This window comes from Pseudophryne corroboree, chromosome 10, assembly GCF_028390025.1.
Source record: "Pseudophryne corroboree isolate aPseCor3 chromosome 10, aPseCor3.hap2, whole genome shotgun sequence".
Taxonomy (NCBI): domain Eukaryota; kingdom Metazoa; phylum Chordata; class Amphibia; order Anura; family Myobatrachidae; genus Pseudophryne; species Pseudophryne corroboree.
Genome location: NC_086453.1, coordinates 45,962,754 through 46,034,842, shown reverse-complemented (window position 1 = coordinate 46,034,842; position 72,089 = coordinate 45,962,754). Strand labels below are relative to the sequence as shown.

Sequence of the window (72,089 nt, the reverse complement as noted above, 5' to 3'; positions counted from 1 at the left end):
GATATGATGGCAGATTAATAAACCATATGACCCAATAGAATGTTTTCATTAGTCAAGAACTGGATCAAAAGCATGAGGACAGTGCAAGGAAATGGAGATGCAGTATTTCTGTAGAGGAAGCCAATAAAAGCATTGATTGATTGATTGATTGATTGATTGATTGATTGATAATCTAAGAAAATAAAAAAAGACAATTGGAAAAAAAATAAAAAACCAAGAACCCAAATGTGAGTATTCTAATGCAATTGCAATCTGATCCATATAGAAAATCATAGGCCTCAGGAGTCAAGACTATGCAAGAGATTCAAATTGCCTTGTGTCAAAAGACAATCAAAATGCCCCAAAATACATTATTATATATATTTATTATGCTCTGCCAGTCAAACACACACAAGAAAGAATGAGACAATTGATGAGCTGGGAAAGATGGTTTTGTAAGAGACAGAATGCCATCAACAGTGAAGTACAGCCAACAATGAAAAGAAAAGTGTTGTACAATGGAATTCTGATTTGGCCCTCCTACACAGCAATATGGTGTATCATTAAAAAGACATGAGCAGTTCAACAAGCCAGTTCAGCTTCAGTGACAGTAACTGTCAGTGTTTGGTTTATTTTAGTGATGAGCGAGGTTCGGTTTTACTCGGTTTTACTCGGTTTTACTTGGTTCTCAAAACGGCATCTTATTGGCTATCCAAAACACGTGACATCCGTGAGCCAATAAGATGCAGTTTTGAGAACCGAGTAAAACCGAGTAAAACCGAATCCGCTCATCACTAGTTTATTTGTGCCCACACATACCAAGTTATCAATGAACTTAAGGTGGCTAACAGTGTTGTTAATCAATCACAGAAGATGTCGTTATCATACGCAACATCACCTTAGTCAGTGCTAATATCATCACACACTTTTAGCTCATCCCCACTGGGATAAGCCATTACAGAAGTCTCTGTACTTTGTTATAATTGACGGCAAAGGGATTCCTTGAATTTGTAGTTCATTTTTATGCACAGTAATGCAGTTTTTCCAATTTTTTGGGAAGTAGCCTCCTATGCCGATAACTTTGTCTGTGCTAAAGACTCTTCCCCAGTACACACTGTAGGATGGGCAGTAAAAGAACACCAAAGCGAGTTTGTACAAGAGCTCCAAAATACCTTTTGTTTTTTCCCAGTATTCAACAGACCTGTGTAAGATGCTCATTTGTACATTGTCATTAATGTAATCTTCCACCAATCTAATGATGGTTACTGTATCAGATTGAGTCAGTATATACGCACAATTCTTTCAAGCTTCACCAGATGTCACAATCTTGTTGCTTCTCTTTGGTGCACTGAGTTGACTGATCATCACTAGTGAGTCTCTTGGACAAGGTCAGTTTTTTCTGACTTCAAGATTTGCAGGAGAAGCTGAAGCAGGAGACATTGTCATGTAATGTGCCACCTGAGCTGGGAATCTTGGATAGGCAAGGAGTTAGCCTTTGTGAACTAGATACAGGAGGCCAACCTCCAATCATTAATGAGGAGGTTGTTAATGAAGGTGTTGGCACAGAAAAATACTTGTGCTGGGATGTATCCATGCTGCTGGTAGCTGCTGTTGGACAGCTTGATATTGTTTGACAGGATTTTTCAGATTTTGATAAATAATTAGCATGAATTCATTTTTATGAATGTCTGCAAGATGTACTTGGAAGTAGAGATGTGCACTGACCCTTGTGTTTTGGTTTTGGATCGAGATTCATCTATGTTTTTGTAAAATCACCTTCACAAGTTTTGGTTTTGGATCTGTATTTCTACTTTTTTTTTAATGACCAGAACAGCTAAAATCATGTAATTTGGGCCTGTTTTTGTTCCTTCAGTTTATAACCTCAATAATATTGAGTTCCAGTCATTCCAGACAATTTGGAACACCTCACAGCTCACAATATTGTTCACCAATATAGGCCTAAGGCTGGCTGGCTAAAAGAAGCAACATAGCAGTAGCACAAACACAGTGCAGTTTAAAGACTATTGCACATGTATGCAAACTTACCACACAGCAGTGGCAGACAGGGTGGCAGTTTAATGAACTATACGACCCCATAGAGACTAAGAATGCATTCATTAGCCAAGAACAAGATCAGAGGCTTAAAGGGGGGTACTCACCAAGCGATATTCTAAGCAATCTGACTAGATTGCTTAGAATTTCAGCATTTTCGCTCCGTGTGTAGCCCCCTCAGCGATAGCGATGCGCAGCTCCGCGCATCGCTATCACTGCTAGATTGGCCTGCATGCAGGCCAATCTAGCGGGTCGCTCACTTCACCCGCTGGGTGAAGTGAGCGACCCCCCCGTCTCCCCCTGCAAGCTCAGCACAGATCGCGCTGTGCTGAGCGGCGGGAGAGATGTGTGCTGAGCGGTTCGCTCAGCACACATCTCTCCTGCATCGGCCCGTCTATATGGGCCTTAAGGGAAATGGAGGTGGAAGGCATGTTTTTTGATTGATCGATTGATTGTTGATTGATTGAATGAATGAATGAATGATTAGTTAATTTCAATATTTTTTTATTTTGAAAATGTAAGATAGGGATTTGCTGACTTGGAGTTTGCAACTCTGTTGCAACTATTCATTTTTATGGCTTCTCTTCATCCCTTGTCAGGAGTCTTTGGCTATTAACATTCCTCTTCAACTCTTGTCAGGAATCCTTGGCTATTAGCATTGCTCTTCAACCATTGTCAGAAATCCTTGGCTATTATGATTGATCTTCAACCCTTGTCAGGAATCCTTTGCTCTTGCATTGACATTCTATTATTTTCTGGTTAAAATGTGTTGTAATTAGTACTCTAGTAGAGCAATAACCAATAAAAATGTTTTTCTATGCCCCCCCAAAATACAACCCATTATAAAAAGAAAAGTGTTGCAAGATGGAATTGTCCTTGGGCCTTCCCACCCACACCCTATCTTGGACAAACTTACTCTCCTCAGGAATGCAAACACACAGTTTGTTCTTCAGCCTTAGTGTTTTTCTCTTTTTCCAGCACTGATACGTCTGTTTTAAAGGTGACACCGCAACCTCTTTTCTTTAACATTGCATAATATTTACTGATGTGTCAAAGTTCATCCTATATTCTATTCAAAGGAAAAACATCTTGTTTGCCGCAAATATTGTGCCTTTGGCTGTGTGCAGGCACATTCATATGCAACCACTTCCATAGTAATGCATGGTGGATACGCACACTGCGACTAGTCACGGCAAGGTGTGGCAAGATGAATCTGCACACATGTGTAGATTTCAGGTACCTTTCTTAAACTTTGTGTCGCCTGGACCACCTTAATTAGATACTGATGTATTATCACAATGACTGGCTGCAGCCACAGCACTAGTACTGGGTTGCTGCTCCTGCTCTTCTATTGACTAATACGTTTTTACTCACAGCACTATTAGTAACAGTGGCACCAGCTGAATGTTATTTACAGTATAGCACCTGAACAACAATACATTTTTTTACACTGTAAGTAATAATGGCCCCTACTGAACATTATTTTTATTTTCTTAAGAATAGTGTCTGAACTACATCAAAATATGTTTCATTTATTATTTTTAAATTATTAATTAAAAATGATTTTCCTAATATTGACAGTCACACGACTTCAGCCCACAGCTCTACATTGATGACACTGAGTCTGAGGGTGACTATATCACACTGCCCTTAATCACAGTCACAGTAGCTCTTAATTATTTATTGACACTCACAGTTGCCCTTATTCATGTAGAGCAGGCTTTTTCAACCACTAGTGTGCCGCGACCAGTTGCAAGGTGTACCGTGGAGCCAGAACAGCTCCGGCTGTTACCTATGCCTTGAAGAGACGCCGATGTGATATCATAGGTCACAGCCGCCGCGTCTCACCACCCAGCCAGCCCACCCGCCTGCATACGCATCTTCCAGTTCCTGCCTGCATACACAGCTTTCCTTGCCCACCCACATCCACACCTGCCCGACTGCCCGCTGCTCAGTATTTGCAGCACTCCACTATAAACAGCCCCCGCCAGTGAGGGACAGGGAGGAGGACAGCTGACCGGTAGGGGCTAATATTTGTTATTTTATTTCTCCTGTGGGGAACAATAGGATTTCAATAGGATTTATGTGGAGAGAATAAGAATTTATATGGATTTATGGTGGGAACAATGTGAATAAATAATGTGGGGAGCAATAGGATTTATGTGGTGAGCAATGTGATTGTTTTTTCTGTGTAGGCCAATGTATGTGTGGATTTTTATTTTACTGTGAGGGCCAATGTGTGCTTTTTGTTTTTTTTCTGTGGGGAACTGATGGTGTGCCTTGGGAATGTTAAAATATTGTTTGGTGTGTGGCGAGTAAAAAAAGGTTGAAAATCACTGATGTAGAGTGTTGGGGAAAATAGTATGCAGGATGTAAGTAATGGAAAGTAAGCAATTCTAAGTTACATTTCCAGCATGGTACTTGTGTGCTTTACGTTAAACTCAGAATGCACAGAGAAAATAATTATATCACCCTTTGTGCCCCAATCTGCTTTCAGGACAACATCCACCATGGGCAGTGATTGGCCTCCTGATGCACATCTCTCTGAAGAAAATGAATTGTTAAAACTCAATCAAATACTGTCAATCATTTTCTATAGTCTCACTTTTATTTTGGGAATTCCAGGAAATGGCTTAGTGATCTGGATTTCCGGTTTTAAGATGAAGAATGTCAGCGCTGTGTGGTTTCTCAATCTGGCAATAGCTGATTTCATATGCTGTATAATTCTGCCTTTGAAAATTGCAGACTGGGCTTTGTATGCCAAAGGAGATGTTGCCTATACATTATGTCAAGTCAGTACCGATATACTGTTTATAACCATGTGTGCTAGTGTAAATTTTCTAGTCGCCATGAGTATTGATCGCTGTGTATCGATAATGAGGCCAATTTGGTCTAAGATTCACAGAACACCAAAATGTGTTCGCAACACTTCAGTAACAATTTGGTGTTTGAGTTTGATCTTGAGTCTTCCTCATGTGATCTTTAACAAACTATATTTTGATATTTCAGAGTGTTCGGGTAAACATGTGTTTGCTTTATCTTCCTCTTATATTACCAATATGAAAATCATCAGATTGGTTACCATGTTTGTGATCCCTTTCACTATCATTATAGTGTGTTATTTGCTAATATTTTTCAAGCTTATAAAAGTTAAAAGACCAAATAAGTCTCAGCGTCCATACAGGATTATCACAGCAGTTGTGATGTGTTTCTTTATCTGTTGGTTTCCATATTACACTTTGCCATTAATACCAATACATACCACATTTTTGAAGAGAGTTAATACAGTGTATGTAATTTGTGCATGTATGGCTTACTTCAACAGTTGCATTAATCCCATCCTCTATGTCTTCATTGGCCAAGACTTTAAAAAGAGTTTAATGCATTCAATACCATCCAGGCTGGAAAGCGCTCTCACTGAGACCTCTCAGCTGTCTCAGAAAAGAAAGTTCTAGTAGAGTTGTATCCAATAGGAAAGATTAAAATACACCCAACTCACTGTTATGTTCAACATTCACCATTTCAAATGAAAGGGAAAATAAATCCCCAAGTAGATCTTCTTGTATTGTACAGAAGGATGAACAAAAGGAAAATGTGAAAATAAAGCAAAGTATTTATGGTATAATTCAGGATGATACAGTATGAACAAGACAGTAAACTAAACTTACAGATATCAGAAGGTGGAAACTCCTTGAAACTATATAGAAAGCATGCACATGAGATGCCTTCTACCATGGGTATCTGAATCATATTATTGATAGGTATCTCTAGTTTACAAGATTTAATGTCAACTACAGAATATATTATGTAACCTTATAATTGTTTCACTTCACTTGTTAGCATGCTTATAATTATCATATTTCACTAATTAATATGATGCAATGTATACTTTACATAATTCTTTATTTGTCAGACTTTTCTAGTTAGCATAATTATTATTTTCAGGATTTACCAGTTAAAGTGAAGTAAAGTACAGCTTATACAGGCTTATAATTGTCACGTTTCACTGATTAACATTCTGTACTTGAACATGACGTAGACAAGTTTTGCAGCTCATATTAGAGCCGTAACCACACATTTTATCACCGTGGGCAAGAGAGAACACTAGCAAATCCTCAGCTCCCCTTTGCTATATTGTAGTCTCTCCTGGTGGTGAGACATGTATGGCACACCTTTGCTATGACCCTGTTAGTAATTTGGGCAATCTATCTGTTATTTTCTGGGGTGTATGATACAGCTGCTTCCTGTAGTTCTGTAATGTCATTAATAAGTTCCTTGTTATAAGGAGCAAGTATGGAGGAGCGAACAGCAGAGACACAGACACTGTCAGTGCAAGCTCAGGTATGAGTATTGTTCCCTGTACTACAGATGGGTCCTCCATTTTCTTGACTGTTTATGCACCTAGATGGAGGTTTAGTCATGCCTAGGTAATAGCTTAGGTTGCTGAGTTTAATCACGGACAGGTGTGTTGAGGCATGACTAGATACTCAGCATGCAATACACATCTCCACTACTGGGTGGATAATGCTTCACTAATCCAGTACTTTAGTTTGAATAGTTGCTGATTGATCTACAGTACAAGCTCTGGCAAATGGTCAGTGATGACTGTAATGTTAATATACAGTCCTGTACTGCATAGTGTACACACAGATGGTGACCAATGGTCAGAGGGACAGAGTAAAAAAGAAAAAATAGTTTATTCAGATGCAAACAAACGTGTTAAAACACTTTTATATGCAGACGCAACTAATGTGTGAACACTTGTGTATGCAGACACAACTAATCTGTGAAAGGAATAATGTAGCTTATTGACTTTACAGTATGTACAGTGCACGAAATGAGCGTCCGAGTCCCCTAACGGCATAAACAAACACCAATGAGAAGGAACTGCTCTGTGCACTACTTTTATACATGAACTTGAGAATCTTCCGTGCAGTGCTGTGGGCTAGCGATGAAGGCTCCCATCTGCCATTAGTACTCTAATAGAAAAAACTGTACAGAGATACTAAGGACAGTGATTTGGCATCCAGGAACTTAGGGAGGAGCTTTTATCTCTCTTCATTATACATAGAAAGATTAAACTTGCCACTCTATGTTACAAGCTGTTCATACTAATTAGTACACTACTAGTGTACTAATTAGCACGAACAGCTTTTAACGTGGAGTGGCAAGTTTAATCTTTCTATGTATAATGGAGAGAGATAAAAGCTCCTCCCTAAGATCCTGGATGCCAAATCACTGTCCTTAGCATCTCTGTACAGTATTTTCTATTAGAGTACTAATTAGCATGAACAACTAATTAGTGTACAACACAGATTCTCACAAAACAGATTCTCTAACGCCGACGATCTACAGTACTGTGTTGCTCAAACATTTAGTTGTATCAGAATACACTAATTTGTATTTACTGGTATGTCTATAGGTGCTTATTACCTATGTGTATTTTAGATAGCGAATGAGTCACTCCTGCAGATTTACCCCGATTTGTGTGAAACCTGTGTGCACCCTTCCTTTGAATGTTTTACAATGGATTACACAGAAAAAATAATAATGAAGTGAATGTCATGGGAATACAAAAAAAGATTGGCACTTTGGGAATCGAACCCAGGACTCTCAGCGTGGCAGGCGGGAGCCTTCATCGCTTGCCCACAACACTGCATGGAAGAGTCTCAAGTTCATGTGTAAAAGTACTGCAAAGAGCAATTCCTTTCCATTGGTGTTCGTTTATGCCGTTAGGGGATTTGGACGCTCATTTCGTGCACTGTAAATACTGTAAAGTCAATGAGCTACATTATTCCTTTCACACATTAGTTGCATCTGCATACACAAGATGCTCACATATCCCTAACATCAATAGACCATACTGTATCTGTAACTTGTTCATTTGCATCTGTATATGCTGTACTATTTGCACCTGTACTGTATATACTGTTATAGACTGTATGACATACTATAGTATAATGTAGCGTAATGAGATGCACCAGTAAAGTAGTTATAACGCTGTAGTTCAGTATTGTATTTTAATGGAGACCACACGCTTGCGCATTTGTGATTTTAAAAAGCGACATCTGGTGGATGATCTTAGGTATTACACTCAAAGGTAACGCCAAATGCTCTGTGCGCCTCCCTTCGACTAGGCGCACCTCCTTGCGCTCAGGTATGCTGTGTATGCTTGATCGTGACTAACGCCTCAGTCAGCCAAGATAACGGAGGACACATCTGTATTCTCCCCACCCACAACACTTACCCCTCTCCAAATACTCAACCCATACACTGATATGCCTCTTGCCCATTTTTACAGCTGTATATATAGTACATCTCACCCACTACTGCAGTACTCACAGATACCATCCATGAGATGTATCAGTGACGTGCGGTGAGGTGAATGGTTTGGGAGCACACATGAAGATGGGTCTGAATGCTGGGACCATGTCTCACACCCTACTTACTGTAATTCTCCCCTCACTACACTAAGCTTTAGTGTCCTTTGAGTCTTCTAGCTGCACCCCTGTGTCTTCTCTTGCTGCTGCTGACTGAACTCTGATTACGGTGCACTTCCTGGTCACATGACACATCCAAGTGTCCATCAGTGCACAAGGCCTGCCCTCATACTCAAACCCCTGGTGTGGCAAAGAAGTATCTGAATGTAGAATCGAGGCAGAGCTGTTGCTGCCTCATCTCTCATCTCCTTGTAGCTCCAGGGATCTCCACAAAGCTGCTGGGTGTTAGCTATAAAAAGGATTACAATAAACAAAGTGGATGGTTTCTTTGTATTATTCTAATCATGTTTTATATAAAATTTCAGTAGTTTGACAGAGAACATGCCTTCTCTGAATGCACGTCACTGTGCCGCCTGCTGCATTACCATATTAAAGTTATTGCTTCTGTAACTATTCAAGCAGCAGAGATAGCAGCTCAAACCACATCTGAATGAGGGCCATTGTGCTCAATCTGTGATTTTATACATCTTCCTTTGAAATGTAATATGCAGGGAAGGTGTGAATCAAGAAAAATGTACAGAAGTAAAAAAAAAAAGTTCATGTAACACACTATCTGACTGTTTTATACACATCAATATTATTTATTTTAAAGTATCAATATATATTAAAAAGGTTATTACATCATAATCTCTGCATAGTTTAAAATAGGTCCTTGGTAGGAGTCTATTTGTTCAGGCTATTCTCCAAAACCACTGGACGGATTTTCACAATTCTGTAGAGCATTTGTTGAGCAAGGGTTAGGTGTATGAAACCTTCATCTATGACAAAAGGGAGCCGAGCAGTGATGATTTTAGTGAAACAAGTCAGCTCCTGTACAAAGCCAGGGCAGGTCGCTAGTATAAGACATAAATATGTTAGAAAACATGAGGTACCTCATGAAGAATTTAGATCTAATACTGTATAAGAACTAATGATTAGTCCAATATTTTCTAAGTGGTATTACTAAATGGTTAGTATAGCCAAGCTTGCTCCAGTTAGAATTAAAATATATATGGTATCAGTAAATATTCTTTAAATATACAGCAGCATTTTAGAAAGGACAATGAGTCCTGTGCAGTGTTACCAGAGGCTCTGGTTATTATTGTGTCCAGTGCTACTCACTTTGCCATAAATATGTCAGTACAGCTGAAGAAGGTAAATCCTCTCTTATGTTTCAATACGGGTGCTCTCACAAATGTTCCTGTAACAACGGATTGCTTTAGCTGCGATGCACCTGTTCATATGTTCCAGTGGAAACAATTCCCCCTTGTGTTCTGGTTAGCAGGCAATGTTTTTTTTTTTCCACCCAGATCAATTCAACATCTGTGGTAGTCTTATTTATCCAATGGATTAATAGGAGCATCTATTTCTCTCGCTGGAACACATAATTTCTTTCCGGTCTTAGTCAATGTATAGATTACACAACTTTTTAGACTTTAATGAGTTACATTATGCAGCAAGTTACTATAGTTTCGAGAGTACAATATAGATAATTTAATCAGAAAATGTTTTTGTGATTAAGTGAAAATGGCTTTCCTTGCTTTGGATGGACATATGGAATATTTACAGTCATTATGCAATATGATTTGGTGAATGATCAAGCAACTTTTCAGCTCTTTCTGAATTATGCTTTTAGTGAATAGCTAGAGCAGTTTGTTATCATATACTTCTGGAACATCACAGATGTGTATTGGAATGTTTAAGAGTTTATGCAATGTACAGTATATAAAATAGAGTTAAAAATCACAGAGTTTCTTGTCCTAATTACCTTTTACGTAGATATCTGTGAGACACCTATGTTTTGGTTCAAAATAATTTTCATGCTTTACTTTGGTTTTGGCAAAACCACCATCAAATGTTTTGATATTGGATCTGGATTTATTTACAAAATGATAAAAATAGCTAAAATCATTTTACTTGGACACTAGTATATAGTGCTAGCAGGATTACTATGACGATAACACCACATTAGTAGGGTTAACGAATCTGTCTCGTAACGGTCTAATCCCAGCTTGTGTCCCCTATTAGTGGGCGAACAATCTAACACATGGTGAATTCTCTTTCAAAATTATAAGAAGAACTGACATTGAAGGATCAAGAAATGATGTCTCTTTGTATGCTTGACCACTACAAGTCAGTTATCATTGTGGTAACTTTTCTGACATCTCAGCCAACACCCTCTCCATCAGGGGTGGATTGGCCATAGGGCTCACCAGGAAAATTCCTGGTAGGCCGATGTGTCTCCCGTTACCAAGAGATATATAAGCTAGAGCTGGCAGAGTCAGTGGGTGTGTTACCTATACAGATGTGTGCACTACCCTGTGCCTCACTGCATACCACCATTATAAGCTGCTAAAAGTATAAAAAATGGAAAAGGACACTTCTGTATATCATAAAATGACCTGCAGGATAAAGACAAGAAGGAATTATTAGTGTTAGAGTCAGGCATCAAAGTGGGCTGTGCATGCAGGGCCGTTTCTAGACAATTTGGCTGCCAGTGCAAACCGTTAAAAAAATTTCCCCCCCATAGCCATTTGAAAATGTTAATATTAGCAAAAAGGGTGTGTGACCTCATTAGTATCTTCGAAAAGGGAAAACGGGGGAAGGGGGGGTGTCTTCTGCACCAGAAAAACTTTGTATTAATTGTATGTAAAAAATTCCCCAAATTTAGTTATAATATAGAAATTCTACATATGTTTATATGGGGGTGCCGCCATAGACAATAAAAATGAAGAACAAGATTGGACAGAAATGGATTGTCTCTTTGTTGGCGCACTGAAAAGAAATAGAATGTACCTGATTTGTTGTGAATTTTTTTAAATATAACTTATATTTATCTAATCAATAAAAAGAATGCCTAGCAAATGAGAAACATATATGTGAATTTTTTTTAAATAAATTGTGTACTATAAGTGAATAAATTGTGTACTTAGTGTTCATTAAAAACTGACCAACTGTGCTAATTGTCTAATTTCGCTCTTAATTAATTAATGTTTATTTATCATGATTATGCAAATTGATGTTAACTGCTATATAGCGAGTGAAAATAAACAGCAGTGAGTATAACACTGATGTTAGGGATAGGGTATCAGATATATGTGCCAGGTGGTGAGCAATAGGTCCTGGTATTAATAGCACATAAATTAATCGTCTGATGTATACCTGATATCATGAATAGAGGTTCATTATTAAAGAAACAGAAAATTATTTAGGCAACTTAAACATAGGAGGACAAGTGTCTTCCTCTCAGACTGATCAACCGAAGTACCTATATATTGGTGGTTACTATCTTGGACTTCTGTTAATAGAGGACCATTATATAAGTGCTTTTAATTATTCTATAAGCAGCAAGGTCAAAATCAATTTCACGGGTCTAGGCAGAGCATGCAACAGGACTCCGTTAATAGTGGCCTCTGAATAATCCACTATTACAGCACAAAATGAAAAATTAGGTCCAATCTATTAGTACAAATAAATAAATCCTTAATAATTGAATTCAATAGTGAGAATATTCTTCAATAGTTGGGCTTAATTATTCTTTAAGCAGAAAGTTCAAAACATTTTTACGGATCTAGACCCAGCATGTATAGTGGCTCCGTTAGTAATGAACTTTGAATAATCAGTTATCACAGCCTCTATTTATTCGGGTCCCATTTATTTGTACAGATTAATCCTCCCCAATAAGTTCAATATTATTGAAGTCCAGGGATTGTAATTAGTACCATCCGCAAACTGTTTGCTATACTTAAATCCCCTCAGTCAGAGATCAAATTATTGTACCTAGTTTACAAATAATTTTCCCTAGCTAGTTCAGTGATTTATCTACTAGGGTTATTTAAATGTGGGCATTCAGGAGGTATATTAACCCCTCGTCACCATTACATGAAATGAATGAATAGCTTTTATTATTGTATCCCTATTGCTTGAAGAGCACTGCTGCATATGTATGAGCTAACAGTAAGAAGAGCTTTTCATATCATAAAACATCCCAAATTTCAGTCTCTTAAGAATAGTGGTGTAGTTTTTATTAATACTCCTGGTGAGTATTACCATACATCCATCCCTGCTGTTACACTAGCACCTATAGAATCAAATGTGTTCGTCTCGTAATGTGTTTGCTACCTTTTACAGTGAATTACCGCTTATTGGTCCACCGGGATTACCAGTGCGTCCCACGGTTCTGATATTGTTTCTGGCAATCTGTAATACTTGCCAGTATTTAAGTTAATGCAGCACAAACATCAGTAATTAATCCGTAGCATTCACTTGCGTGTTAGCAACCTTTAACAATGATTGTATCTTTTATTATAACCTATTGTGGGACTATATGTGCAACATTGAAAATCACAACCATTATTATTATTTTCTATTCATATTCATAAGAATGCCTGCAGGTAGCTACTCGATGCTGTTTGTTCTACTTCCATATCACTCAGGGCTCTATGTCTCCCATACTACACTGAGCTCACAGCCTGTATTTTTGTATCCCCTTATATTAGGTCTAATCAGCGGCTGATCGGATAGAAAATATTGCTCAAGCAGTTAGGTTGGCCCTACAGAGCATACATACATCGTATTTTATACATTTATCTGGTATTAGAGCATTTTTTAAAACATTTTTAAGCACAGTGGTCAGTGTGAGCGGGCTTAAGAGCACCGCTCAGAAACGCCGACGTGCACGTTTCGCATAAGCTTTAACGAGGCAAACCCGATTGCCCAGTTGAGAGAGCTTATAACAGGACATCCAACCTATCACATTCTGGCTGTCACACCTGTGTGGGATTGCTTGAACCGCACACCACGCCTGATTTCATCCCCGTGGAACTCAAGACTCTTTGCTATAGTCACATGATATCTCAATCATTCCTAATTGACATCCGAACAGAATTTTTATTAATATGCATGTACATAATCATTTTGCTCTGTTAAATGGCTCTTTGTAGATACAGTAAATTACATTGTCACAATTATAAATATCAGGAAAAGGTGTATCATCTATTTATTACTCGTAGTGCACACAATAGTAATGTCTATATACCGTTATAGAGGATTGCCAAACATAAGATTGATTGCATGAATTATATTGATGTGATGAAATTGGAAAAGAGAAGAAGAGAAAAACGTGACTAGGTGGAAATAATAAGTGCTAACGAAAAGGTCCGATATGCCGTGATCAATAATAAAATTATAAAAGAGAATCTATTATCCCGAATAGGGTTACCCCCATAAATAGGGATAAGGTGAAGTGGTCACACCGTGCTATTATCCAAGATGTTGGGTACCCTTAAATGGGCTCATTTGTGTTAAATATGATTGATGGGTAATATGGTGAATTAATATAATGAACAATGCAAAAAGGTGAAAATGTGACAAAAGTGAAAATTCCAAAAAATGAGTGTAATAAAATGAATGGTGAAAAAGGAAAAAGGGTTCAATTGACGTCCATTACTGATAATTGTCTGTGATTGAATGTATTGTTTATTATTTTAATTTTTTTATTTTTTATTTTTTGTTTGTTGTTTTTTATTTTTACTATTAGTTGCTTGATCCTAGTATTTCAACATTATCCATGTGTGCTAGTGTGTTATAATAAAATATTTTTTCTGATCCCTAGATCTTATAATGATAATTTAATGATAATTTTGCATTGGAAGTTGCCCTAAGGCTTCTAATATCTAGAGCAATATGATAGGTATTACATTTATAACCAAATAAAACATACTACATTCATCCGGATTCAATTAATAAAGGAGAAAAATGTTTTAATTCATCATATATATTTAAGGGTTCATGCAGGAGAGAGAGCTTTAGGCTAAACTGATTTTTACATGATTCCTCTTCAATATGACCTAGCCATATGGACGCATGGAAGATTGAGTTCCTGGATATTTATTAATGGACATCTACTTTTCCAATGCCCTTAATACAATTAAGATCTTGTTGTTCACAATACCCTAATGCATACCTCACTTAATGTAAGGCTACATCCTGATGAATCCATTGTTATAATAGGAATAGGCTAGTTTTAAACCATTAATCTGGAGGGCACAAGATAATGGACCGTTACTTTACTGGCATAGAGTTATAACCTAATCCTTTCATCATTATAACTTTAGATGTTTGATCAATATGCCACCCAGTTTGTTACCATCCCATTAGCTCCCCTGGACTTGTTAAAAAAAAGAGGGAAAGGAGAGGGTTGTATGAAAATAGCTCTCATCATCTCCAATGATGACTGTAACCGCAAAATTACAAGAAGGGTAGGTAACTATTGCCTTCATTTAGCCCTTTTGGGTGCAAACTATCCATTAGGAAAATCATTTTGCACTCAAATCTGAGGAGGTCCCCGTCGATGTCTCCACCTCGGATACCCGTCTCGAAGTGTTTCATGCCAAAAGCCTGAAGGTCCTTTGCGGTCCCATTATGATAATATAGGAAGTGGTTGGCTACTGGAGTAAGTGATTTAAACTTGGCTCTATCCTGTTTTGCATTTCTAATAGAGCCTACATGCTCCAGCAGCCTCACCTTCAGTGGTCTTATAGTTTTACCAATATATGTCTTATTGCAAGGACATATTATTTGGTAAACTACCCCTGATGTTGTACAATCAATGTAACTCTCAATATCCCACTTTTTGCCATAGGCATCTTTATAATCGGTTTTGGGGACCATGTATTGGCAACCTTTGCATTGTCTGCAACAAAATGAGCCCTTCTTATGATGTATTGGTTTTTTCATAGATGGTAAATGGCTTCTTACTAAGATGTCTTTTAAGTTACGGATCCTTCTCCAACTACACTGGGCTCTGTAAGGTAATATAGCTTTTAAATCATTGTCGGTTTTTAGGACTGACCAATGCCGTTGCAGGATGGAGTTAATCTCACGCCATTTGTTATTAAAGGTGCTTATGAATCTCACTGGTTCTTCTTTAGGGTTCCTGATTTTCGGCACTAAAAGAGATTCTCTGGTGTGAGTTTTAACATCCTGTCTTGCAGTTTTTATTGTATGGTTACTATACCCTCTTTGTTTCAATCTCTCCACCAACTGTTGTTCCCTTATCGAATAATTCATTGTGTCAGAACAATTTCTTTTGGTTCGGAGAAGTTCACCTTTTGGTATGCCTTTGATGGTAGTTGGGAGGTGTGAACTGCTTGAGTGCAATATACTGTTTGTTGCAGTTTTCTTCCTGTAGATGTCTGTTGAAATTGAGCCATCAGTTTCAATATTAATTGTAAGGTCAAGGAAATTTATTGTTTGCTGACTCATTTCGCCTGTAAGTTTTAGGTTGAGGTCATTACTATTCAGGATGTTGATGAATTCGTTCAAAAGAGCCTGATCCCCATCCCATAGGATGAGGATATCATCAATATATCTCAGATATAGAACAACATGATTTGTATACTTCTCATGGCTATCTTGAAAAACCAGTTCCCGTTCCCACCACCCCAGGTAGAGGCCAGCATATGTGGGGGCACACGCCGACCCCATAGCTGTGCCCCTAACCTGGAGGTAGTACCATTCATTGCACGTAAAATAATTTTTGGTAAGTATGAATTCCAGCAATGTAAGAAGAAATGAATTGAATTCATGTTGTATACTCATTTCCAAAAAGAATTTGACTGCTCTGATTCCATTCGCATGGCTTATGCTAGTATATAAGCTTTCAATGTCATATGTTGCCAGCCATGTTCCCGGCGGTACGTTGATGTTCTGTAATCTCGTTAGGACATCCATTGTGTCCCTAATGTAGGCTGGTAAAGACAGTACAAAATGCCGTAAGAACTGGTCTACATAGATACTCGCCTTCTCAGTCAAACTGCCCACCCCGGACACAATGGGTCTTCCCGGGGGCATGGTCTCATTTTTATGGACTTTAGGGAGCAGATATAAGGTTGGAATCACTGGTTTGTCGATTTTCAAAAAATCAAAGTCCTTTCTGGAAATGGTTCCCTCAGACACTGCTCTTGAAATCATGTCCATGTATTGTCTCTGGAAATCTGAGGTAGGATTGAATATAAGGGGCTTGTAGCATGTGCGGTCTCGCAATTGTTTATCCAGTACTTTTATGTACATGGTCCTAGGCCACAAGACTACATTACCCCCTTTATCTGATGGCTTGATGACAATATCCTGCCATTGCAGAATTTCTTTAAGAGCAGCTCTCTCTTCCTTAGTTAAATTATCCTGGTCAAATCTAAAGAGATCTTGTTCCCCAAATAGGGTATCAAGATCCCTAGATACCAGATCCAGAAAAACCTTTACTGGAGGACAAATTTTAAAATCCGGGAAAAAGGTTGATTTCTTCTTAATTTTTGCTGCGTCAAATGGTTGCAATTCATGTTGGTCTACCTCATTATCAGTGTCCAATTCCTCTAATATTCTCAGGATGGATTGGTCTTCCATTGATAATGAGGCAGTGGCTGCTGGATTGTTGTCTGTGATAGTCTGTTCTAAAAAACATCCTTATTCTAAAAGAATTTCTTTAGGAGAATTTTTTGTGTGAAAAGGTGTAAATCCTTTTCACATTCGAAACGGTCCGGTTTGTGAACTGGAGAAAAGGAGAGTCCCTTTGATAAGAGGGAGATTTGATCGGTTGTAAGGGTTCTATCCGTCAAATTAATGATGCGTAATTGATCTTCTGTCACTTGCGATACCGTCTTTGTTCCCTTGGTTCCTCCCTCCAATCGCGTGCGTCTCGCTTTCTTCTTTCTCCCCTTCCCCCGCCTGATCTTATAGTATCCCGTCCTATTCCCTCGCGTATTTCCTTCGGAGTTCTCTCTAAAAAAATCCTGCCTCGTTCCCTATTAAACATGCTTAAATTTCCTTCCCCTTCAGAAGAATCCACATCTGAGGTTGTGTAATTGGTGATGCTATTTGTTCTATTACGTGATCCGTAGGTTTTCCATCGATAGGCTTTATTCTGTGCAAAATCAGTTATATCGCAATGTAATTTCCTACGCTTCCTTTCCATAACTGTTTGCTCTATCTCCTCAATTTCCTTCTTATATTTAGTGTAAGTAGATTGAAATTTCTCCAATGACTCAAATTTCTTAAGTTTGTCACCTAATATTGTAATCTCCTGCGTATTTCGATTAAGAAGGATCTCATCGTGTTTAATTAGGATTTTAATTAATTCCATAGAACATTGGGACAGGATGTTTTCCCATTCTTTTTGAAGATCCTCATTAGCTAGTTCGAATGTGGGGAAAACCCTAGGTCTTAAACCTCTTGGTGTCACCTTATTTCTGATGTAACTATCAAAGGTGGTTTTGTTCCACCAAGTTTTGCTTTGCTTTATCAGGATCTGTTTCAAGGAGTAGAGGTCGTCCATCCAGTCTCTATTTGATGGGTCACTTGAGGATATGTCACCATCAAATAATGCATTTGTGTTGTTCCTCAATCTCTCTCGTGTTTCATCTAGGTCCTTAGTTAAATTAAATGTAGCCATTTCTTAAACTGGTTCTCAATCGGGTTAAAGATACTGATTATTTAAAAATTAATATGTATCAACTTGTAAAGTTTCCAAAATATTAAATATAAATTATTATACTGTGCTAGAAGACGGAAAAGTTGGATCACCAACTCATGCAATAGTATCTTCGAAAAGGGAAAACGGGGGAAGGGGGGGTGTCTTCTGCACCAGAAAAACTTTGTATTAATTGTATGTAAAAAATTCCCCAAATTTAGTTATAATATAGAAATTCTACATATGTTTATATGGGGGTGCCGCCATAGACAATAAAAATGAAGAACAAGATTGGACAGAAAAGGATTGTCTCTTTGTTGGCGCACTGAAAAGAAATAGAATGTACCTGATTTGTTGAATTTTTTAAAATATAACTTTTATTTATCTAATCAATAAAAAGAATGCCTAGCAAATGAGAAACATATATGTGAATTTTTTTTAAATAAATTGTGTACTATAAGTGAATAAATTGTGTACTTAGTGTTCAATAAAAACTGACCAACTGTGCTAATTGTATAATTTCGCTCTTAATTAATTAATGTTTATTTATCATGATTATGCAAATTGATGTTAACTGCTATATAGCGAGTGAAAATAAACAGCAGTGAGTATAACGCTGATGTTAGGGATAGGGTATCAGATATATGTGCCAGGTGGTGAGCAATAGGTCCTGGTATTAATAGCACATAAATTAATCGTCTGATGTATACCTGATATCGTGAATAGAGGTTCACTATTAAAGAAACAGAAAATTATTTAGGCAACTTAAACATAGGAGGACAAGTGTCTTCCTCTCAGACTGATCAACCGAAGTACCTATATATTGGTGGTTACTATCTTGGACTTCTGTTAATAGAGGACCATTATATAAGTGCTTTTAATTATTCTATAAGCAGCAAGGTCAAAATCAATTTCACGGGTCTAGGCAGAGCATGCAACAGGACTCCGTTAATAGTGGCCTCTGAATAATCAACTATTACAGCACAGCATTAAGACTCTTTGAAAAAGCACCTGTGTGCGAAACACGTTAGTGAATTGCTGTTCACCCTGCCAAGTGACAAGCGACACCACAATTTGGGATCTACCCTGCCGGATTGGGAGCTAAGGACAACCAGCGAGACCTCACACACCTGCCGCCTAAGCTGAACCGCAATTAGAGGAGACGCGGCCAGCCAGGTGGAGAGTCTGCTCTGCAAGCGTCCACATACAAGCGGCCCCAACACGCTGAGAGGTAGAGACCATCCAGTACCGCTACCACCACGGAGGACAGACGGGGAAAGGGAGAGTAAACACTGCCGCTGTGCACAGCGAGGATCTCCCCAGCACGTCTGTATTCACGGACACGGTGGTAAGCGGCTTATTACAGTGAATAAACTGTCAGTTTATGGACTATGCCCAGTATATGAATAAGAACTGTGCCTTATACAAAGGACTGAGTTCCATTATATTTGGAAAAACACCATTTAATGTTGTGGAAACTGTGTCTATATACAAAGGACTGAGTTCCATTATCTTTGGAAAAACACCATTTAATGCTGTGGAAATACAAGCTATGCTGCACTTATTTTAGTGGAACTAACAATTGTTCCTAACAGGTCTGAGCACTGGATGTTTAAACAGAGAAATAATATTATAACTTTTAGAACGAGTTCTTAATGAGTATGCATGCATATTGAGTTTTTTAATATATTGTTGTGTGAGATATAACTTTTGCACTAAAATAAAAACCAGAGAGGTGATTTAAACGTGTCTTTATTCATATACGCACCTGGAGAGATAGCACAATCAGTCATTTCTTTTTTCTTGTGCCATTCACCAAACAGCCAGGGAAGGAATATTGGAGGTCATTCTGACCCGTTCGCACGCAGCGGTTCTTCGCTGCAGTGCGAACGGGTCTGGAATGCACACGCGCGACCAGAGCCGGCCATAGGCATAGTCAAACTAGGCAATTTCCTAGGGCATTTGATATGCCTAGGGGCATCAGCAGCTTCTGCTGATTAAAATGATATGCGGCATGCCTATATTCTGTGTGTAGCATTTCATATGCAGATACAGCCAGTCTCACACAGTATATAGGCATGCTGCATATAATTTTAATTAGCAGAAGCTGCTTGTGCATCCTAGCCACATAGCAATGCAAATAAGATGCATTTTCATTAAAAAAATGTGCCCGACGTTAGCATTGAGGCAAGATTTATGAGGACACATCTGTATACAAGCAGAGGCAGAGGTCACAGTGTTAGTGACAGTGTGAGTGCTGTATGCATGTGAGTGGGTTGGTTGTGCAGTAGTGTTCGGAATATATGTAAGGAGCATTGTGTGTCATGTAAAAATGCATTAATAATGTGCAACATATGTGTAAGGTTCACTATGTGTGTCATTATGTGTATAAAGGCATTAATAATGTGCGGCATATGTGTAACAGGGTACTACTGTATGTTTGTCATTATGTGTATAGGGGCACTAATAATGTGCAGCAAATGTGTAGGGGGCACTATGTGTGTCATGTGTATAATGGCATTAATAATGTGCAGCATATGTGTAAGGGACATTATGTGTAAAAGGGCATTAATAAAGGTTGTCATAATGTGTAAGGCGCATAATGTTAATAAGGATTAATAATGTGTCTCATATGTGTAAGGGGCATTACTGTATGGCATTATGTGTATAAGGTGCTCTACTATGTGGTATTGCGTATAGAAAGGGCACTACTGTGTCGTCTAATGTGAATAAAGAGCAATAGGTTGTGGTGTAATGTGAATAAGGAGCAATTCAGTGTGATGTAATGTGAATAAGGGGCTCTACTGTGAGGAGTAATGTTTATAAGGTAAAGTGATACTACTGTGGGATATAATATGAATTATGGACACTATCGCATGATCAAATGTGAATAAAGTTGCAGCACTGTGTGGCATAATTGGAATTGGGGTTACTATTGTGTGGTCATGCCCCTTGCCAGCAAAACCACACCCCTTTTTGGGCTGTGCGCCAAATGTGCGAACTGTTCCTATTTAAAATATAGGGGGTACAAACACCACAATAAGGACTGCTATGGATGAGGGGTGGTGGTGCTGGGAAAGAGGTGAAAGGTCAGAGGCGGAACCAGCGGTGGTGCTAGGGGGCACCAGCCAAAATCTTGCCTAGGGCATCATATTGGTTAGGGCCAGCTCTGCGCGCGACGTTAGGCAACGATGCTTACAGAGAAGAAAGCAGTCGCAGCAGCGACCGCAAAGAAGATAGACAGCAAGAGGGCGTTCCGGGGTGTCAACCTATTGTTTGCTGCCATTTTCGAGGAGTGGTAAGCAAAACGCAGGTGTGTCTAGGCAAACGGAGATCGGAGGAGTGACATCAAAGCCGGATCCATTGCACATCTCTGGATCCATTGCACAGGGTATGTCTAGGGCTACTCTTGTTTTGAGTCAAACTTTTTTAGCATAGCAGGGGCTGCACAAGCGATCGCAGCCCTGCTATGCTAAAATGCACTCCCCCATAGGCGGAGAATAGTTGATTGCACCAGCAACAAAAAGTTGCTTGGTGCGATCAACTCGGAATGAGGGCCATTGATTGTAAGCTCCACTGAGACAGTGGCTGATGAGAATGGTCAAAATATTCTCTGTAAAGGGCTGCGGAATATGTGTTCGCTACATAAATAACTGGTAATATATATATAAATAAATAAATAAATAAATAAATAAATAATAATATGTCTACATAATTTCCTAAAGTGTAAAAATAATAAAATGCATTAGGTAATCAGCTTTTAAATTATTTACTTACAAATAGAAAATGGAAAAATAGTCAGTATTTGTGGTTTTCAAGATGAACTTTTAGTTTGCTCTTACAATCCCAAGTATTGCTAAATAACATCATTTCAAAACCTCAAGTTTTCTTACATGGGTACATTTTACAGAACATGGGGCCTAATTCAGCATGGATCACTGTTCAGAGAAATTGCAGTTGTCTGCGAATAGAAAGGCGCCACCCGACAGGAAGAAAAAATGCCCCGTGCAAAACTGCGAATGCATCGTAGTTCGCTATTCACTCACAGATGCATATGCAATTTCCAGAACATCGAAGAATCTTTGCCGTCTGAGCAAATGTGACTGCGACTGAGACCGCCTGGAAGTGGTCTCAAAAATGCCTGGGCACGCCTGCTTTTTTTCTGACACACCCAGAAAACCAAGGGCGTAGCCAGAACTTGGGATGTGGGCCCCTTCAAAATGTAGTTATGGGGCCCACATCCCAATGCTTCTAGAGAGACACTTCTCTGTCGCAGTTGTTAATTTTATGCCCTATAATAGTACCCTAGCTCATTTTCTGAACCATAGTAGAGCCTTATTTAATGTTATGCCCCATAGTAGTGCTCTAGTTTCTTTTATGAATCGTTGTAGTGATTAAGTTCACCCTATGTCACATTTCAGAGCTACCAGTACACATTATGCCACACAGTACCCCCAATTCACATTATGATATATATTGCACCCAGTTCATATTGTGCCTCATTACAGTGCCCCGGTTCATATTATATAACATAAATATGCCCTCCAGTTCATTTTATACCACAATGAGCAGGTCCAGGGGCATACCTAGATATATTGCAGGCCCCAAGGAAAAAGTTTGAAAGGACCCCTACTTACCACTCATTGGCAAAAAATGTATATAATACATGTCACTTTGACAGGGAAGGTGGGCCCCTCTCAGCTCTGGGCCCAATAGCAGCTGCATTGCCTGCACCTATGGTAGCTACGCCCTTGCAGAAAACAGCAGGCTTCCACCCAGAAATGCCGGCTTTCTGTCAGTCAAACAGTGGCTACATTGCGATAACAATCTGTATGCAGATGCGGATTTAGACCTCATGGGGCCCTAAGCAATGCAACGATTTGAGGCCCCCCTTCCTCAAACAATTCTCAGTGTGCCCCCCTACCACCAGTTGTAGCAGACAGGCCCCCACTCATTGTGCTGTCCCCCAGTCAGTATATACTTCCCAATCCCCCCCCCCCCCCCCCCCGTCGATTAGAGCAAGCAGATGATAGTTGTACTAGTGTACTTAAAATCACACTGCAGGCACTGCACTTAGGCAGGTACAGGCAACTAGTCGCTGACAGCCTGCCGGGAGTATTCAGCCAGTAGAGCACTCATTTTTGTCGGAAATCAGAAATGCTCTCCTGACTCCATGGTCTGTCGGTGAGCCACCTGGGTCTTGTGGTAAATCTGCTACTGCACGGTGGCGAGTTCACTAACTTATTTGTCAGTCCTCATAGAATGGAGTCACACTAAAGGCACTGACAGTGGTGGATTTAGGGGGAGGCACCAAGGCACGTGCCCCCATTTGTCATTTTTTATTGATTTTTTGTATTGATTTTCGCACCGCTGCGTGCACCCACATCCGGCACCAGACATGTCCCCCTCCTTCCCTGTCACCTGCTGCTGCTCTGCTCACATGTGTTCCTCCTCCTGATTGGCTCCCTGGAGAAATGTGACATGTAGTCAGTTCAGAGGAGTCGAGCAGGAGGAGGAACTTCACAGATCCAGGCCGCCACCGCCGCTGATGGAGAGCGCACCACTGCCGCCGCTGAGTGTCAGCACCCAGGAACAGTGCACGGCGGTGTGCACCTGTGTGACCAGCAGCCCGCTGCCCACACATACACAGCAGCGCAAGGGTCCGTCCGGGACAGCAGCCGCCCTGCTTTCTGCCGGTGAGCGGTCTTTTGTTGGAGGGGGGAGAGTGTGGGGGTGACCTGGGGAGAATGCTGCTGCAGTGGTGAGCAGTCTTTTGCTGGAGGTGGACCTGGGGAGGGAGAATGGTGCTGCTGGAGAGGGAGGCTGGTGCTGCTGGCGAGGGAGACTGGTGCTGCTGGGGAGGGAGACTGGTGCTGCTGTGAGCAGTCTTTTGCTGGGTGGGACCTGGGGAGGGAGACTGGTGCTGCTGGGGAGGGAGACTGGTCCTGCTGGGGAGGGAGACTGGTGCTGCTGTGGGCAGTCTTTTACTGGGGGGAACCTGGGGAGGGAGACTGGTGCTGCTGGGGAGGGAGACTGGTGCTGCTGGGGAGGGAGACTGGTGCTGCTGTGAGCGGTCTTTTGCTGGGGGGGGGACCTGGGGAGGGAGAATGGTGCTGCTGGGTAGGGAGACTGGTGCTGCTGTGAGCAGTCTTTTTCTGGGGGGGAGAGTGGGGGTGACCTGGGGAGAGATGTCTTCAGCGTGACTTGTCCCGGAATTGACGTCAGAAACCAGGGCCGTAACTAGGTGTGTGCCGATGGTGCCTTACCCACAGCACAAATGCACTGAAGGCGCACCATCAGTAGCACATCCCCCGTACGGCTGTTGTCGGCAGTAAGTCAGTAGTGAAAGTTCCGCCGCTGGTCTCCCTCCTCTGCAAGCAGTGGGAGCACTGCTGTATTCACAATCAGGCAGCACACACCTTCTGCGTGTCCCGGCACCGCCATCCCTGAGTACTGCCAGAGCCATCATGAAGTCCTGCCGCCGCTGTCCCTGACTCCTGATGCCACCATCTGACAGTAGTTATTAAGTACACTCCGTGTGAGAGTCCCGCTGGCGGCGCCGAATGTCTCCTCTGTGAAGGAGCGCGGAGTGTAGGTGCAGCTTGCAGGTCCCAGACCGGAGGAGAGTGACTGATCTGTCCGGATGGTGGATCGTGCTGCGGAGGAGAGTGACTGAGCCATCTGGATGGTGGATCATGCTGTCCTCCCCAGGCGAGTAACACACACACACACACACACACACACACACACACACACACACACACACACACACAACACATGTAAAAAGGGGGACACTGTCTGCTGTAATGTGTAAAAAGGGGAACACTGTCTGCCGTAATGTGTAAAAAGGGGGACACTGTCTGCCGTAATGTGTAATAAGGTGACGCTGTCTGCCGTAATGTATAAAAAGGGGGACTGGCTGCCGTAATGTGTAAAAAGGAGGACGCTGTCTGCCGTAATATGTAAAAAGGGGGTTGCTGTCTGCCGTAATGTGTAAAAAGGGGGAAGCTATCTGCCGTAATGTGTAAAAAGGGGATGCTGTCTGCCATAATTTGTAAAAAGGGGGACTGTCTGCCGTAATGTGTAAAAGGAGCTCTACCTGGTGTAGTGCTGCTACTGTGCAGCGTAATTTGAATAATGGAGACTACTGTGCACCGTAGTATGAATTGGTATCATTTTGTGGCCACACCCTTCCCCATGAAGCCACGCCCCTGTATACTTTTTGCGCTCCTACGACACGCACTGCCTCTGTCTTGCATGGGGTGGGGGGCGCCAATGCCGTTTCTTGCACACAGAGCTAAAATGCCTAGTTACGGCACTGTCAGACACCCGCCCTGCAAACGCCTGGACACGCCTGCGTTGGACTCACCACTCACCGAAAATGGTGAGTTGCCACCCCAGAATGGCTTCCTGCTGTCAATCTTCATGCGATCGCTGCTGCAATCGCTTTCTTTGGTGTTCTTGTCATCGCCTGCGCATTGCGTCCGCTGCATATGCGCAGTTCCGACCCATTTGCACAGCTATGAAAACCAGCAGCATACTAACGGGTCGGAATGACCCCCATAAGGTATAAGAACTAACTGTGGACCTGTACCCCCTCCAGCAGTGCATTTCGACCATAGACACACTCGATACTCACATTGAGCACTTGACCACACACCCTCACACAATTGGCCACACCCACTGAAACTTGGCCACGCCCACTCCACTTCTAACTACACCCCTCCTTGACACACAACCACTTATGGTGCCCCCTGTAATTTTTTTCTGGATCCGCCCCTGAGCACTGATATATATAGTCAATACAGTCACTGACTGGGGGCAATAATGGATATTATAAGAGATGGGGGACATGCTAATAGGGGATGGGGTCATGCTACAATCAGTGAGGGGGGGGACTGATACATAATGCACGCACCATACCTTATAATAGTGATTCTTACACCCAATTACATTAGTGATGACTGCATTATATATAAGTGCCTCTCCCCCCTTACTGATTGTTGCAGCCTAGTAGCATACCTACCAACATGTGTCACCCATAGAGAGGGACATCTGCGCTCGCCCACCCACCCGAAAAAGGAGTGTGGCCTATGGAAAAGGGGCGTGACTTCAAGGAAGAGTCCACGAATGCGAGCCATGCCCCTGTTTTCATCACTAAGGAGGCATGCCTCAGTGAGTTGCTGGCATGCCCCCTCTCCCTCTGTCTCCAATGAATAGATGCTGTGCGCATGCGCACAGCATCCATTTTCTGCTGCTCTGTTCAGCAGACCAGCAGTGATGGGACCCTCCCAACTGCCTCCCCCACACCGCAGGACACTGTGCCTGCGGGTGGGACAGTGAACAGTCCCATTTTTTGGGGGACAGTTGGGACGTATGTAGAAGGTCCCTATCCTTTCTAATACCCATTATTACACCCCTCAGCAAGTGTGACTGTACTGATTATATATTAGTGCCCCACTGATTGTAGCAGGCATCTCCCATACATGGCAGTACTTAAAATAGAGTATAATAGCATATTGATATATCACCAATCAGTTTGTGCCTCCCCCCCAGCCATGATTGTAGCAAGTGAATGTTAGACATTGTACTTAAAATAAAACTGACCACCTCTTCACCTTCCCCCATACCCCATACACTGGAAGACCTCCTGTTTTTTTCTCTGTGCACATCCTGGCTCTTCTGTCTAAGCATCTGACTTCAAACACACATGTGTCATGACTGGCCACACGCACCGTACTGCAGGACTGGAGACACATGCATCTGCTGGAGCCAGCACCCAGAAGCTGTCTAATCACTGACAGCCTGACGGAAGTATTCAGCCATTCCAGTTCTCTGACAATTTTGGTAAAATTCGTGGTCCGCCAGAAATGCCCTTTATGCAGCCTTGTCAGCAAGCCCCTTGGGACCAGCAGGGCCCCCTAGGACCAACAGGGCCCTAAGCAGCTGATTTGGTTGCCTTGTGGTAAATTTTCCACTGTCTGTATGCATTTTCTGTCACTATTATATGCAGTCGTTCAATAATCACTCAATTTGCAAATTCTCTGAGTAGCAATCCATGCTGAATTAGGCCCATAATCTCCTGTTACTTCAACACAATCTCCACTTACTTTCAGCTCAGTAAACATTCCATTCCTAATAGCAAAGCTATTAAAAATGTCATACAAATCAAGAATTAGGCACACAAACTTCTGGTGCATAAACTAAGATTACTACTGATTGATTTTGGCATTTAAAACATACTTTGAGAAGATCAAAGTTTCATTCAATGACTGTGGAGGTACATACGGAATTGTATGTGATATGTTGCTCTGCTGCTGGAAGTGAATGAGGAGCTCTCTCATGCAAGTAGAACACTTTTAAGAATAGAAAAGTTCCAATGTGTGGTTTAGGGGCTGATTTATTAAGCTCGGTGGAGTGATAAATTGGAAGGTGATAAATGACCGGCCAGTCAGCTCCTAACTGTCATTTTTCAAATCCAGCCTGTGACATGGTAGTTAGGCTCTGATTGGCTGGTGCTTTATTACCTTCCACTTTATCACTTCACCGAGCTTAATAAATCTGCCCCTTAGTTACATCCAAAGCCGTAACTAGACACAGTAGTAAAGTGCACAAGATGTTAACAGATTTTGTAAAATAGAAATGGCAAGAATTCTAGTTGTACCACCTAATTCAGGCCATCTGGCCATAAGGTTCCAGTTTTGTTTATCTGTCCCTCCCAAACAGATCCTGCATAATCTGCCTCTTCTTTGTGTACTCTTTTTCTTTTAATAAATATCTTTATTTGAAGCATCAGCTACAAAAATTACACAATGTGCAAAAACAAAGAAAAGAAGATGTTACAAACATCATAGTATCATACAAAGCATGTACTTTGATGAACAGCAGAGCCGTAACTAGGGTGGTACAATGTGTCATGTGGCACAGATGGCAGTGGGGCAGGGGGCACAGCTCGGTGGCACCTCTCAGTATTTTATTTTAACCATTTTTACTTTTAGTTTCCCATGCTTTGATCTCCCAGCCACCCATTTTTCCTTAGTCTCTAAGCACTTTTAGTCACATCCTCCTCTATTTAACAAGCACATTTAAAATACTGTCATACCCAGAACTAGAACCCATAGCCTCTCTACATTGCCTCACATTGTAGCAAACTTGCCTACTGTCCTGTATCCGCCGAAAATCAGGTTACTCTCCTGGCACCCCGGAAGGGTAGGCAAGTCTCCTGACATTTGTGCACCCCAGGACCCAGCTGCCCACTATGCTAGTAAAGTGTGTAGTCTGAGTGGTCAGTAATGGTTCTTGCTGAATCCCATCATCATAGAAACGCCCACTCCTGTATAATGCTGGTAATCTCAGTATTATATAGTGGGGGCATGGCTACAATGACATGTCTCGGGCACCACACCCCTGTACCATCCCTAATCTTCATCCTGCCTCCAAGTAACACATCATCGCCCCCGCACCGCCCCCTCCCAACCATTGAGTCGGCAAGTATGCATTGCAGTCAGACACCTTACTCATGGAGCTTTTTGCACCTGTATTGGTAAACCTGCAAATTCTAACTACAGTATGTGAGGCTTGTAGAGACACATGATACTTTTGTAAAAATAATCAGCATTGCAGCTGAGCAGATCTATGTAGTGTGTGGCTTCAGGGCATTGGATGTCTAGGTACACACTATATAGAGCAGCTTAGTTGCAATGGTTTAATACTGACAATTACAAGCTTCATATGGTTAGAATTCACTTGCTCTGAATGCAGGGGCAGATAGTTCTATCAGTAAGGTGTGCGATGGAAATGTGAGAGACAATGTTGAGAAGTGATGCCTGTCACTGTGAGAGGTCCTGGGTATGACTGATAAGAAATAAGTTATATTTAAAACAAAGAATGACAAATAGCTCTTAAATTGTTAAATGCATGAATTAATTAATAAGATGATTAGTGTCCAAATCCAGTTTCTTGTAGTGTTCTGAAAGTATAGGTTGTCAGTTAAAGTATCAATTGTAGAATGGGGAAGAGGAGAGCACCACTGCTCTTTAGCACCATAAAGTCTAGTTACGGCTCTGGTTAACCGCATCAGTCAAAAATAAAAGGAAAAGAAAATGCAATGGCAATGAGCATGAACAATCCTAACAGCAAACAAAACAGATATAATGGACATTTCAGGAGGCTATACAGTGAATAGGATTCAGTTAGGCACAAATACAAAGAAAAGGCAGGCTGGCGTGTGCAGGAAATACTGATGGAAATAAATAAATAAATCAGCAATATCATGAGAATGATATAGGGTCATCTTGGAGAAGAAGTCTAGTTTCTAACCACTGTGTGAAATAAAAACATTTAGGAATATGGGCCTTGATGTGTGAAGATCATCGGCGGGATGCAGAGGCGTCGCTCTGCCCCTTTACACCCAGTGCGGTGGGTTCAAAGGGGCGTGGTTTCGTGGGATGGGGCATGGCTTCACATGATGGGGCGTGGCTTCTTGGGATGGGGCGTGGCTAGCCATCCCAACCCCATGTTTTCATCACGCCGGGGTCCGGGAGGAGCGGGCTGCCCCGGGGAGTGCTCGTGTTGCAGTGCCGGCTCCTGCTCAGTGACAAGAGCCGGGTTGCTGCACTGTTGCTGCACACCCCGCACCATCCTTCTGACGCCAGTGGTGGGATGTAATGGAGTCCAAGATCGCCGGAGGTGAAGGATGTGGCAGATCTTGGACTTTTTTTAAAGAGGCAATTACTTACAAGACATGATTTTGCTTGTAAATGTTTGCCCCTTTAAAAAATTGTCAACGATAGCACATCTGGTGATCTCGGACGCCATTACATCCTGTTGAAGATTTCAAGAAACCATTGTTCTCAGCGATTCCTTAATGTTGTTTGATATATTATTATATTTATGTGCACTATTTTTACAACGTTCTGGAGCGGGGACTGGAGAGACTCTTGTGTGGGCTGGGGCTGGAGAGACACTTGTGTGGGCTGGGGCTGGAGAGACACTTGTGTGGGCTGGGGCTGGAGAGACTCTTGTGTGGGCTGGGGCTGGAAAGACACTTGTGTGGGCTGGAGAGACACAAGGAGGAATGAGGCTTTGTGGGATGGGGAGCACGACACAATGGGAGAAGAGGAGCACAGCACCATGAGGCCATGACCCTGCCTGAGACCATTCCCCACTTTTAGTGTGCATGTGCACCTTAGGCGCACTCAGCATTTTGCACATGAGGGGGGAGGGGGGGGGGTTGCCTACAGCACCAAATTGGTCAAGCTCAACTCAAGTACTACCAACAGGTCATATTTTGTAGATTCTTCAATCATGAAAAGGTGGCTTAATTTATTTTGTTAGGTCAGTTATAGACAAAAAGCCTCAAAACATGACCAGTTGTGGACACTTGAGGGTTGGAGTTCGGAAACACTGGTATAATGCTGTACATTAAAAAAATGTAAATATCAATCATTACTGTGCTTGGATTCCTATATAAGATCTGCTGTTCAAATAATAATAATAAAAAAAAACATTTTAAAAGCCTGACAATGTACTGTAGCACTTTGAACTTAAGTTTAAATGAATTCAGTTTAGTCATTTACTGTAACTTGAACAGGTTCAATTGCTCAAACAGATTTGAACTATAAGCTGGGCAAAACACATTTACCTTGCTTGACTGTAGCTAAAAAATAATCTTATAAAAAGTTTGAGCATTTATTGCACTTTTACATGTATTGATTGATCTAAGTTAAGAAATGATTTCATCACTGAAGATATAACAATTAGAATTTTGTAAAACCAAAATTTAGTTAAATGTTATTTCATGAAATAAAACACATTGTTGAGTGTTAATGATACAAACTCCACTGCAGACCATGGAAACTCCCTTCATATCCTTCATTAGTAGTCCTAACATGATCAGATACAGTGCTGTATGGGTCAAAACTTAAAAGGCTGTTTCTAAAGTCATTTAAACTATTCCTATTACTATGTATGTTTTCTTTCTACAAAGAAGATCTGTTGGCAACTCTTGAGGTCATTAACAGTACCGCACACAAAAAGTCCAAACCGCAGAGCAAAATCACCTTTATTATTAAGCAAAGTGTACTCAGATTTATACCAAACCAATGTTTTTTGCTGAAAATCCTGGACCCATTGAGAGGAAGAGAATGTTTGTGTATTGTCAGCTGTTGTGAGAACATTACAAAATATACTATGCAATTTTCAGAGTGAGATTCTTACTGTGCGATAAAGGGTGGCAGATCTACAGGGCATGACTTATTGCAGAGGGTGCAGGGTAATTGTTCAGCTGCAAAGGAGTAATTTTGCTCCAACTCTGATCTGGTGGTCACTTACTATCTGATACTTTAAACACACACACACCTTGACATAGATGCTTATTTCTTGGTGCATTCTAAACAATTAAATAAAAATCTTCACCTGTATAAGTTTAGATTAAAGACATTTTTCAAATCTTTCAGATATCTTCTTAGTAAGAATGACCTAATCCTTTATCTTTTTTTTTATTGATATATGTATTACAGTAAGATTTTCTGGAATTCTGCACTGGAATTTTAAACACATACTGTATAATACTGTATGTCTTATTTTAATATTTGTCTTGACATTAGGACAAATTACTAATTCATTCACTTTTCATCACTTGAAAGCAAACAAACAACATTAAGACGGGAGTGATGTATACACATGTTTCACTGCTGTACAGTATTTAGCTGATTTAGTCATTATCATCAATAATATAGAGAGTATGAGTCCTGGAGGAGAAGGCTGGTATAAAGCAGGATAATGAACATTAAAGGCACAATAAATCTGGAGTTATTAAGAGAACAGACACTGACAACTGCCTTATAATACTGGTAATATATGTTATTATTATTATTATTATTATTATTATTATTATTATTACTACTACTGCTACTTATCAGAATATATTACCCATCAATTACCTTGTATCTCTTCCTAACTGCATTTAAATAGACTTCTTTGCATTTTTCTTTTTTTACTTGCAGTGCTCTTGAACAGCTGGTATTTACTAAAACTAAAATTACATATATTTATTTTATCAAACAATTTAGAAGACAAATTATACAATTGCCAATTGAAGGATATAAATCAAGGAAGATAAAACAGGAAACAATCAAAAGTAAAATAGTATGTACTAATCTTATTGTAATATTGTATGCAAATTACTTACAATGAGTGAAATCGCAAAATAGCATGAATACTGTATTGTATGACCTCCATGTGCATTATTCAAAAAACAATGTCAAACTTGACAACAAAGTACAGTTATTAGTTATTGACAAATACTATATATAGTTTTAAATTCCAATTTAATGTATTGCGAACTATTAATAAATTATAGTACTATAACTACATGTATCATGAAAATTTAATTCTTTTTCTGTAAAATATGTGTAAATCTACTAAAGAAAATATTATGTTTTGTGATCAATGGGCAATTCTTGAAGGAAAGTAAGTGTTAACATTTAAACATAAATTTATTGCACTTTCTGCATATGTACATTTCTGTATGCTATATATTATACTCTTACCATTGATTATTAGTCTTCTGAATATCATAGGATGCTACCTATGGCATTATCAGCTACAGAGAAAGAAAAATATCAGCTACTGTATACAAGTAAAATCTTTATTTCTTGAATTTGAAATAATGAGGATAATGTACTGGAAACTTGATTAGAAGGACAAACAAGTAAACTACTAGTTTCATGGCTGAAAAAAATAGTAACATTAAAAAATAATTAAGTTGGAGAGGTTATTGATTGCACTTCTTTTTCGATCATATGTGATCTTCTTTTTCATTTATTTATTTACTTCTCATTTTTGATATAATTCCTCATTCCTGGTATAATTGATTAAAGAGAGATGGCATTTTTTAACATTTTATATGTATATACTAGAGTTTAGAATGTGTAATTATATTAGTAGTCTCCTTGTGCCTCAGATTTGATAACTCTTGTTTCTTTATCTGTAGTTGGAAAGAAATAGAATTGTACAAACTTATTCGTAGTTACCAAAATTCCCAACTCAGAAGAAGGTAATTCTTATAACTTGTAATATCTATATCAGTTGATTCCTGAATTGCAAGGTAAAGGTGTAATTTGTGAACATTGTGACCTACTATAACATAAACTTTAGCATAAGTGAGAATGTTATACAAAATGGGACATTGGTTATAGATTTTAGAAAAAAGTTGTACAAAATGTAAGGAGCCAGAAGAATCTCACTAGAGTGGAATTATTATAACAAGAATTTTGGGAAAATGTATCCCCCCATTTAATCTTATAATTTTTTTTATTAGTGAAAAAATGTATCTTTATGCAAATGCTATACTACAGTATCTGGATACTACTGTGAATTCTAGAAACTACTAAGCATTTTGTGTTATAAAGAAACCAATAGTATTTTTGAAAATTAATAGTTTTTAGTGATTCTTCACATGCATTACTAATAGAAATTCCTTTTTTTCTATTGACCTTTTCTCCCAATAGGATTTAAAGGATTTTACATATTTTTGGGATTATGGATCAATGGGTCCACATGGATTAGCTCGATAGGTCGACCACTATAGGTCAACATTGAAATTATTGACACAGGAAAAAGGTTGACACATTAAAATGATGTACACTGGGGAGGTCGGCATATGAAACGTTCGGCATGACATTTTTAAACTTTTTTGTTTCTTATTTGTGTAACAAGACCAGGAACCCCAATAAGTGCACCGTGTACCCTTACATGGCTCACTTCACTTGACATGCTATGGGCAAAGTGCCTCACTCCGCTAACGCTATGGTCAGCACAGGTTGGTAAAGTATGAAAAAGTTAAAAATAATATATATATTTTTTAAAGTCACGTCAACCTTTTCACGTGTTGACCTGTCCTGTGTCGACCATTTTAGTGTGTCGACCATGTCAATGTGGACCAATAGTGGTTTAATAAAGAGGCAATAATAGTTTATAGAGAGACAGGTTCGTCCTGGTGCTTTCTCTGTCTTATTGGTTTGTAAAAGTAATATAATATTCTACCAGCAATGTGGTTATAAAATGAACGGAAAAGAAAACGAGATCATAGTGCATACTGTTGTATGGTTGTGTAAGTACAGTATATGGTGGTATATAAAAACTCATTATATAAATGACAATGATTGGACAATCTTAACACTGTTGTCCTGTAGTGGTTGCTCAGCAAGTTAGTGTTCACTTTACATCAGGGTGTTCAGTCTCTTGGTTACAATACTCAGGAGATGGGAAAAAGGTAAAACAACATGGGATATATCCTCCAAAACCAGTGATGGATGCAGATGCTTATATTTGTTGCACTCATATGTATTAATAATTATGGAGCATTGGACATTAATTTATCTAAAACTTTATTTTAAAGATAAGAAACATTTTAAATTTTGCCTGACTTGGAAACCAGAATGAGGTAAAACGGCATCATCCCGCTGTTGGATTCTCGCGGGGTTTGGATTGCATATAAGGAGCCGCGCGTTGCCACCATTTTCACTATGGTATTGGAGAGTGTAGCAAGAGGACGTGTCTCCATCCTCAGTGTCCTGTATCAGAACAGTGGTGGTGTCCTCTGCTGCCATATGTCCAGTGCTGCTGTATAAGTCCAGTCCAGTGGTACTGTGTTGTGCTGCATCAGTACAGTGGTGGTGTATTTTGCTGCATTAGTCCAGTCACAGTGATGGTGTCATCTGCTGCCATATGTCCAGTGCTGCTGTATAAGTCCAGTCCACTGCAGTGGTGCTGTGTTGTCCTGCAACAGTACAGTGGTAGTGTCTTGTGCTGCCTCAGTCCAGTCACAGTGGTGGTGTCCTCTGCTGCCATATGTCCAGTGCTGCTGTATAAGTCCAGTCCATTGCAGTGGTGCTGTGTTATCCTGCATCAGTCCAGTGGTGGTGTCCCTGTGCTGCTGTATATGTGCAGTGGTACTGCCATATAAATCCAGTGGTAGTGGCGTATAAATCCAGTCCAGTGATACTGTCATATAAATCCAGTGGTACTGGTGTATAAATCCAGTCCAGTGATACTGCCAAATATGTCCAGTGGTACTGCCATATAATTCCAGTGATACTGCCATATATGTCCAGTGGAACTGCCATATAAATCCAGTGGTACTGGCGTATAAATCCAGTTCAGTGATACTGCCTTATATGTCCAGTGGTACTGCCATATAATTTCAGTGATACTGCCGTATATGTTCAGTGGTACTGCCATATAAATCCAGTCCAGTGAGCCTGCTGTATATGTCCAGTGGTAATTCCGTATAAATCCAGTGGTACTGGCATATAAATCCAGTCCAGTGATACTGCCGTATATGTCTAGTGCTACTGCCATATAATTCCAGTGATACTGCCGTATATGTCCAGTGGTACTGTCGTATAAATCCAGTCCAGTGATACTGCCATATATGTCCAGTGCTACTGCCATATAATTCCAGTGATACTGCCGTATATGTCCAGTGGTACTGTCGTATAAATCCAGTCCAGTGGTACTGCCATATAAGTCCAGTGGTACTGCCATATAATTCCAGTGATACTGCCGTATATGTCCAGTGATACTGCAATATATGTCTAGTGATACTGTCGTATATATCCTGTGGTACTGCCGTATAAATCCAGTGATACTGCCATGTAAATCCAGTTCAGTGGTACTGCCGTATATGTCCAGTGGTACTTCCGTATAAATCCAGTGGTACTGGCATATAAATCCAGTCCAGTGATACTGCCGTAAAAGTCCAGTGATACTGCTGTATATGTCCAGTGGTACTGCCATATAAATCCAGTGGTAGTGGCGTATAAATCCAGTCCAGTGATACTGCCGTATATGTCCAGTGGTACTGCCATATAATTTACTGCCGCATATGTTCAGTGGTACTGCCATATAAATCCAGTCCAGTGATACTGCCGTATATGTCCAGTGGTACTTCCGTATAAATCCAGTGGTACTGGCATATAAATCCAGTCCAGTGATACTGCCGTTTATGTCTAGTGTTACTGCCATATAATTCCAGTGATACTGCCGTATAGGTCTAGTGGTACTGTCGTATAAATCCAGTCCAGTGATACTGCCATATATGTCCAGTGGTACTGCCATATAATTCCAGTGATACTGCCGTATATGTCCAGTGGTACTGTCGTATAAATCCAGTCCAGTGGTACTGCCATATAAGTCCAGTGGTACTGCCATATAATTCCAGTGATACTGCCGTATATGTCCAGTGGTACTGCCTTATATGTCTAGTGATACTGCCATATATGTCCAGTGATACTGTCGTATATGTCCTGTGGTACTGCCGTATAAATCCAGTGCTACTGCCATATAATTCCAGTGATACTGCCGTATATGTCCAGTGGTACTGTCGTATAAATCCAGTCCAATGATACTGCCATATATGTCCAGTGCTACTGCCATATAATTCCAGTGATACTGCCGTATATGTCCAGTGGTACTGTCGTATAAATCCAGTCCAGTGGTACTGCCATATAAGTCCAGTGGTACTGCCATATATGTCTAGTGATACTGCCATATATGTCCAGTGATACTGTCGTATATGTCCTGTGGCACTGCCGTATAAATCCAGTGATACTGCCGTATAAATCCAGTCCAGTGGTACTGCCGTATATGTCCAGTGGTACTTCTGTATAAATCCAGTAGTACTGGCATATAAATCCAGTCCAGTGATACTGCCATAAAAGTCCAGTGATACAGCTGTATATTTCCAGTGGTACTGCCGTATAAATCAGTACAAGTCCAGTGATACTGCCGTATAAATCCAGTGATATTGGCATATAAATCCAGTCCAGTGGTACTGCCAAATAAGACCAGTCCAGTGGTGCTGCCATATAAGTTCTGTGGTGCTGTCCTGTGCTGTATATTATTTATTCAAAATAAAGGGGTGATTAATATTTAATCCAAATAATTTTTACAGGTTTTGCCCTGTTTGGTGTAGAGGTATGCTCTCATTTGCTGCATCTTGTTATATAACTCCAGAAAAATAATGGAGAACACAAATTTGGAGGAAAAAATAGGGAAAGATCAAGAACCACTTCCTCCTACTGCTTTTGCTGCCACTGCTGTTGTTGCTGCTGGGAGTCGATCGTCATCCCAGAGGGGAAGTCGGAAGACCACTTGTACTACTTCAGCTAAGCAAATGACTGCCCAACAGTCCTTTGTGAGGAAGATGAAATATGACAGGAGTCATCCTGTTCCAAAGTGGATAACTGAGGCCTTTACAGCTATGTTGGACGTGCGTCTGGTATCTGCCATTAGTGCAGTGGGACTGCAGTGCCAATCCTAGATGGGCCAGGTGTTTGTGCCGCACACTTGTGTCGCTTAGCTTAGTCATACAGCTACCTCATTGCACCTCTTTTACTTGTTTGCATGATGTGCTGTTTGGGGACTATTTTTTTATGTGCCATCCTGTCTGCCACTGCAGTGCCACTTCACTCCTTGATGGGCCAGGTGTTTGTGCCGCAAACTTGTGTCGCTTAGCTTAGTCATACAGTTACCTCATTGCACCTCTTTTACTTCTTTGCGTGATGTGCTGTTTGGGGACTATTTTTTTATGTGCCATCTTGTTTGCCACTGCAGTGCCACTCCACTCCTAGATAGGCCAAGTGTTTGTGCCGCACACTTGTGTCACTTAGCTTAGTCATACAGCTACCTCATTGAACCTCTTTTACTTCTTTTCATGATGTACTGTTTGGGGACTATTTTTTATGTGCCATCCTGTCTGACACTGCAGTGCCACTCCTAGATGGGCCACGTGTTTGTGCCACACACTTGTGTCTCTTAGCTTAGTCATACAGCCACCTCGGTGCAACCTTTTGGCCTAAAAACAATATTGTGAGGTGTTCAGAATAAACTGGAAATGAGCGGAAATGAATGTTATTAAGGTTAATAATAACATAGGATCAAAATTACCCCCAAATTCTGTGATTTTAGCTGTTTTTATGTTTTTTTCAAAAATCATCCAGATCCAAAACCAAAACCAAAACTCAAAAAGGGTGGTTTTGGCGAAACCAATCCAGATCCAAAAAAAGAGCTTGGAACCAGAACCAAAACACAAAACAGGAAAAGTGCCCGCCGCACATCTCTAATCCTAACAATGATGAGTTAGATATTAATATTTTACAAAGCCAGCAGTACCTTTCAATCGCAATATGTCTAGTCTTATAAATTAAGTATTTCCTATGAGGAAAAAAATACAGTTATTTAACTAAAAGTGTTAACCAAAGACATAATGTTTATCAATATCTGTATAGTTCTGTACCTGTACTGTAGTTTAAAGACACATATTGTGTTAGTGTAGGCGAATTGTGCAGTGTCGCATAGCCAGACACTTGGTCACACTCACACAACTGCAGTGTTGGAGTTCAGTTTCCTTCCAGGCCGGTGCTAGGGTGTTCAGCGCCCCCCTGTAAACTATAAATTTGCACCCTCCCAAACTCTACAAGGGGACAGCACACATAATGCCACATGTAACACCCCCTATACCAGTGACGTTTACACACGTAACACCCCTTGTACCAGAGGCGCTTACACACGTAACATCACCTGTAGTAGTTACGCTAACACATGTAACGCCCCCTGTACTAGAGATGATTACACACGTAACGCCCCCTGTACCAGAGAGACACTTACACACGTAATGCCCCTGTAACAGAGACGCTTACACACGTAATGCCCCCTGTAGTAGTGATGCTAACACATGTAACCCCCCAGTACCAGTGACGCTTACACACGTAACGCCCCCTGTAGAAGTTACACTTACACATGTAATGCCCCCTGTACAAGTGACGCTTACATGCGTAACACCCCCTGTAGCAAGGACACTTACACTCGTAATGCCCCCTGTAGCAGTGACGCTTACCCACGTAATGCCCCCTTTACCAGTGATGGTTACACACGTAACGCCCCCTGTAGAAGTTACACTTACACATGTAATGCCCCCTGTACAAGTGACGCTTACATGCGTAACACCCCCTGTAGCAAGGACACTTACACTCGTAATGCCCCCTGTAGCAGTGATGCTAACACATGTAACCCCCCAGTACCAGTGACGCTTACACACGTAACGCCCCCTGTAGAAGTTACACTTACACATGTAATGCCCCCTGTACAAGTGACGCTTACATGCGTAACACCCCCTGTAGCAAGGACACTTACACTCGTAATGCCCCCTGTAGCAGTGACGCTAACCCACGTAATGCCCCCTGTACCAGTGATGGTTACACACGTAACGCCCCCTGTAGAAGTTACACTTACACATGTAATGCCCCCTGTACAAGTGACGCTTACATGCGTAACACCCCCTGTAGCAAGGACACTTACACTCGTAACGCCCCCTGTAGCAGTGACGCTTACCCACGTAATGCCCCCTGTACCAGTGATGGTTATACACGTAACGCCCCCTGTAGCAGTGATGCTTACACGTGTAACGCTCCCTGTAGAGTGACACTTATACACATTATACCGCGGTCACACATACAGATACAACACATACACACTTTCTATACATTACACATACACAGTCACACATACAGTATACACAGATACTGTATATACACACACACACACACACACACACACACACACACACACACACACACACACACACACTCACTCTCTTTCCAGACATTTACCTAAGGAAGTCTGGCTGGCTGGAGCTGTAGCAGCTCATTTTCCTGCTGCAGCCTGATCCTGTGTAGCTCCGGCCCTTATTTCCATGTAGCCCCGCCCCCTTTTAGGTCCACACACTGCTGAACTACCACAGTGGAGGGGAGGGGATAGGAGGCTTCGTGCTGTTGGCCCCGCTGCATGTCATGGAGTTTGGCAGGCGCAGCAGCTGGCAGCAGCAGGAATATCATCTCAGCCCACGGCTGTAGAGCAGGGAGAACACCTGTCCAGCCTGCTGCTTCCCTGCACTCCATCCCTTTGCTTAGCGGCTAGCGCCGGGCCTGGTTCTCTCCCTTCCCTCTCCCATGGTAGAGATTCATTCTTTGCATCCAAAACCTCACAATCCTACACACCGCCTGACACTGCTTTCCATCACAATTGACTCAATCCTTTACATGCTGCTAAAACAGCAGCATCTGTGAATCTTGTGCTTGCATGCACTGTAAGCAAAGTACCAGCTTGTAGAGCATGTGACCATCATTAGTGGAAGGTGACAGGAAAAATAGCGGCATACCATACTAACATTTTCTGCTTGGCTTCAAACAAGTAATAAATGTGTGTGGATCTTGATTTGTGAATGGTCAACCAACCATTTTCACTCTGACTTCTCACTTAACTTCTGCATCAGCCAGGAGGTTATGAACATTGAAGCAATATACAATTAATGGGGCTCATTTTCTACATTCCGTATATCTAAGTGCACTTTCCACAATAAAAAAAAATCTTTAAAAACAGCAAGTTTTTCCTGTAATAGACAATCCTACTGTTCTCTCGTTCTCATAATTAATTTAAGCATTACATTAATGTAAATGTTTGGAGCAATATGGGATTGAATTGAGTGTAATATATATTTACTGTATACTGGCAGTTTTATTACATTTACAATACATATAAATGTATAAATGATTGTTTTATTTTTGGGGTTTTTATATTTTCTTACCTTAGATAAAGTGGATGTTGCTTAATTACATTTAACATACAATTTTATCAAACTGTGGAATTATTTTTATGTATGTTTTATGCATATTTACTTTGAAAATGCTTACTTTACATGTATTACTGTGTTTGTAGGGTGAAAGTCAACATGGTGTTTCCTTACTTAAACCTCACCTTCTTTGATGGGAGAGAGGGTATGAACTTTCCGTAGGTATACTAATCCATTGTCTGCCCCCTTATCCTCCATACCCCGTATCTACTGCACCAATATAGTCCATCCACTGTATGCTACTAACAACCTCCAGCTAGTGAGACAAGTTGAGTGGCTCAAGAGCAGGGCCGGATTAAAGCTTGTGGAGGCCCCAAGCAACAAAATTGTGGCAGGCCCCACCAATAAAATTGATTCCGCAATCTGCTGCTGTCACTACTATAGGCCTTAGCAGACTAGGAGAGAGAGTGAGGGAAGTGAGAAACAAAGAGTGTTTCAGGGAGAGAGAGAGAGAAAGAGAGAGAGAGGAAGGGAGACAGAGCGGGAGGAAAGGGGAGAACAAGAGAGAGAGGGTATCATAGTGAGAGAGAGAGAGAGAGAGAGAGAGAGGGTGTGTCAGGGGAAGAAAGAGAATGAGAGAAAGAGAAAGTGTCATGGAGAGAGAGAAAAAGAGAAAGAAAAGAAAGAAAGAAAGAAAGAAAGAGAAAAAGAAAGAAAGAAAGAAAGAAAGAAAGAAAGAAAGAAAGAAAGAAAGAAAGAAAGAAAGAGGGTGAGCAAGGGAGATAGAAAGGGAGAGAGGGTATCTGAGTGAGAGAGAGAGCAGGTGTCAGGGAAAGAGAGAATGAGAGAAAGAGAGAAAGTGGCAGGGAGATAGAGATGGAGAGAGGGTATATATAGAGAAGGTGTCAGGAAAAGAGAGACAGAGAGGAACAAAGGAGAGAAAGAAAGAAAGAAAGAAAGAAAGAAAGAAAGAAAGAAAGAAAGAAAGAAAGAAAGAAAGAAAGAAAGAAAGAAAGAAAGAAAGAAAGAAAGAGGGTTTAAGGGAGGGTAAGAGAGGCAGAGATAGAGAGAGGGGGAAGCAAGAGACATGGACAGAGAGAGAGGGGGAGAGAGAGGAGCAGGAGAGAAAGAGCAGGTGTCATCGAGAGAGGGAGACTTAGAGGGATAAGAGAGAGATAAGGAGGGTATCAGGGAGAGAGAGACATGAATAGAAAGGGGAGTAAGAGAGAAAGCATGTCAGTGAAAGAGAGAGAGGAGAGACAGAGAGGGGAGCAAGAGAGTGAGGGAGAGAAAGAGAGTGCCAGGGAAAGATGGGGAGGGGCCAAAGTGAGAGAGAGAGAGCAGAAGAAACAATACCTACAGCAGCATCAGGCCACTGATTGGGACTGGCACTTCCCAACATTAGGCCCTGTCCCCGTCTCCCTACCACCCGCAAATTGCAGCATTATGCCAATGAGGGGTGGGGATCACTGTAGAGATAAAGACTAATCTGTCTCTGACTCAGAGTCGGCCAGGAAGGGTGCAGGGGGGGCTAGACCGGGGCAATATTTGCTGGAGTGTGGGACCCTAATGTGTGGACGACCGTGGATGACTGCCCCTTTCGCCTGCTATAATTCGGCCCTGCTCAAGAGCATCTTTTGCTAAGTGTAGACTAGAAGCATATGCAGGACTGCATTTCCATTAAAGTGCAAATAAAGAGTTTTACACACTAGTGTATTATTTGTTTAAAAGTATAATAGTAGTACCACAGACAACAGAGATGTAGGGATTGATTGGGGTGGAAAACCAGCCTGTGAAATTTATGGAAGCAGCCCTAATGGGGGTGCGGTCTAATGACCTCCTCATAAGGCCTGATTGTATGCCATTGCGGCCTTCCTTGCGTAGTTTGTTGCAGTTGTTTCTGAGATCAGGGGATTGGGAACTAAAGGTGGCCCTGTAAAATTTTGTAGAAGTGCCCCAACATAGGCAGCACAAGAGCTATAGGTGGTCATTCCGAGATGATCGCAGCCAGCAACTTTTAGCTGCTGCTGTGATCAATAGACCACGCCTATGGGGGAGTGTATTTTAGCTTAGCAGGGCAGCGATTGCTTGTGCAGCCCTGCTAAACTAAAAAAAATTCAAGCAGAAGTAGACTAGGGCTGGACATACTTACCCTGTGCGATGTTTCCAGCGATGATGGGTCCGGCTTTGACGTCACTCCTCCGCCCTCCGTTGTCCTGGACACGCCTACGTTTTACTCACCGCTCCCTGAAAACGCTCTCTAACTGTCCAGATCTGCCCATACACGCCTCCTTCCTGTCAATATTCTTAGCGGTCGCCGCTGCGACCACTTCGTCGGTAGCCGCGATGTAACCCGGCGACCCCTGTCGCCGGGCAACATCATGCACGCGCACTGCATCCACCACTCATGCACATTCCCCAACCATTCGCACCGCAGCGAAAAAAACACTACGTGCGACTGGGTCGGAATGACCCCCATAGCCATGAAGCCAAGGAGGCAATACTGGATTGCAGAGTTGCTATACAGCAGAGATGGAATAACAATGAATTGTGACAATGCAGTGCACTGGGGGCCTAATTCAGACCTGGTCATATGCAGGCTGTTTTTTGCTCTTCTGCGACCAGGTAATCGCTGCCTACAGGGATGGGGGTAATCGCTTTGCAGGGGTGCAATCGGCTGTGTAGTGAGCTGCACAAACAAAAGTTTGTGCAGTTTCTGCACAGCCCAGAACTTACTCACCCGCTGCGTGCACTCAGGCATGCCCGCCCGTTTCAAGGGTGGGTTCCTGATGTCAGTTCTGTCCAGGATCATTCCTGGACGGAGCTGACATCAGGAACCCTCCCTGGAAACGGCAGGGCATGCCTGAGTTTTCCTAGACACTCCCAGAAAATGGTGAATTGCCACCCACAAACGCCTTCTGCCTGTCAATCTTCTTGTGACCGCCTGTGCAATTGCTTTCTTCGTTAGATTCGTCGCTGCCCGTCACCCCCCATCGCCAGCCAGTGACTCGCCTGCGCATTGTGGACCGCACGCATGCGCTGTTCAAAACAGATCGCACAGCTGTGAAAAAAGGCAGCGTATGATCATGTCTGAATGACCCCCTGAGTGCGTTGGGCTGCCTGTCATGTGGGGGGTGGAGCCACATCACAACATACAAAACAGGCACCACAGACATTTTGGCCTACCAGGAATCTTCCTGGTGAGACCTATGGCCAATCCGCCCCTGGATGTAATACTATAATTTAGACAGGAGAATCATGGATAAACTAGGGCTGTGCGCCGGGCCAAATCTTGGGGTTTGTGTTTTGGTTTTGGATCTGTATCTCCTTTGTGTTTTGGACCTGGATTGGTTTTGCCAAAACTGTCCTTGAAGGTTTTGGTTTTAGATCTGATTTTTTTTTTTTTTTAAATCATAAAAACAGCTAAAATGTAGAGATGTGCAGCGGGTATTTTTCGTGTTTTGTGTTTTGGTTTTGGATTTGGTTCCTGCGGTCGTTTTTTGGATTCAGACGCATTTTGGCAAAACCACCCTTTCGGATTTTTGTCGGATTCGGATGCGTTTTGGATTCGGGTGTTTTTAAAATAAATAAATCAAAAACAGCTTAAATCATAGAATTTGGGGGTAATTTTGATGCTATAGTATTATTAACCTCAATAATCATAATTTCCACTAATTTCCAGTCTATTCTGAAACCCTCACACCTCCAATATTATTTTTAGTCCTAAAATTTGCACCAAGGTTGCTAGATGACTGAGCTAAGCGACCCAAGTGGGCGGCACAAACACCTAGCCCATCTAGGAGTGGCACTGCAGTGTCAGACAGGATGGCACTTAAAAAAATAGTCCCCAAACATCACATGATGAAAAGTTAATTAAAAAAAAGGTGCAAGATAGAATTGTCCTTGGGCCCTCCCACCCACCCTTATGTTGTATAAACAGGACATGCACACTTTAACAAACCCATCATTTCATCGACAGGGTCTGCCACATGACTGTGGCTGAAATGACTGGTTGCTTTGGGCCCCTACCAAAAAAGAGCAATCTCTCCTTGCACAAACTGGCTCTACACAGGCAAGATGTCCACCTCATCCTCATCGTCTGATTCCTCACCCCTTTCACTGTGTACATCCTCCTCCTCACAGAATATTAATTTGTCCCCACTGGAATCCATCATCACAGGTCCCTGTGTACTTTCTGGAAGCAATTGCTGGTAAATGTCTCCACAGAGGAATTTATAATTCATTTTGATGAGCATTATCTTCTCCACATTTTGTGGAAGTAACCTCCTAAGCCGATCGCTAACAAGGTGACCGGCTGCACTAAACACTCTTTCGGAGTACACACTGGAGGGGGGACAACTTAGGTAAAATAAAGCCAGTTTGTGCAAGGGCCTCCAAATTGCCTCTTTTTCCTGCCTGTATATGTATGGACTGTCTGACATGCCTACTTGGATGCTGTCACTCATATAATCCTCCACCATTCTTTCAATGGTGACAGAATCATATGCAGTGACAGTAGACGGCATGTCAGTAATCGTTGGTAGGTCCTTCAGTCCAGACCAGATGTTAGCACTTGCTCCTGATTGCCCTGCATCACCGCCAGTGCGTAGTTTTGGAAATGTTATCCTTTTCCTGGCAGCTCCAGTGGCGATAGAAAATGAAGGAGGAGCTGTTGGCAGGTCATGTTCCGCTTGACTTGACAATTGTCTCACCAGCAGGTCTTTGAACATCTGCAGACTTGTGTCTGCCGGAATGAGAGATACAATGTAGGCTTTAAACCTAGGATCGAGCACAGTGGCCAAAATGTAGTGCTCTGATTTAAACAGATTGACCACCCGTGAATCCTGGTTAAGCGAATAAAGGGCTCCATCCACAAGTCCCACATGCCTAGCGGAATTGCTCCATTTTAGCTCTTCCTTCAATCTCTCCAGCTGCTTCTGCAAAAGCTTGATGAGGGGAATTACCTGACTTAGGCTGGCAGTGTCTGAACTGACTGCACGTGTGGCAAGTTCAAAGGGTTGGAGAACCTTGCACAACATGGAAATCATTCTCCACTGCGCTTGAGTCAGGTTCCCCCTCCTTTGCCTATATCGTAGGCAGATGTATAGGCTTGAATGGCCTTTTGCTGCTCTTCCATCCTCTGAAGCATATATAGTTTTGAATTCCACCTCATTACCACCTCTTACTTCAACTGATAGCAGGGCATGTTCAAGAGTGTTTGCTGGCGCTCCAGTCTTCAGCATGCGGTTGCTGAATGCTGAAAGTGGTCCGCAATTTTTGGGGCCACCGACAGCATCTCCTGCATGCCCCTGTCGTTTTTCAAAAAAATCTGCACCACCAAATTAATTGTATGTGCAAAACATGGGATGTGCTGGAATTTGCCCAGATGTAATGCACGCACAATATTGGTGGCGTTGTCCGATATCACAAATCCCAAGGAGAGTCCAATTGGGGTAAGCAATTCTGCGATGATGTTCCTCAGTTTCCGTAAGAGGTTGTCAGCTGTGTGCCTCTTATGGAAAGCGGTGATACAAAGCGTAGCCTGCCTAGGAACGAGTTGGCATTTGCGAGATGCTGCTACTGGTGCCGCTGCTGTTGTTGCTGCAGGACACAGTACATCTACACAGTGGGCTGTCACAGTCATATAGTCCTTAGTCTGCCCTGCTTCACTTGTCCACATGTCCGTGGTTAAGTGGACAGTGGGTACAACTGCATTTTTAGGACACTGAGGACACTTTTTCTGACGTCTGTGTACATTCTTGGTATCGCCTGCCTAGAGAAGTGGAACCTAGATGGGATTTTGTACCGGGGACAAACTACCTCAAGCAATTCTCTAAGTCCCTGTGAACTAACGGTGGATACCAGATGCACATCTAACACCAACATAGTTGTCAAGGGCTGAGTTATCTGCTTTGCAACAGGATGACTGCTGTGATATTTCATCTTCTTCGCAAAGGACTGTTGGACAGTCAATTGCTTTCTGGAAGTAGTACAAGTGGTTTTCCGACTTCCCCTCTGGGATGACGATTGACTCCCTGCAGCAACTACAGCAGCGCCAGCAGCAGTAGGCGTTCCACTAAAGGATCCATCGGAGGAATCCCAGTTAAGAGAGGACTCCTCAGACGTGCCAGTGACATGGCCTGCATGACTATTGACATTCCTGTCTAAGGAGGAAATTGACATTGAGGGAGTTTGTGGTGTGGTTTGCAGGAGCTTGGGTACAAGAGGAAGAAGGGATTTAGTTGTCAGTGGACTGCTTCCGCTGTCACCCAAAGTTTTTGAACTTGTCAATGACTTCTGATGAATGTGCTCCAGGTGACATATAAGTGAGGATGTTCCTAGGTAGTTAACGTTCTTACCCCTACTTATTACAGCTTGACAAAGGCAACACAAGGCTTGACACCTATTGTCCATATTTCTATTTAAATAATTCCACACCGAAGAGTTGATTTTTTGTATTTTGACCAGGCATGTCAATGGCCTTATTCATCCCACGGACAACAGGTGTTACCAGGGTGCTTGACTTAAACAAACCACCTCACCATTAGAATCCTCCTCGTCAATTTCCTCCTCAGTGCCAGCAAAACCCATATCTTCATCCTGGTGTACTTCAACAGTGACATCTTCGAATTGAATATCAGGAACTGGACTGTGGGTGCTCCTTCCAGCACTTGCAGGGGGTGTGCAAATAGTGGAAGGAGCCACCTCTTCCCATCCAGTGTTGGGAAGGTCAGACATCGCAACCAACACAATTGGACTCTCCTTGGGGATTTGTGATTTAGAAGAACGCACAGTTCTTTGGTGTGCTTTTGCCAGCTTAACTCTTTTAATTTTTCTATTGGTAAAGATGAGTGCTACCATCGTCATGTGAAGCTGAACCACTAGTCATGAGGAACATAGGAGAGGGCTTTAGCAGTTCCTTGCCACTCCATGTCGTAAATGGCATATTGGCAAGTTTACGCTTCTCCTTTGACAATTTTAATTTAGATTTTTGGGTCATTTTACTGAACTTTTGATTTTTGGATTTTACATGCTATCTACTATGACATTGGGAATCAGCCTTGGCAGATGACGTTGATGGCATTTCATCGTCTCTGCCATGACTAGTGGCAGCAGCTTCAGCACTAGGTGGAAGTGGATCTTGATCTTTCCCTATTTTACCCTCCACATTTTTGTTCTCCATTTTTTAATGTGTGGAATTATATGCCAGTAATATATCAATTGCAATGGCCTACTGGACCGTACTGCTATATATTATATACTGGTGGTCAGCAAAATTCTGCACTGTCCTCCTACTATATATACTGCGCACATATATCTGGAATTAGATGGCAGTAATGTCTGGAATTAGATACCACTAGATAGATACCAGATACCACTGTGACTGGAATGATGATGACCTATGCACAGTGACAGGACACTACCACAGCACCCTACAGAGGCAAGATGCAGCACAAGACACTGGACTTTTAGTCACAACAATGCAGCACTGACACTGAGCATAGATATTTAGCACTGTTCAGGATACTAGAAGTGACACAGAGCTGCTAGATACAGCAATGGGTTACTGTACTGTACTACTATATACTGGTGGTCACCACAATGCAGCACTGTACTACCATATATACACTGGTCACCACAATGCAGCACAGATATTGAGCACTGACCAGGATACTAGAACTGAGTCTGACATGGAGCTGCAAGATACGGCAAAGGACTACTGTACTGTACTACTATATATTGGTGGTCACCACAATGCAGCACTGTACTACTATATACTGGTCACCACATTGCAGCACATATATTGAGCACTGATCAGAATACTAGAACTGAGTCTGACACGGAGCTGCAAGATACAGCAATGGACTACTGTACTGTACTACTATATACTGGTGGTAACCACAATGCAGCACTGTACTACTATATATACTGGTCACCACAATGCAGCACAGATATTGAGCACTAATCAGGATACTAGAACTGAGTCTCATATGGAGCTGAAAGATACAGCAATGGACTACTGTACTGTACTACTATATACTGGTGGTCACCAAAATACAGCACTGTACTATTATATCAGGGGTGGCCAACCAGTCAGAAACAAAGAGCTAAAAATTGTTTTAGGCACGTCAAAGAGCCGGCATTGAGCCGCAGGCACACATGCAAAAACGGTGTGTGGCCTCGTGCCTGCTAGGCCACGTCTCCAGTATAAAATACATTTAAAAAGCCAGATACACATAAAATAAATTTTTAAAGCCAAATCCAACATAAAATACATTTAAAAAGCCACTTCCACCTAAAATAATTGAGAAAGAAAGATCCACATCAAATATTTTGAAAAAGCAAGATTCACATAATACACTTCAGCTCCCCCATGTGTCACTTCAGCCAGCTACCTCATGTGTCACTCCTGCTAGCACACTCCTACAGTATGTCACTCCAGCCAGCTCCCCCATGAGTCACTCCTGCCAGCACTCTCCTGTGTCACTCCTGCAAGGACCCTCATGTGTCTCTAAAGACCCCCCGAAAACACACCTTGTGCCATTGCAGCAGCCCCTTATGTGTCCTCTTTTTGCCAGTGGGTGTCTCACCTCTAGTATCTGGCTCTCTCAGATCTCAGTCCCCATAGTGCTGCTGCATACTGCTGACTGTCTGATTGGAGTGCAGCAGTTTCCGGATCTGTTGTGGTCACGTGACTTTGAGTGTCGAGAGCCACATTTGAATAAAGGAAGAGCCGCATGAGGCTCAAGAGCCACAGGTTAGCCACCGCTGGATAAGGGAATAGATTTACTAGAGATGTGTACAGACTCCCATGTTTTGGTTTTGTATCTGTATTAACTTTGTGTTTTGTTTTTTTGTATTGCCAAAACCAACTTCATATGTTTCGATTTTGGTTTTGGATCTATAAACATATTTTTTTTTATTGCTAAACTCAAATAATTTTGGCCTTTTTTATTCCTAGTGTTATTAACCCCCGTAACATGAATTTCCAGACAATTTTGACCACCTTACAGCTCACAGCTGACAGAGCAGCGGCAAAAACACACAGAAGTTTATAGCACATCTATGAAACACTGCCACACAGCAGTGGCAGGAAAGAACAGTGGTGCGAGATAAAATTGTCCTTGGACCCTTCCACCCACCTTTATGTTGGATATTAAAAAGGACAGGCACACTTTAACAACTGAAGTACTTCAACGACAAGGACTGCCACTTCTGTTGCTTAAGTGCTTGGTTTGTATAGGACCCCACAAACCAATTTGTTGGAAGAACTACCTCCGATCACTAATAAGGAGGTTGATGTGAAGGTGTTAAATATATTACAATCTTGTAAATCAGGTTGGTTTTGCCTTGTAAATGATTGCCACTCTAAAAGTATGGGCAATCTCGGCCGAAATCCCGGACCTCGGCAAACTCAGATCTTATTATATTTTCCACCAAAAGATTTTACTTTTCTTTGAAAATGGCAACTTACAGTGGCAAATCACACCATTTACATTTATTATGTCAAAAACTGCGAAGTAACACAGCTTGTATAAAACAAAACTTTTTTTTAAATTGGCAACTCCCAGTGGTGAATAGCACCACATATATTTGTTAGGTCCTAACAGCATACAGCACATACAGCTTGACAATACAAAATGTAAGGGCTTGTATTTTAAAGTGCTGCTTGGATTTGTAAGTCTGAGTTGGTAACAGCAAAAGCAGGAGCTGGAAGCCGAGTGAAAAGGAGGTGCAGTGAGCTGGAACAACTGCAACTGCTAAGTGGAGTATAGGTGCCGCAGGAGAGAGTACTATGGCTGCATAAAAGTGACCAAGAACCGCACAAAGATAGATAAGTATTAGCCACCTTAATTATTGTATAAGTGAGATTGTTTGTCTTCTACTTATTATTTTTGCTGCTTTTTCTTTGAGAGTAACAGGGAGTTAGACCTTACAAACAATATGGGAGGGGCTGTGATTGGGGACCTCACTCAGTGCATGTCGTGCAAGATGTATGCACACCTGGAGCTACTGGCCCAGTGTGATTACATCTGCACGAGGTGTGTGCGAATGGTTGCCCTGGAAGCCCAGGTAACTGAATCTCGAGCTAAGTTTAGACAGAACGGTGGAGGAGTTGCGGGAGGGGTTGCTTTTAGAAGAGGATGATGATCAGATAGCCAGCTGGGTCACAGTTAGAAGGAAGAAAAAGAGGGGGAGGCTCGACATCTCCGAACTATCAAACCCGAACAAATTTGCCCGACTGGACAAGGAATCGGAGGATGATAGTGAAGAAATGACGGTGCCGGAGGAGACTGCTCCCTCTAGCATCCAGAGGAGCGGTCCCTCTGGCGCGGTTGGGACAAAAGATAATGAGGTACCTAGTCATGTGGTGGTGGTAGGGGATTCTACCATCAGGAAGGCAGATAGGGAAATCTGCTACCGGGACCATGATTGCCATACAGTCTGTTGTCTCCTGGGTGCTCGGGTACGGCACATCGCGGACCGGGTAGATAGATTGTTGGGAGGGGCTGGGAAAGACCCGGCGGTCTTGGTGCACGTTGACACCAATGACAAAGTTAGCGGATGGTGGGATGTTCTTAAGAAAGACTATAGGGAATTAGGAAAGAAACTGAAGGCAAGGACATCTAAGGTAATATTCTCAGAATTATTACCCGTGCCACGCGCTAGTCCAGGGAGGCAGAGGGAGATTAGGAAGGTAAATGTGTGGCTTAGGGATTGGTGCAGGAAAGAGGGGTTTGTGTTCCTGGAACACTGGGCGGACTTCTCAGTCAGGTGCCATCTATTTTGTCGTGACGGATTGCACCTGACTGAGGAGGGGGCAGCAGTGCTGGGGGGAAGGATGGTTAGAAGGTTGGAGGAGATTTTAAACTAGGAGCCTGATATACGGGAAGATATTCAGGAGGGGACTGTAGACACTGTCGAGACATTATGGGTAGAAATTGCATGCAGGGAAAAAGGAATAAAAAAGTTAGTATTGGGTGTATGCTATAGGCTGCCTGGTATCAACGCATCTGATGAGGAATTGTTACTAAAGCAAATTGAAAGAGCAGCAGGAGTAGGAGACATAGTAGTGATGGGAGATTTTAACTATCCAGAGATAAACTGGAAAAATGATTCATGTGATACTGCTAGGGGCAATATGTTTTTAAACACACTTAATGATAACTACTTAGTTCAACTAATTGAGGAACCAACTAGGTACAATGCAATCTTAGACCTGGTATTAACAAACAATGGGGATTTGGTATCAGGTATTATAGTAGGGGAACCCATAAGAAACAGCGACCACAAAATGGTCACAGTCAATATCAGTTTCCATAAACAGCCCTATACTGGCTCAACTAGGACTCTAAACTTTAACAAAGCAAATTTTGATAAGATGAGGGTATTTTTCAGGGATATTGAATGGGAAGGTTTGTTTTTAGGAAAAAATACTACGGAGAAATGGGAGGTACTAAAATTCCTGCTAGGTAAAAATACACTCAAATTTATTCCTACGAGCAGCAAAAAAAGGAATAAAAATCATAAACCGATGTGGCTTAACAAAAAGATTAAGGAACTTATGGGCAAGAAAAGGCGAGCATTTAAAAAAATACAAATCTGGTCCCGATGGTTTTCACCCAAGGGTTCTAATGGAGCTTCATTCTGAACTTGCAAAACCGCTATTTTTGATCTCTAAGGATTCAGTAATATCAGGTATGGTTCCCAAAGACTGGCGTATAGCGGAAGTAGTGCATATATTTAAAAAGGGAAGTAAAGCTGAACCAGCTAATTATAGACCAGTTAGTCTTACATCTATTGTGGGGAAAGTATTGGAAGGTATTCTAAGAGATAGTATTCAGAAGTTCCTTGAAGTCAATATGGTAATTAAAAGGAATCAACATGGGTTTATGAAAGACAGATCCTGTCAAACCAACTTACTTGGCTTTTATGAAACAGTAAGCGCAAACCTAGATCAGGGTAAAGAGGTGGATGTAATCTTTTTAGATTTTGCCAAAGCGTTCAACACTGTACCATATACGAGACTTATCTACCAGCTACAAGAATCAGGGCTAGGAAGCACAATACCCACTTGGGTCAAAAACTGGTTAGATAATAGGGAGCAGCGCGTTGTGGTTAATGGATCTTTTTCAAATTGGACTGAAGTGCTAAGTGGTGTGCCACAAGGATCAGTATTAGGACCAATATTTTCATTAACGACCTAACAGAAGGTCTAGAGATCACGGTGTCAATCTTTGCAGATGATACCAAATTGTGTAAAGTTATAAATGCGGAGGGGGATGCTGAGTCGCTTCAGAATGACTTAGTTAAATTAGAAGCTTGGGCAGCAAAATGGAGAATGTGCCTCAATACAGACAAGTGTAAGGTAATGCACTGTGGTAACAAGAACAAAAATAACACCTACCTACTAAATGGGGTAAAATTAGGGGATTCTGTACTGGAAAAGGACTTAAGTGTCCTCATAGATAGCAAACTAAGCAGTAGTACCCAAAGTATGACTGCAGCAAGAAGGCTAATAAGATATTAGCATGTATAAAATGGGGAATTGATGCTAGAGACGAGCGTATTATACTCCCGTTATATAAAACACTTGTGAGGCCACACCTTGAATACTGTGTACAATTCTGGGCACCTTGCTACAAAAAGGATATCCTGGAGCTAGAAAAGTTTCAAAGGCGGGGAGACCAAACTAATTAAGGGTATGGAGATGCTGGAATACGAGGAAAGGCTTGCAAGACTAAGCATGTTTACATTGGAAAAGAGGAGATTAAGAGGGGACATGGTCAACATTTACAAATATATAAGGGGACAATATACAGATCTTTCGCATTACCTGTTTTTGGTTAGATCAACACAGAGAACTCGTGGACACTCGTTCAGGTTAGAGGAGATTCCACACAATACGGCGTAAAGGCTTTTTTACGGTAGGGACGATACGTGTTTGGAATTCCCTGCCTGAGGGAGTTGTAATGGCCAACTCAGTCAACACCTTTAAGAATGGGTTATATAAATTCCTAATGGATAAGGATATCCAGGGTTACGTGGCATAGTCACGCACTATGGTTATTATAAAAAAGAGGGGTTAGTTGGAACGGCCGTCAGCAACTTCAGTCAAACTTTTATACAAAATAATCGTGCATAGGAGACCACAAATAAGTTGAACCCAATGGACAATTGTCTTTTTTCAACCTTAGATACTATGTTACTATGATACTGCTTATATTTATTATAATATCAACAAAGGTACAGTACAGGGGAGCACAGCACACACACAACTTGTGTAAAAATACAAGCAATATTTTTTAAATGACAACACAAAGCAGCAAGTCAAATCTCTTACATTTTGTCACAAAATGGAGGTTTACAGTGCTTCCCAGTCTCACTTTAACCTACCTGCGGTGCAGTCCAAAGTGCTGTCCGCTATTCGCTGGTCGATCCAGCGTCCCGTGTTGTCAGTCACAGCATCCATTTCAGGATAGTTAAGCTTCGGATCCTTCCCGGCCTCTGAAGCCCAGCCTGGACTACTGCATGTTACTTCCTGATCAGCTGACTCTGCAGAGAACTCTCCAACCAGGTAGTGTTTCCTTGACATGTGATCCCTTCAGCCTATCTCCAGAGACCAAGGGGTATATACTCCAGTTTTTTTGTCCTCAAGCCTGTAGAGAGCTCCTGCAATCTCCTACTTAAAGAGATTACCAGCTTCAGCACTTCCTGACTCCTATCTCCAGGATATCTGCAAAACCTGTACCATTGGTTATCTCATGTCCAGTATATCTGCCAATCTGCACTGCTGGTTATCTCATTTCCAGGATATCTGCAAACCTGCTCTGCTGGTTACCCTATCTCCTGTGTACCTGTAAACCTGCACCGCTGGTCACTGCAATCTCCAGGATATCTGCAAGCCTGCATCACTGAGTATCCTATCCAGCTATCCCGTACTGCTGGTTCAATCTCAGCTTCCAGCTATCCAGCTATCCTGTACTGCTGATTCAATTCCAGCTATCCAGCTATCCTGTACTGCTGGTTCAATCCCAGCTTCCAGCTATCCTGTACTGCTGGTTTAATCCCAGCTTCCAGCTATCCTGAACTGCTGGTTCAATCCCACCTACCAGCTATCCAGCTATCCTGAACTGCTGGTTCAATCCCAGCTTCCAGCTATCAGTTTTCTACCACAAGTGTCACTCAAGTATCATTGCACTGGTATCCTCAGTGTTCTAGTTCCTTGTAGTTGTACAAACACCTGTGGCCAGCCATAGACTTTAGCTGGACCTGCCATGTCTGTATGAGCAGGCCATATATCAAGCCCACACTATTCCGTCCTTGGGACTCCAGTCAACTAGCTACTTGACCTAGTCCGGTTCCACAAGTACCAACAGCCGTGACACATTTACTATGTCAACAAAGGTGCATTCAGGTATGGCCTGTGGAGTCACAATGCAGTACCACTGAAACACACTTAGACAATAGATGTACCTAAATTCTTGCACTATAATAAATAATAAATTACTTGTTTACTGGCTGTATTGTAATCTAGTTCAGCCAATATTAGCAACACTAAGCAGCATTGGAGTGTATGGACACAGTGAACAGTGATAGGTCAGGTCAGCTCAGCCACTAGAATGGATGGACACAGTATACAAAGATACTTGTATGTATATGTACAGTATACTGTATGTACTGTATATGTAGACTTTGGCAAAATACTGATTATGTCTTGATTTCTGTGTCTTGATATGGATCTTTTAGATATGTCGTGCTGTTGTATTGTAATGAAGATGTGTGACAATATTTGTGAGCATCTATATCTGTTGCATCCATGAAGTATTTTTTAATTTTCATTGGTTTTATTTATTTTTTATAATTGCCTGCATAATCATTACATTTTATGTTTTACCCAGGGACATACTGGGAACAAAATTCAGCCCTGGCATGCTTTTTACACACACAGAAAAAGGCCCCACATCACATGGGTGTGCCGTAAGTCAAGGGGGTAGTGGCCTTTTGGCATGCCCAGTTTCAACATGGCAGCCAAGCAGAGTTCTGGGAGGCAGAGCTGTTCAGCCAGTCTTTCAGGTGGCCGGACCAGCCCATCAGGCCATTGGCCTTTCTGGCTTTTCCAGAAGTGCCAGATCGCAAGTCTGGCTGTGGTTTTACATCATCTTCACCTATGCATGCACAATCACAAGTTTCCCTGTTAGCACTCTTGACTTTCAAGTGATGAAATTAGTCACTAACAGATTAGCAGAATACAAAAGAGTAATAAAATAACACCCAAGCGCATAGCTACCATAGGTGCAGGAAATGCAATTGCTATAGGGCCCAGAGCTGACAGGGGCCCGCCTTTCTTGTTACAGTTACATGTGTTATATACATTTTTCACCATTGGTAGATAGATAGGGGCCTTACAAACTTTTGCCTTTGGGCATGCAATATATCTAGTTATACCCCTAGACCTGGTCATTGTAATGTGGGTTAAAATTAACAGGAGAGCATTAAAATTTTACATAAATATGCACTGAGGCACTATAATGTGTTACAATATGAAATGAAGACACTATAGTGAGACATAATATTAAATGGGGGCACTGTATGCTATAAAGTGAATTAGGGATACTGTGAGGCATAATATGTACTGGCAGCCCTACAATGTGATATAATATGAACTAGGGCACTATTATGGTTCATAAAATAAAGTAAGGCACTACTATGGGGCATAACCTAAGTAAGGCACTACTATGGTCCAGAAAATGAACTAGGGCACTACTATGGGGCATAACATTACCAACTGCAGTAGAGAGGTGTGTTTTGAGAAGCATTGGGACAGGGCCCGCTTCATAATGTTGCTATGTGGCCCACAGTGTTCTGGCTAGGCCACTGATAACACTCAAACATTTATCAGCAGCAGCATTTATCGGCATGTCAGTGCCGCCCCCCCCCTGCACAAATACAAAAGCATTGCACAGCGGCAATGCTTTTGTATTTCAGGAGTAACTCCCAGCCAGTGCAGCTCCTGCAGCTGGCCGGGAGTTGTTTGTTGCTGGCCGCAGCAGCTGCATGAGACGTCAAGCAGCTGCCGTGGCCTGCCCCCCAGATGGTCCGGCCACGCCTGCATTGGCCTTGCCGTACCTCCTAAACGGCGACTTAATGCCGCCGTTCCGCCGCCTCCCGTCCAGCAACCGCCTCTGTCTCAGAGGCGATCGCTAGGTAGCGATGACTACCATGCGCCAGCGCAGTTCCGACCCGATTGCTGCACTGCAACAACCTGTAGCGAGCGATCGGGTCGGAATAATCCCCTAAATGTAACAATTGCTACCATTTATCATTTTGGTATTAATTAGCTTTTTGTTTTAATTCTGCACTTTTCTTACTCTACAATGTCCTTTCCTGATTAAAATTTTTAGAATATTCAGTTTCTCTACCACATTTCTTATGAATATCTGTAAAATGTACTTTGAAACATATTTAATGTATGCTTGAAATTTGGGATCCCTGTTTGTTTAAATTGATGGGTAAAATAGTACACATCATGTCAGTCATGGAAAGTAAGGGTTTCTTAATTATATTTCCAACATGGAACTTTTTGACTTTAAGGTAAACTCATAATGCAGTAAATAATTATTCCACTGTTTGTGCCTCATTCTGCTTACAGGACGTTTTCCATGGACTACAATCAGACTGCTGACACAACTATCACTGGATATACTCTATTGTCTACAGTCAATCAAATAATGTCAATCATTTTCTACAGTGTCATCTTTATATTGGGAATTCCCGGGAATGGCTTAGTGATCTGGATTGCCGGATTCAAGATGAAGAATGTCACTGCTGTGTGGTTCCTCAATCTGGCCATAGCTGATTTCATATGCTGTTTAATCCTCCCTTTGAAAATTGCAGACTGGGCTTTGTATTTAAAAGGAGAAGTTGCCTATACACTATGTAAAGTCAGTACCGGCATAATGTATATTACCATGTGTGCTAGTGTAAATTTTCTAGTCGCCATGAGTATTGATCGCTGTGCATCGATAATGTGGCCAATTTGGTCTAAGAATCATAAAACACCAAAATGTGTCCGCAGCATCTCAGTAATAATTTGGGGTTTGAGTCTGACCTTAAGTCTTCCTCATGTGATTTTTAACCGTGTGTATTTTGATATTTCAGAGTGTATGGGAAAATTAGATTTTCATATATATACCTCTGACATGAACAAAATGAAAATCACCAGGTTGGTTACAATGTTTGTGATCCCTTTCGTTATCATTCTAGTGTGTTATTGTCTGATATTTTTTAAACTTATACAAGTTAAAAAATCAAAAAAGTCTCAGCGACCGTACAGGATTATCACAGCAGTTGTTACTTGTTTCTTTATCTGTTGGTTTCCGTATTACACTTGGCCATTAATACCAGTGCATATCAAATCTTCAGATATAGATAATACAGTGTATGCAATGTCTGTCTGCCTGGCTTACTTCAACAGTTGCATTAATCCCATCCTCTATGTCTTCATCGGCCGAGACTTTAAAGAGAGTTTAATGCGTTCAATCCCATCCAGGTTGGAAAGTGCTATCTTCGAGACCTCTCATCCGTCTGCAAAAGAAAGAGAGAGTTTTATTTGAGTTGCTCCCAATAGGAATGTTTAAAAAACACCCAACTCACTGTTATGTTCCACATTCACAAGTGCAAATTACTGTAAGTGCTACTAACTCCACAAAAATATCTTGTTGAATGTACAGAATGGTGAACACAGAAACATGTGAAAGTAAGCAAGATATGCGTACATCTACTCACACTTTGGGGCTAGTCCGCCCCGCATGTCAGTCCTGCCCTCCCTCGCAGAAGTGCAAAGGCATCGCACAGCAACGATGACTTTGCACTTCAAGAGTAGCTCCCGACCAGCGCAGCTTTAGCATGCTGGCCGGGAGCTACTCATCGTTCCCTGGCCCGCAGCGACTGCATGTGACATCACGCAGCCGCTGTGACCCGCCCCCGTTCGGTCCGGCCATACCTGCGTTGGCCGGACCAAACCCACGAAACCGTCCATTCCCGCCCAGCGATCGCCTCTGCCTGTCAATTACACTACGGCACCGGCATATGCGCAGTAGAGACCCGTTCACTCGGCTGCATTAAAACGCAGTGAGCAAACGGGTCAGAATGACCCCCAAAGTTATAAGAAGGTGGAAGCTCCTTGAAGCTACAAAGAAAGAATATAGATGAGGTGCCTACTGCCATGGATATCTGAATCAGATCATTATCGTAGGTTTCTCCAGTTTATAGGATTTAAGTTCAACTGTACATATCCTTATAGTTGTTACACTTCACTTGTTAGTATGATTCTAAAAATCATGTTACACTAATTAATATGATGTCATGTGTGCTATACATCATTGATTAATTCTTTAACTGTACTTGTGAGCATGATTATAATTGTCAAGTTTCACCAGTTAACATGTACAGTATACTGTATACAGACTTATAATTGTCACATCTCGCTTCTTAACATTCTGTACTTGAACAGTGTATTAAAATACTATTCATTAAACGCGATGTAGATATGTTTTTTGTAGCTCACATCACAGATGTAACTAGACATTTTATCATTCGGGTTGAGAAAAAACACCAGTGACCCCCATGCCATTTTGGTAGGGTTATAGTAGTGGTGCATGTATTTCACACCTCGGCTATGACTGTTAGTAATTTTGGTGGTCTATCTCTGCTGCTGTGTTGAATATGATACAATAGTTTCCTGTAGCCCTGTTATGCCGCTTTCAGACTGCCTGAGGCGGGTCACACCCAGGAGCCTGACACGGGAGCTCTCAGGGTGCGCCCCACCGCTGCTGACTGCAACCCGGCATATATTGCCAGGTTGGTGACATCAGCTGTTGACGTGGCGGGGGCAGTGCTTGGAGATCACATGATCTACAAGCGCCGCCCATCCACTCACAGTGAACTGGTGCCGGGTCGCATCGACCCGGCTACAGTTCACACCGCACAGCGAGCCAGGTTGAACACATGTTACAACCCTACTCGCTAGCCGAGTTGGAATACCCGGTACTTCCACCCTGGTACCTTTCAGACCACACATGAACACGGGTTATGTGCATTCATGTGACAATAACCCGTGTTCATAGGTGGCGGTCTGAAAGGGGTAATACAGATGTATCCTATGTCACCATTGCTCAAGTCGTACTAATCAAGCTTATTTGTCACGGTATGTAAGCATGCTGATACACCAGAGGGTACACACAATGCAATGAACTGCTTAACCGCATGGTGGCCATTGCTCCGATGAGGAAAACGACAGTACTGTTTTCAATATCAGTGCACGGGAGTGGTTCTACCGTATAGCAGGTACTGACTTGGTGGCAAATCAAATACTGTATGGACAGTAAAGCTCAAAATAAAGGTGGGGCAGCAACATTTAATTTTTTTTTTTTAATAAAACCCCATAGGCTTATCTATGCCATGAACTATAGGGGTTATTCAGAGATGTTAGTAAACAAAAAAAGTAAGCAATTGGACAAAACCATGCTGCACTACAGGTGGGGCAGATGTAACATGTGCAGAGTGAGTTAGATTTGGGTGTGGTGTGATCAAACTGAAATCTAAATTGCATTGTAAAAATAAAGCAGCCAGTATTTACCCTGCACAGAAACAACATAACCCACCCAAATCTAACTCTCTCTGCACATGTTACTGTACATATGCCCTAACCTAAACAACCCCTCTTCGCATGTCAAGGTTACAAGAGACTCTGCTAATGTTGGGCATCTCTTTTGCTGGAGGTACATTCTAGTCCCATTGCATATTAAGATGCATTTTGACAAAAAAAGGGGCCCAGTGATAGAATTATGTAACCCTTGACCCACATTGATAGTCAGTATAAGGCAGTATGTTTGTGTGTTGTAGGATGAGAAGAGAACATTTTGCATGTGATTGAAGTGTAACTATGATGGAAATTACAGACCTCTCTCATCTTTTTAAGTGGATCAACTTGCACAATCAGTGGCTGTCCAAATACTTTTTTGTTCCACTGTATATATATATATATATATATATATATATATATATATAAAACTCATGTATCTATTATTTATCAATAAACTGCAGTTCACATGTAGGGGGTTATTCAGAGATGGACGCAGACTCTGTGTTCGCATGCAGCAGCTATGTCCTTCGGATCTGCACATGCACACTGGGGGTAATTCAGACTGGATCGATGCAGCGGCATCAATCGCAGTCTGAAGTCCTTTAGGGAGTTAACACAAGCGTCGGGCATACTGCACGTGTGCACCCTGGGAGCACAGTGAGATGCTAATAGTATCTTAGGGCTGCAATTGCCTCTGCTTGATTGACAGAGGCAGTCACAGGGCGGGAGGGGGCATGCCAACAGAGCTAGAACGCTGTTGGCGGGGTGCAATCTGGAGGGCTGTCCGGACCGTAGCATGGGCGGGCTTCTGCAGCTGCGTGACATCACATGCAGCCACTGTGACCCAGGATGCAGCAGGTAGCCACCTGCCAGCACAACTAGGATGCGCACTAGCTACACTGACAGGGAGCTACTTAGTGGGAAAGAAAGCATCGCCACCATGTGATGCTTTTGCACCCCTGTGGAGGGGGCGGGTCAGGGACTGACATGCGGTGCGGACTAGCCCTGTGCTGGACATCCCCACGCATGTCTGAGTAAATGATCATAAATGTGCTAAATTTAGTACCTCTACGATAAACTCTGAATCACCCCCACTGGACATGGTCCAGACAACACAGGTGTGCCTGTATCGTTTTCGGGTTGGCTGCCTAGCGTCACACACAGCCGCTCTGAGAAATATAAATGGTGCCAGACCGCCTGCCTGCGCAGCCAATTTAATTGCAAATGCACCGCTGGGCGGCATCACACACATGCTGGGCAGCTTTGCCCTGTGCTGGGCGGATCCCAGCATGTGAGTAGATGGACACTGATCTTGCTGCAGAAGATCTGCGTCTATCTCTGAATAACCCCCATAATACATTAGAAGAAAGTCGTGCTGTGCACTTAACTCAATTACGTTACATTTCATGGATAGAATGTGTGAACCCAATATTGACATCCTCAAATGTTTATAGAGTGGAAAAAGTGCATTTATGGGTTTGCACCCACCTATTTTATTCATGCAAGTGGGATAAACTCACAAGGTGATCAGAAATTTCAGAAACCCACCATCGTCTCTTTTAATAGGATATATTTTTCACCTTTAGCAGAATTTTGTTTTCTATATATTTCTCGGCACACTTGAAGAAATTTTATTAAAACTTAAAAAACACAAAAATGACTGTGAAAAGGTTACTCGTACAGTATCTTGTTCTCACAAATATTTATGATAAAAAATATGCAAAAATGCAATGTACTGTATTTAGAATAAAAAAGTAAATGCTGAAATAAATTAATTTTGATAGTGGAAATAGGTTGGATGTTATACTTTAAGTATATCCTTAAAATTTTGACCTTGTACAGTGTCATTGAAATGTAGTTCTATATGCACACTTTAACATGTGCAAAGAACATTCAAATTCATAGATATGTATACAGTACTTTTTACTTTGTTTTGAAAAATTTGTGTAACATAGCGTGCAAGGGTATGAGATGAAAATGTCTTATCTGCTGTTGATTCTGGAAAGAATTATGACTTTGGTATTATTAGGAAAATCATAACCGATACATGTTATCTCCTGAACGCATGCTTTCTTATCTGTTTTTATTTCCTAAAGTAAGAACATTTTACAATTTAGTGAACATAAAGAATGTCATGGGCTTAAAGACTTATTTTCACCCATCTCCATAAACGGCGACAACATACAGTACATACAAATGACTTAAGCTTTTATTAACTTTCCATCCCAAATAACTGACTTCTTATTTTTCCATGCCTGATTCTGGTGCTAAGCTTGGGAAGCACAATTTACACTAAGTCTCAGGTATTCTTCTGTAGGTCAACCAGGGGAATGGGGTCTTGCACAACTGATTATTAAGTGGTGTTCACCCTAATCCAGTTTAAGTGTCCTAAAGGGAACAGGATTGTGATTTTTCAGAAGTATTTTAATGGGATTCTCAATGATAATTGCTGCACTCTTTGCAGTATGACACAGTTGGCTTAAATGTAGCTGAAAACTGAAACAGAATGTTAAGTGAGTTTTCTGCCAGGTAAATAGAACAGACAAGGCATGTACTAATCTAGTGACTCTGTCTGTATCATTGTCACCTGCTCACTTTCATGCCACAGACTGTATTTCGCTGGTGTCCATGTGAGTAACAAACTTGTAAGTCCCAACAAGAAAGTGATACAGGAACCATTTGATCCTATTCTATGAGATGTATGTTATTTCTGTCCAATAATCTAATGGACCCTGCAGAATAATGTGCATAATGCTTTTAAAATCTATAGAGCTGCAGTGTCCTTGAGAAATGCCATTATTTCCATAATATTCAGAATTAAATGTACTGTATTGTTTAGTACTGATGTCCATCCTAACTAGAAGACTGAATTTTCCTACTTAGTAGCCCATTTGTGACTCTGTGGTTGTTATACAGTCTTATTGCTGCAAATTTCAGCAATAATAAATTACCAGGGCAATGCATCAAAGAATAATGCACTAATGAGCAGCCATTGAAAGGATCTCTTTTTTGAATCACGGCGCCCTGGAGTGTTTGATTTTTTTTCACAGCACCCCTAGGACAAATTTTTTTTATTGAGATAATTAGAAATATTATATTAAGTCAATTGTGTTTATCTGTCATCCCTAGGGTCATTTTTGTAGTGAGGGACACGATTTGTTTCTGTCCGCATATTTTATGACTGGCAGTCACCAGCACTAGTTTTGCCTATTACACTGACCAATAATAATTTGAACTGGTCCTGGACCACCAATGTAAGGCACTCCTGCAAGTGACCTGAGTTTGAGAACCACTGAACTAGGCAATAGACTACAATGGGGTCTGTTCTTCTGAACTAAAACAGAGGAACCATGGCAGATATTTCCAATAGGGAAAACTTAATGCAATAGTAAATTGCAGTTATGGGAGGGTTTTTGCACAAAAAGGGTTAAAAAATATGCTACCTCACATATACCAAATGCAAATAACACCATTATTACTTAAAATTATGCATCCATGCCTATTTCCATATAGATTGCAAGTCTGCAAGCAGGGCCCTCCTACCTCTTTGTCTGTTATTACTCAGTCTTTTTCACAGAATATGCTGGCTCTATATAAGTAACTGTTAGTAAATAAATAATTGCTATGATGTTTGCTACCTGCAGTAATGAACAAATTTGACTTGTTTTAATAGAATCAATATGCATGCATGGCTGTTATTTGGGTTTATTCTATTAATAATCTATTATTGGTTAATTGAAATTATGTTATAAACCTGTTGCGTCTAAAAGAAACATAAAACGTCATGATTTTGTGGAGAAGAAACATTGATAGATACCATCAAATCTTGTAGAAGATGTTGCCAAACTTCCTCACATCTTATAAATGCCAGAAAGGGAAAGTTGCGCTAGCTCTGATTTTTTTTTTTTTGTCTTTTTTTCTAACATGGCTGGTAAATTAACCATTCTGTAAGGCAAAGACATCACAAAAAAAACTCAGGCTGATTCCTATTTAGCTTCTTGTGATTGACTGAATAGCTTTAGACTCAAGTATCCCTAGCAAGTATTGCATATTATAATTTTTATTTTGTTCCCACTAGATTACCCAGAAAGAAGAGTTATAGAACCCCGCTACCTGCACAGGCCAGACTGATGTTGCTTCCAGTATAAATAAGACTGGTTTACGTTCCCACTATGACAGGCGAGTAGTGAACACAGCATGAAAGTTACCATAACAAAAGTAAGACAGATAACATTTTGTCCTGGTTTCTTCCACGTCACTAAGTTTCTCTGTTAGAGTGTAACCAGACCACCAGGGGCGGATTTAGGGGTGAGGCCGCCCCTAGGCACAAAAGTAACAGATGCCCGTCGCCTGCCTCATTTTATTATTTTTATTGTTTGGTTATAAACCCTCATTTGAGAATAGGCAATTTAATAGAATAACAAAGAAAAATCCTCTAACTATGACTTTTTTATTTTTAATTATGTATACATATATACTAAGTAGGACAGCTTACAGGGGCAGGATATGCATGTCCTACCCATTTACACTCCATTCAAGATGACCTATGGTACAGTGCAGTGGAAATATTTTGCAGTTACTGGTACTTTTTGGGCTGACAGTACCAACACAAGCATCAAGTGCCACACCCAAACAAGTGCCACTCCCAAACAAGTGCCTCACGTGCCTAATGATACATTAGCGACTGCAGACCACCTAAGCACAGTAGCTTGATTCTGAGGGTCTGGCTGATAACATTTAGCCTGGTAGGCAAATGTAGACAAATGGCCCTGTCATTTCTACTAGCATGGTAAAATTGAAAAAATGGGTTAATTCCTGTAAGGGTGCTTTGACTAATGTGTGGGTTATACAGCCATTTACATATATGAAAAATTGTTATGTCAAAGAGCAACACAGTACAACACATATTATCCCTATTTCACAAGGCATTTAGAGATCATAATACTGTACAATACAGAGAGCATTACACTGGCCTCTACACAAAACTTAGAAAATTCTAGCTACTGCCATACAATGCAGACAGCATTCTAATGACCAATATCCAATAATGACATAATTACATTGATCAATAATCAATACAGAAAGCATTCTAGCACACAACATTCTACTTAAAAATTTACAATCCCAAAAACATATTAACGACTGATTTACAATATACACACTGCAAAGCATCCTATTCACATATTTACAATACACAGAACATTCTAGTGTAATATGCTAATCCTTATACTGTTTATACAAGAAGAAGACATTTTTATTTAAAAACATCTACTGTCTGTCTAGATTTATTAAGCAGAGACTTTGACCTTTACATTTAAATAAGCACTCATTTCAAATGCAGATAAAGACAAAATTAGCATTTTCTTTTAGTGTTGATTTTAATTTCTAGGTCAAACCCAAAGAAAATCGATTGCTTCCAAAAAGCAATGTTCAGTTAATATAGCCCCAAATCTAGACACATTTTGAGAAAATAAAACCCGAAAAAGGATTTAATGCTCATACAGAAAGTATAATAAGATTATAATCATTCCTTTAATCTTTGGTGTCAAAACAGTGGCATAATGACTTTACCATTACATAAAACTTCTAAGGCAAAGGTAGAAAATTTTTACACAATATTTTTAATATTCAATTTCTATTACTAACTCTGTAATGGTTTTTATTGTAAGAACCTTTAATGTGCACTATATACAGTATTCCAAACAAACTTAAAACACTGCTCTAAAAAAATATTGACAAAAACAGATAGAGTAGGACCTGGAGCTAATGAGTGACCATATGAGGTCAAGAATATTAATGAATAATAAAAATAAAATATGATAATTAACACAAAGTAAAACCAGCTGCAATGACTTTATAATGAGTCTGTGAACACTCACAAAATGCAATTCTAACAACAAAAATGAACAGAATACAATCAATGGAGTAGTGTTGCACTTATGTGAAAACAAAGGTATTGGCAGGGCAGAATGATGTAACCAAGACATGTAAATGACAAAAAAATAACACCCCATTTAATAAAAAACAATTCACCCAACATCTAACAAATTTAGTTCTAACAATTAATATCGATAGCTAAAATAAGGTGTTCTATAAACCATATACCTGTCACAGCTGATAGACTAATCTAAGTCTAAAAGCTGCTTTCTGGCTAAATATGCTCTGGAATGGTGTACTTGGATATGTCCCAAATTACCAATATAATGTCCAGCTTGTATGATTCTTTAGTGGGAATCCATACTGAACACAATCTCCATGTATGTAATCTGTGTACCAACACCTCCAAGGGAAGCAAATAGTCTTGGTGTGAGCTCACAAACCAGTCCTGAAGCATCAACAGAAATCCAAAATAGTGGTGAAAGGTTGTTCCCTGGGTCCAGTGTACAGCTCAGAAATGGTACAACAACACAAAATACGAGATGGCAACAGTGTTAATTTTTTCTACGAAAATGTTAACTAAAAAGTATTCATCAACTCCAGCTTATTTAAGGACTAAAATTATACTGCAATTAGACTAAAATGAAAACTGACATCCACTGACTAAAGTAAAGCAAAAAAAAAAAAGTGACTAAGACTGAAACAAAGTTTAAAGTCCTTGCCAACATTAACACTGTAAAAAGGATTTTACATTTTGTAAAAAAACACTTACGATATTTGCAGAAAATAAATATGTCCTGCTGTGTAGGAAATATGATTGTTTTTTTCTAATAAAATTAAGGCATTCATTTTTATATAATATATGGGAGAACAACAGTAAATCAGAATCAGTTTGTAACACATTCTCAGCCTACTGAGCCTAGATTACTAAACACATAGTTAAAGATATGCAAACTTCTCAAGATTTTAGAGAAATGTTCTTCAGCAAAGTCCATAACAGTATCATTAAATTGTTTGTAAAAGTTATGACTAAAACATTGACTAAAATTAGACTAAAATGAAAAATTAGATCCACTGCCTAAATCTTGACTAAACTTAAACAAGAGAAAAAGAAAAAAATGTGACTTTAGTTTAAACCAATTACAATTTTAAGTACTGTAAGTGACTAAGCTACACTGAGAATTCTTGTCAAAATTAACACTGGATAGGAGTAGTAAAATCTATATTAAAAAAGTCTAATGTTGCTCCTCATCTCTATGGGATGGGGAGAATTCAATTGTTTTACATGTCAATGGCCACTAGATGGTGTTCAAAATGAGAAATTCAATTGGTGCTCCCTTTAGGCACATGGGCGCTGAAATTGAACTTTTTGGTCAGGTTTAGCTGCTTTTGCGTGGCTAAACCTGACCTCTCTGACAGCGACAGTGCTCCGCCATTTTGATAGGTTGGTTATTAGTACAATATATTTCTTAATACTAATTGAAACTTGTGTACAAATACTTTATTTGGTGAATTACAACACATTACAGGTAAACAGAAATAACAAATATTTTTCTGTCCTGTTAACAAGACACATTCCTTCCCATCATAGAAACAGATATTCCTCTGTTCTCTGCATAAATATGTGACCCATACAAAGTACTCTAGGTAAATAGAACACTTCTTTTAAATAAGGTACATATCCATTCAGCACATAAGCAAGTGGAGAGCACTGGGTAGGGAAAATTTGCACAGTGCAGTCTAAAGGCTACAATTTGCTAACGCCATCTGAAGATGGTGTTGGCTGGCGGGGCCAAGTTCTGGAATGCTTTGCATGGGAGAGCTTGGTACATTTCTCAATTTAGCAGCACCATAGAAATTTAACTGGATTGCTTTTGCAAATGAAAATGGAGGGACAAAGGGCCTAATTCAGACCTGAACATTACTCTGCAAATTTGCAAAGGGCTGCGAACAGATAGTCACCGCCCATAGAGAGTGAAAATCTGCCCCGTGCATGTGTGCGAATGCATGTGTACGCCGTGCAAAAACTTTGACAGACAGTGGACAGCTGCAAATCTGTTCGCAACTCATTTACCATTAAATGATTTTTCTAGTCTGTGCATAGCCCAGGACTTACTCCTACAGTGCAATAGAATCAGGTTGTTCAGGGTCGGAGCTGACGTCACACACCCTCCCATAAAAAAGGTGGGTGACGCCTGCTTTTTTCCTGACACTCCCAGAAAACAGGCAGTTACCACCCACAAATGTCTGCTTCCTGTCAATCACCTTGCATACGCCTAGCAATCTAAAGTTTCTGTCGCTGTTTGGCTTTGCGCCTGCGCATTGCATTTTTTTTATAATGAATAGTAATGAGACCTTCATAGGCAACACTTCAGATAGTACAGTGCCAAGCACAGGTACCGATAATGTGCTTTATGGGCACTGCTCTTGGGCAAAACAGGTAAATGCGGCATTGCTCTGGTCTGGAACACCCCATCACACATTCACTGCACAGGAGATGACAATTAGAGCTGTACTTATTTCAGATTATTATGATTACAATGAATGAAATGTTGCTGTAATATCTAGTGATGAGCGGGTTCGGTTCCTCGGAATCCGAACCCGCCCGAATTTCAGCTTTTTTTTACACGGGTCCGAGCGACTCGGATCTTCCCGCCTTGCTCGGTTAACCCGAGCGCGCCCGAACGTCATCATCCCGCTGTCGGATTCTCGCGAGGCTCGGATTCTATCGCGAGACTCGGATTCTATATAAGGAGCTGCGTGTCGCCGCCATTTTCACATGTGCATTGAGATTGATAGGGAGAGGACGTGGCTGGCGTCCTCTCCGTTTAGAAATAGATAGAGAGTGAGAGTGAGACACTTGATTTACTGGAGCTTAGGAGTACTCAGAGAGTGCAGAGTTTTGCTGATAGTTAATACTAGTGACTGACCAGTGACCACCAGTGCAGTTTTATTATTATTTATATAATCCGTGCCTGAACAAAAAAAAAAACGATACACAGTGACACAGTCACATACCATTACTGTGCTCAGCCTCAGTGTGCTGCATCATCTATGTATATCTGACTGTGCTGAGTGCTCACTGCTCACACAGCTTAATTGTGGGGGAGACTGGGGAGCAGTTATAGGTTATAGCAGGAGTACATATTTATTTAACAGTGCACACTTTTACTGCCAGAGTGCCACTGCCAGTGTGACTGACCAGTGACCACTGACCACCAGTATATTGTGATTGTCTGCCTGAAAAAGTTAAACACTCGTCGTGTGGTGTTTTTATTCTATAAACGCATTCTGCTGACAGTGTCCAGCAGGTCCGTCATTATATAATATATACCTGTCCTGCAGTAGTGATATATATATATTTTTTATATCATTATCATCCAGTCTATACTAGCAGCAGACACAGTACGGTAGTCCACGGCTGTAGCTACCTCTGTGTCGGCAGTCGCTCGTCCATCCATAATTGTATACCACCTACCTGTGGTGTTTTTTTTTTTCTATCTTCTTGATACTAGTAGCTTACTTTAGGAGTCTGCAGTGCTGACAGTGTCCAGCAGGTCCGTCATTATATAATATATACCTGTCCTGCAGTAGTGATATATATATATTTTTATATCATTATCATCCAGTCTATACTAGCAGCAGACGCAGTACGGTAGTCCACGGCTGTAGCTACCTCTGTGTCGGCAGTCGCTCGTCCATCCATAATTGTATACCACCTACCTGTGGTGTTTTTTTTTTCTATCTTCTTGATACTAGTAGCTTACTTTAGGAGTCTGCAGTGCTGACAGTGTCCAGCAGGTCCGTCATTATATAATATATACCTGTCCTGCAGTAGTGATATATATATATTTTTATATCATTATCATCCAGTCTATACTAGCAGCAGACACAGTACGGTAGTCTACGGCTGTAGCTACCTCTGTGTCGGCAGTCGCTCGTCCATCCATAATTGTATACCACCTACCTGTGGTGTTTTTTTTTTCTATCTTCTTGATACTAGTAGCTTACTTTAGGAGTCTGCAGTGCTGACAGTGTCCAGCAGGTCCGTCATTATATAATATATACCTGTCCTGAAGTAGTGATATATATATATTTTTTCTATCATTATCATCCAGTCTATATTAGCAGCAGACGCAGTACGGTAGTCCACGGCTGTAGCTACCTCTGTGTCGGAAGTCGCTCGTCCATCCATAATTGTATACCACCTACCTGTGGTGTTTTTTTTTCTATCTTCTTGATACTAGTAGCTTACTTTAGGAGTCTGCAGTGCTGACAGTGTCCAGCAGGTCCGTCATTATATAATATATACCTGTCCTGCAGTAGTGATATATATATATTTTTATATCATTATCATCCAGTCTATACTAGCAGCAGACACAGTATGGTAGTCTACGGCTGTAGCTACCTCTGTGTCGGCAGTCGCTCGTCCATCCATAATTGTATACCACCTACCTGTGGTGTTTTTTTTTTTCTATCTTCTTGATACTAGTAGCTTACTTTAGGAGTCTGCAGTGCTGACAGTGTCCAGCAGGTCCGTCATTATATAATATATACCTGTCCTGAAGTAGTGATATATATATATTTTTTCTATCATTATCATCCAGTCTATACTAGCAGCAGACGCAGTACGGTAGTCCACGGCTGTAGCTACCTCTGTGTCGGAAGTCGCTCGTCCATCCATAATTGTATACCACCTACCTGTGGTGTTTTTTTTTCTATCTTCTTGATACTAGTAGCTTACTTTAGGAGTCTGCAGTGCTGACAGTGTCCAGCAGGTCCGTCATTATATAATATATACCTGTCCTGCAGTAGTGATATATATATATTTTTTATATCATTATCATCCAGTCTATATTAGCAGCAGACACAGTACGGTAGTCCACGGCTGTAGCTACCTCTGTGTCGGCAGTCGCTCTTCATCCATAAGTATACTAGTATCCATCCATCTCCATTGTTTACCTGAGGTGCCTTTTAGTTGTGCCTATTAAAATATGGAGAACAAAAATGTTGAGGTTCCAAAAATAGGGAAAGATCAAGATCGACTTCCACCTCGTGCTGAAGCTGCTGCCACTAGTCATGGCCGAGACAATGAAATGCCATCAACGTCGTCTGCCAAGGCCGATGCCCAATGTCATAGTACAGAGCATGTAAAATCCAAAGCACCAAATATCAGTAAAAAAAGGACTCAAAAATCTAAAATAAAATTGTCGGAGGAGAAGCGTAAACTTGCCAATATGCCATTTACCACAAGGAGTGGCAAGGAACGGCTGAGACCCTGGCCTATGTTCATGGCTAGTGGTTCAGCTTCACATGAGGATGGAAGCACTCAGCCTCTCGCTAGAAAAATGAAAAGACTCAAGCTGGCAAAAGCACAGCAAAGAACTGTGCGTTCTTCGAAATCACAAATCCACAAGGAGAGTCCAATTGTGTCGGTTGCAATGCCTGACCTTCCCAACACTGGATGTGAAGAGCATGCGCCTTCCACCATTTGAACGCCCCCTGCAAGTGCTGGAAGGAGCACACACAGTCCAGTTCCTGATAGTCAGATTGAAGATGTCAGTGTTGAAGTATACCAGGATGAGGAGGATATGGGTGTTGCTGGCGCTGGGGAGGAAATTGACCAGGAGGATTCTGATGGTGAGGTGGTTTGTTTAAGTCAGGCACCCGGGGAGACACCTGTTGTCCGTGGGAGGAATATGACCATTGACATGCCTGGTGAAAATACCCAAAAAATCAGCTCTTCGGTGTGGAAGTATTTCAACAGAAATGCGGACAACAGGTGTCAAGCCGTGTGTTGCCTTTGTCAAGCTGTAATAAGTAGGGGTAAAGACATTAACCACCTCGGAACATCCTCCCTTATACGTCACCTGCAGCGCATTCATCATAAGTCAGTGACAAGTTCAAAAACTTTGGGCGACAGCGGAAGCAGTCCACTGACCAGTAAATCCCTTC

At 41.3% G+C, this 72,089-nt stretch overlaps 1 protein-coding gene across 1 annotated transcript; it reads left to right on the top strand.

The window, feature by feature from the left end:
- Window positions 1-21,167: 21,167 nt before the first annotated feature.
- On the top strand, window positions 21,168-58,980 carry LOC134965179 (C3a anaphylatoxin chemotactic receptor-like). Its single transcript, XM_063941695.1, has 7 exons — window positions 21,168-21,274; window positions 32,972-33,034; window positions 33,697-33,799; window positions 34,173-34,252; window positions 40,756-40,827; window positions 49,854-49,925; window positions 57,342-58,980. The coding sequence occupies exons 1-7, from the start codon at window positions 21,168-21,170 to the stop codon at window positions 58,225-58,227; spliced, it is 1,383 nt and encodes a 460-aa protein (XP_063797765.1). The 3' UTR covers window positions 58,228-58,980.
- Window positions 58,981-72,089: the final 13,109 nt, after the last annotated feature.

What these genes read in the sequence shown, in the direction of transcription:
- LOC134965179 (XM_063941695.1), top strand. Translation starts at nt 21,168, where the DNA reads ATGCTTACAGAGAAGAAAGCAGTCGCAGCAGCGACCGCAAAGAAGATA. An exon ending in GCTGCCATTTTCGAGGAGTG is followed by an intron (nt 21,275 to 32,971) that starts GTAAGCAAAACG and finishes CTTTATCTGTAG; the next exon opens with TTGGAAAGAAATAGAATTGT. An exon ending in AGAGAGGGTATGAACTTTCC is followed by an intron (nt 40,828 to 49,853) that starts GTAGGTATACTA and finishes TGGTTTGTATAG; the next exon opens with GACCCCACAAACCAATTTGT.